This window comes from Macaca fascicularis, chromosome 9 (assembly GCF_037993035.2).
Source record: "Macaca fascicularis isolate 582-1 chromosome 9, T2T-MFA8v1.1".
Taxonomy (NCBI): domain Eukaryota; kingdom Metazoa; phylum Chordata; class Mammalia; order Primates; family Cercopithecidae; genus Macaca; species Macaca fascicularis.
The window spans coordinates 56,902,148-56,972,763 of record NC_088383.1 but is presented as its reverse complement, the minus strand read 5'-3'; the positions used below and the strand labels follow the sequence as shown (position 1 = coordinate 56,972,763).

Genomic DNA, 70,616 nt, shown 5'->3' with positions numbered 1-70,616 from the left:
GTTCTCACCTCACTCCTTTGGGTGGAAGAATGGACAGTGGGTGGGCTCTCTGGGAGACAGATAGTTTGTTCCCATAAGAAAGAGGATAATTATTTACCTAGGTCATTCTTTATTCCTAAAAAGATTCAAAGTAAGTGAAAAGAACAAAGTGATCCACAAATGCAACAGATTGTTTTGCTAGGCTGTGATCTGTGACTCTAGTGGTGGCCAAGTAGTTGTCACCCGTGCTCCAGCACAGAAGTCTTTGTTGAGGGTGGACCTCCAAACCTGGGCATGGAAGTGCAGCCACAATTCTTGTATGACAACACTGGGACCTTCCCATGAAGCTTAGCTACACAGGCAAGTCTGTGAGGTTGCAAAGTTGGTTTGGAACTTTCCTTTCTCCTGAAAAATGTGTCCACCTCTAGTAAAGTTCACTCTCCAGCCCTTGACTAAACCCTGGTGACCACAAGCTCCTGGCCTCACCATCAGGCATGGGGACTCCTAGACCAGCCGTCTCTCCAGTGCTCACATACAAAGGAAAATTAAAGCCAACAGCAGAATATGCAGCAACTAAAGTGGAGGGATGAAGCAGGAGGCAGGTTGGAAGAAGAGTCTGATGCCCCCAGGGGGCTCCCAGTCTGGGGAGCAGGCATCCTTCCCAAAGCAGCTTGTGCCTATCCCTGGCAGAGATGCTGTTGCTTTTGCCAGGTCTGCCTAAGCCCTGGACTAAGTAATCCCCCCAGGATAGGGTCTGTTTGGGCAGGGCAGGAGGTGTTTTTAGTGTTGTTCAGTTGCAGTTGCCTTTGGGGAATGGGAAAAAGTGAGTCAGACACCATCCTTTGAATCTGGGAGCCCCTGCTGAACTTTGAAGAGACAAACTTTGAAGAGACAGGAAGGAACCCTCATTAGTCACTGTTTCTGTGGGGCCACACTGGGGAACTAAGGCTGCTCACGTGTGTTGGCGTGACAGGCTTTCCATGGGCCGTGACCAGCATGGTCAGGGGCAACAGCTTCCAGTGGAATTGTTTAAGCCTAAGGAAGCACCCCCAGCCCAGAATGCTCTTCAAGGCCCTTGCAGACCACTGCTGCCCACAGCCCTCACTGAGAGAGGAGCACAGAGGGGAAGTGGAGAGGGGAGGAGGAGGCTAGTAATAGAGCTCATAGTCAAACTCAGACCAATCTGCTGGTCTTGGACAAGGAGTTTTGTGAGCAGAGAACTCATGCTGCTCTCCCTGGGCACATGGAAATTGGAATCCTAAGGTTGGCCTCTCCCTTAGGAAACCAAAAACTTAAACGTGTACGTACTCCACTCTGGGAACAACCCTAAAGAATTGATCCTGGGTTTTCAAAAAATACAGGAAAATGACGACTTCAGTATTATTCATAACAGCCAAAGCTTACAATAGACTAGTTAACCAAAAATAGAGGACTGGCCAATTAACCTACTGCATGTCCTCAGCCACAATCTGTAGGAAAAATGTGTAAGCACGTGGGAATATGTTTATGCATCCAGTAAAAAATATAAAATCAATATATGAAAGAGTACAATTCCATTCACAATAACAAAGACATGAAATCAACCTAAATGCTCATCAACAGTGGACTAAATAAAGAAAATGTGGTACACGTGCACCATAAAATACTATGCAGCCATAAAAAAAGCACAAGATCATGTCCTCTACAGCAACATGGATGCAGCTGGAGGCCATTATCCTAAGTGAATTAACACAGGAACAGAAAACAAAATACCACACGTTCTCACTCATAAGTAGAAGCTAAACATTGAGTACATGTGGACACAAAGTTGGAAACAACAGACACGGAGGCCTACTTGAGGGTGGAGGTTGGGAGAGGGGTGAGGGTCAAAAAACTACTTATCAGGTACTATGCTCACTAGCTGGGTAATGAAATTATTTGTACAGCAAACCCCAGCAACATATAATTTACCCATTTAACAAACCTGCACATGTACCCCCTCAACCTAAAATAAAAGTTGAAAAAGAGAAAAAAGTGTGTAATTGTATAGTCACAGCTATGTAAAAGGACAAAAACATCCACAGGAAAAGTCAAGAATGGAACAGCATCAAAATTGGAGTTAACTTTGTGTGATGGAAATGAGGATTATATTTTCTTTTCTATTTGGCATTTCCCAAACTGTCACCGATGAATGGATGTGTTTGATCATTACTTTTTTGCTTTACAAAATAACTTCGGGCAGAAACCAAGTCAACAGCCCTTCCATGAGTCTGTATGTGGCTCATGGGAGGTCACAGAAGAAGCCTCTCCCTGCAAAGGCTCCCATGTTGATGGGACTCAATGGAATTTAAAGACTTATAATCCACAGAAAGTTGCCTGGGGGTGGAGGTGCTGGCTCCACGACGCAGCTGTTGGTCAGAGCTTCATCTTGTCCTGCCCACAGGAGTCCTCACAAAGCCCCAGAGAAATCTGGCCATTCTCCAGGGGACAGAGCATCCTCCATGATGCTGCATAGGAGGCGATGTCTATCCTTGGGGTGTCCCATGACAAAGCTCATGGATTGAGGACCCAGAGAGTTGACTGTGTGTTCTCAGCCCCAAGTGGTCAGCATTGAAGGAGCATCACTGACCAGAAGAGGAGGCAGATGGTCACCTGGTCAGGTGTCAGGTCTCCTTGTGTCCTCTCCCTCTCACCTCCATCTCTTCTCTCATTGACCGTCACAAGATAAATGATTTTCTCACTCTTCCCAAGAGTCCAGCCCCATGACAGAGAAACACAATTGCCACATGTGTCCCATTTTCTGATCACAGAGACACTGGCAATCCTGTGTCAGGATGATGAGATGATTTGCAGCTGGCAGGACTTGGCACACATCTCTGTGTTTCTCCATCACCATTACTATTTTTCTGCTATTCCCACCAAAGGAGGATGTTTTTGACCATGGGTATGCTTCCAGACCCCACCGACTTGTGCCAAAACAGTGTCATGGTCCCAGAAAGAATGTCTGTCTCTTAAGGGATTAAAAGCCATCAGCAAAGTAATTAGCTGCAGAATCTTCCACTGGGCCAACCTGAAGACAGATATATGAGCTCAGTGTTCCAAACACATCTGAAGACTTGGAAAGCATGCCAGAGATCACAGGAGCTGTGCACATGAGGAGTGTGCTTGCTGTTTATTTGCCCTTCTTACAGATGAGAAAACTAAGCTCAGAGAGAGAGGAAGTGGCTGGCCCAAATTCCTGGCAGAACCAGGACAATATCTAAGATGCATCATACTATTGGAACACTTGTGACATAAAGCTCACGTCTCACATTCATGCAGCTAAGCAGAAAAATGACCCAGGGAACATACATATTTGGAACCTCATGTATCACTTCTTCTGGATGGCAAGGTCTTTCTGGAATCTCTTGACTCTCAAGATTTCAAGGAACTCCTATTTTCTACCTGAAAGCTCTGTTATCAGTTGCCACCCAGTGGGCAACCCACCCACCCCCACACCATGATACATGAAGGAAAGGGCTCCTTGCTCCCTCTCTCCCGCCCCCATGGTGCTCAGACCTATGGGCTCCTGCTTGTGCATGGAAAAAAGCCCAGCTTTGCCGGAAATCTCTTGATGGCCCCCAGCGTTCAGATAGTAGGTCTGAAATCTGCTTCCACCCCTGAGCAACAGGACAGAGCAGTGGGAGAGACTTTGCTTAGGAAAAATTCTCACTGGACTCTCCCTACTTCAGACACTCACTTGGATCCTATTGCCATAATTGCCACGTATAAGAAATCTCTCCATGATAGTGTTGAGACTGCCAGTTTGTGCATTTCCTTAGGGAAAGAAAAATAGTATAGAGTGAACACCTACTATATGCCTTGTGGAACTGGGTAGAAGCAGTATGAACACCTCCATTTTACTACCGAGGAAACTGAGGCTCACAAAGTGTGAGCGACTTGCTCAAACTCACCTAGTATGCAGTGGAGCCGGGATCCAAGCTAGGTGTGTTTGCCTTCTCATCTTGTCCTGTCTCCTCCACACCTGGCTGTGGTCCTGAGTTCATTTCACCATAGTGCCATTAACCCCCACATTAAGGAGGAGAAAATGGAGGCCCAGCAAGATAGCATGGTGTCGTCTTCAAGCAAATATAGCACATAAAAGTGGCATTATGTCCACTTATTCCTCAAAATTCCAGTAAAATGGCTAAATGGAATTAAAATCCATAAATCTATAAAGGAGAAAAGAAAAAGAGAGATGGCAGTGGATAAGAGGTATCAAAATTTGGAGAAGTTAGAAAGGCGAAAGCTGAGCCTACAGCAAGGAAGACAGTAAGAAGCCTGTGATCTGGCTCAGTAACACCTTGTACTCCAGTAACACCTCTGGAATGGGAGGTTCCAGGAACGATAAAGGTGGGAATGAGATGTGGAGCTAAAAAGAGAGGTTTTGTGGAACTCTGAACAAGAAAGAATGCATTCTCCCATCCTCTCCATATCCAGCAGAGCCAGGCGAGTTTCTTCCCAGAGCCCTCAGAACACTCGCAGTATCCATCCCTGGGAACCTGGAGAGAAGATGCTCTGGATTCAGGAATGTGAGTAACTGCTAAGGACTTGTGTAAGTGCCTTACTCCAAAAGGGATGAAGCGAACTTCCAGATGAGCCTTCACATCCTCCGCCCTTTCCCTCCTCCACTCCCTCAAGCCTGGCAACTACATTGCCCCTCCCCTGAGAAGAGATGGAAGCTCCAGAACTGTCCAGGAGAAAATGAACTGACATTTGGGGTCCCTCAATGGATGACCAGGTCCCTCATAATCACACTTCTGGGAAGGCTCTCAATAGACCAGCTCTAGTCCTCACTCACACACATGCCTGGGACTCAAAGTGTCCAATCAGCTTTTTGTGCCTTGGTCCGAATTTTAGTTTTATATTTTGTTTTGTTTGAATTTCAAATAGACATGTTTGAATTCATTAAACTTCTCAGCTCAGCGCACACTCTCACCATTGGCCCATGCAAGGTTCTCTATTGTTTTAGTCTGTTTCCCCTTTATCCTCAAGCCACAATACTGTCTCCCCATAAGCAGTCATTATGATGTACTTAATATAATTTCTTAAAATATATATTGTTGTACATGTGTGAATTTCTAATTTACATATATGGTATTGAGATATTTCATTCTGTTTCTTACCTTCTTCGCTCAATGCTAAGTGCACTCTTTGTGGTGTATGGTTCTATGGACTTTGACAAAGGCATAGAGTCAAGTGTTTACGACTGAGTAGCATGCAGAACGTTCCATCCCCCTAAACACTCTCTGTTGAGGCCCTCTTGTGGTCAAACCTTCTTCCCTCCCCCAGCTCCTGGCAACTATTGATGTTTCCCATTCTATAATTTTGCTTTTTTTAAAATGTCACATCGGCGGCATCTTTTGGGTCTAACTTCTTTTACTTAGATACATGTATTTGAAATGTATCCTTATTGTTATTAAGTCAGTAGTTTATTCCTTTCTATTTCTGAGTTTTATTCCACCGTATGGCTGTACCACAGTTCGTTGATCTATTTACCTGTTAAAGGGTATCTTCATTATTCCCAGCTTTTGTTGATTATGAGTAACACCATGACAAGCAATTGCAAGTTTTTGTGTGGAAGGAAGTTTTCAGTTCTCCTGAGTAAATACCTAGGTGTGGGAATGCTGTGTCATCAGGCAAGTGGAGTTTTATAAGAAACTACCAAAGTGTTTTCCAAAGTGTCTATACCGTCTTGCATTCCTATCAATTACTAATGAGAATTCCTATTGCTCCACATCTTAACCAACATGTGATATTGTCAGTAATTTTTTTTCAATTTTAGACATTCTGATAGAGGAAGAGTGCTGTCTCATTGTGATTTTAATTTGCATTTCCTTAATGACTAATTCTGTTGAGCATTTTATCATATGCTATTGGCCATCTCTGTAACTTCATCGGTAAATCATCTGATCAGATCTTTTGCTAGTTTTTAATTGGATTGATTTTTTTTATTGTTGACTTTTAAGAGTTTTTAATATTTTCTCAACACAAATTATGAGACACTCAATTGACAAATATTTTCTCCCAATCTCTTATTTTCTATCTCCTATTTTTCTTCTAGAAGTTTTTTTCTAGAAAGTTTATATTTTTGGTTTTACCTGTAAGTCAATGATGCCTTTTAAGTTTATTTTTGTTATATACATGATGAGAATGAGGTGTGGATCAAAGATTTGTTGTGCATATGGATGTACAATTGCTCCATCATCCTTTGCTCAAAATACTATCATTTCTTCACTGAATTGTCTTAGTACCATTTTCAAAATCAGTTGGCTATGTATATGTGAGTCCATTTCTGGGCTCTTTACTTTGTTCCATAGTCTATTTGTCTGTCTTGACACAAATACTGCATTGTTTTGATTACTGCAGTTCTGTAAGTTTTGAAATTGGTAAATGTTAGTTTTCCAAACTTGTTCTTTTTCAGGGTTTTGGTTATTCCAGGTCCTTTCGATTTCCATATGAATTTTAGAATTGTTTATCAGTCTTACAAAAAATCCTTTTAGATTTTTATTAGCATAGCATTGAATCTGTAAATCAATTTGAGGAAAATTAACATCTTAATATTAAGTTTTCTGATCTGTGAATAAAGTGTTCCTCACCATTTGTTTAGATCTTTAATTTCTCTCAACAATGACCTAGAATCATCAGTCTCCTAGTCTTTCTTTATCAGGTGTGTCCCTAGATGTTTCACATTTTTTGATCCTATTATAAATGGGGCTGTTTTCCAATTTTAATTTCTGATTTTTTGATTTGGTAGACATACAATTTTTTATGTTAAGCTTGTTTTGCACAACTTTGTTACACTCATATGTCAGTTCTAAGGATTTTATATTTATTTTTAGTTGACAAATATTATATATATTTATGATGTGCAACATGTTGCTTTGAAATATGTATACATTGTGGAATGGCTAAGTGAGCTAATTAACATACGCATTATTTCACATACTTATCTTTTTGTGATGAGACACTTAAAATCTACTCTGTGCAATTTTCAAGATTTTCAAAATTTTCAAAATTTACTCTGTGCAAATTTCATTGATTATGTACTATTAACTATAATCATCATGTTGTACAGTAAGATCTCTTGATCTTATTCCTCCTATCTAACCCTACTAGCTTTTTAATAGATGCTCTTCTTTTTCAAAGTGTGCTAGTTATTCGTACACTTTAATTCTTCCATATAATTTTATAACCAGTTTGTTAAGTTCACTTAAAAAAACCTTCCAGAATTTTAATTGGAGTTGCATTGGATTCATAGATTAAATTTGAGAGGACTAAAATGAATACAATGTTAATTCTTTCCATATATGAATCAGTTTTTATCTTAGACATTTTAATGAGGCATTCATGTTGTCACCAAGAAGGCTGTGATGGTTAACTTGATATGTTAACTTGACTTGGCTAAGGGGTGTCCAGACAGCTGGTAAAGTATCATTGCTGAGTGTTTCTGTGAGGGTAATTCCAGAAAAGATCCACATTTGAATGGAGGAACTGAGTAAAGCAGATGGCCCTTCCCAGTGTGGGTGGGCATCATCCAATCCCTCAAGGTCCTGATTAGAATAAACAGGCAGAGGAAGGGAGAGCCATTCTCTCTGTTTGAGTTGGTACATCCATACTCTCCTGCCTTCAGACTTTGGTGGTCCTGGTTCTCGGCTTTTGGGCTCAATCTGGGACTTAGATCAACAGCACCCTGAACCTCAAGCCTGATTTACACCAGTGTCTTTCCTGGGTCTCTAGCTTGCAGATGGCAGATCATGGGACTTTTTGGCCTCTATAAATGTGTGAGCCAATTCTCATAGTAAATCTATTCTGTTATGTATATCTATATATAGCCTATTGGTTCAGTTCCTCTGGAGAACCCTGACTAATACAAAAGAATTTCTATTATTTGTTAGCATAATTCCTGGGTCCTTCACTGTGAATGACATCTGATCTTCTACTATTTTTCTAGTTAGATATCATTTCTATAAGCTTTCTGGCTTTTGGGAACTGTATCTAGCCACATTACTGAACTTTCTTGTGACTTCTCAGAGATTTTGTCTTGTTTGTTTTGTTTCATTCTTGGGTTCCTAGTGACTGTCTCTTCAATGTGAATGAATGGCAAAGGATCCTTGGGCATTTGAGGAAAGTCTGCAGCATGACAGACAGATGCCAAATAAAACAGAGGTGATGGAGGAGGCAACAGAAGCAAAAGAAGACCTCCAATAGGCTTGCATTAAGATTCTCAGAGAGGCCAGAGAAAAAAATTGCATAAAAGAAGAACAAGAAGGTATAAGAATTAAACTGGCAATAAAAAAGAATTATTAGAAATAAAAATATATAATAACTAAAATATTTTAAACAACAAAGACATTTGGAGATAAAAGTTTTAAAAATTTGCCAGAAACTAGAACTGCAACAAAAAAAGATTGGCATTTTTTTGTATATTTGCTGACCACATGTATGTCTTCTTTTGAGAAGTGTCTCTTCATATCCTTTGCCCATTTTTAAACGAGATTCTTTGTTTTTTGCTTATTGAATTGTTGAAGTTCCTTATAGATTCTGGATATTTGACCTTTGTTGGATGTGTTGTTTGTGAGTATTTTCTCCCCTTCTATAGGTTGTCTGCTTACTCTGTTGATAGTTTATTTTTCTGTGCAGAAGCTGTTTAATTTAATTAGGTCCCACTTGTTAATTTTTGTTTTTGTTGCAATTTCTATTTTTTCCTTTTTCTTTTCTTTTTTCTTTTTTTTTTCTTTTTTTTTTTTTTTTTTTTTTTTTTGATGGAATTTTGCTCTTGTCACCTAGACTGGAGTGCAGTGGTACCATCTCAGCTCATTGCAACCTCTACCTCCTGGGTTCAAGTGATTCTTCTGCTTCAGCCTCCCAAGTTGCTGGGATTACAGCACCTGCCATCATGCCTAGCTAATTTTTTGTATTTTTAGTAGAGATAGGGTTTTGCCATGTTGGACTGGCTGGTCTCTAACTCCTGACCTCAGGTCATCCACCTGCCTCGGCCTCCCAAAGTGCTGGGATTACAGAAGTGAGCCACTGTGCCAGGCCTTTTTGCAATTTCTTCTGGAGACTTAGTAATAAATTATTTGCCAAGGGCAGTATCGAGAATGGTATTTCCTAGATTTTCTTCTAAGATTCTTATAGTTTGGGATCTTACATTTACATCTTTAACCCATTTTGAGCTAATTTTTGTATACAGTGAAAGGCAGGGGTTCAGTTTTATTCTTCTGCATGTGACATAGGGAGTCCTTTCCCCATTGCTTGTTATTATAGACTTTGTCGAAGATCAGACGGTTGTAGGTGTGTAGCTTTATTTCTCGGCTCTCTATTCTATTCCATTGGTTTTTGTGTCTGCTTTTGTAGTAATGCCATGCTGTTTTGGTTACTATAGCCTTGTGATATAGTTTGAAGTTGGATAGTTTGATGCCTCTGGCTTTGTCCTTTTTGCTTAGGATTGCTTTGGCTATTTGGGCTCTTTTTTGGTTCCGTATGAATTTTATAATAGTTTTTTTCTAATTGTTTGAAGCAACATTGGTACTTTGATAGGAATAACAATGAATCTGTAGATTGGCTTCAGGCAGTATAGCCATTTTAACAATATTGATTCTTCTGATCCATGAGCATGGGATATTTTTCCATTTGTTTGTATCATCTATGATTTCTTCCAGCTGTGTTTTGTAGTTCGCCTTATAGAGATCTTTCACCTCCTTGGTTAAATGTATTCCTAGGGTGTGTGTGTGTGTGTATGTGTGTGTGTGTGTGTGTGTGTGTGTTGTAAATAGGATTGCTTTCTTCATTTGGCTCTCAACTTGAACATTATTGGTGTATAGAAATACTACTGATGTTTGCACATTGATTTTGCTTCCTGAGACTTTACTGAAGTGGTTTATCAGACTAGGAGCCTTATGGCAGAGTCATTAGGGTTTTCTAGGTCTAGAATCACATCATCAGCAAAGAGAGATAATTCGATGTCTTATTTTCCTATTTGAATACCTTCTATTTCTTTCTCTTCCCTGATTGCTCTGGCTAGGACTCCCATTACTATGATAAATAGGAGAGGTGAGAATGAGCATGCTTGTCTTGTTCTAGGTTTTAAGTGCAAAGCTTCCAGCTTTTGCCCATTCAGTGTGATGTTGGCTGTGGGTTTGTCATAGGCGGCTCTTAATGTTTTGAGAAATAAAAACCACAATAAAATACCATCTCACCACAGTCAGAATGGCTATTACTAAAAAGTCAATAAATAACAGATGTTGGATAGATTGTAGAGAAAGGGAATGCTTATACACTGTGGGTGGGGATTCTAATTAGTTCAGCTACTATGGAAATTAGTTTGGAGATTTCTCAAAGTACTTAAAACAGAAATACCATTTGACCCAGTAATCACATTACCAGGTGCATATCAAAAGGAAAATAAATTGTTCTACCAAAAAGCACATGCACTTGTATATTCATCACAGCACTATTTACAATAGCAAAGACATGGAATCAATCTATACACTGTGGAATACTATGCAACCATTAAAAATAATTTCCTCTGCAGCAACACAGATTCAGCTGGTGGCCAATATCTTAAGCAAGTTAACACCGAAACAGGAAATCAAGCACCATACGTTCTCATTTATAAATGGGAGATAAACATTGGATACACATGGACAAAAAGATTAGAACAATAGCCTCTGGGAACTACAAGAAGTGGAAGAGTAAAAGTGGAGGTAGGGTGGGAAAACTACCTATCAGGTACGACGCTCACTACCTTGATAATGGGATCATTCATACCCCAAACCTCAGCAACACACAATTTACCCATATAACAAACCTTCACATGTACCCCCTGGATGTAAAATAAATGTTGAACAAATAAATAAATATTTAAAGAGAGAGAGAGATTAGAAACAGAGGAAGTAATTAGAAAATTTCTTAGATTGGAAGGACATGTGTTTCTACACAGAAAGAGTCTACACAGTGTCCAGCACAATGTATAGCAGAAACACCCATGAAGGTGCATCAGCATGAAGATTGAGAATACAGGGAATCAAAAGAAGATCCTAAAACTTCCAGAGGGAAAAACTGGAGAAGAAAGGTTACACAGAAAGAAATAGAAATAAAGGACATTGAACTTCTCAGTAGGCATTCTGGAAGCTAGGCTAGTTCCAGAGTGTAACAGTGATCCATGCCTTGAGGGAAAAGCCCAAGAAGAAATGTATCAAACTCGGATGTTAAGGACGGTCAGAGAGGAGACAAGATTCCCAAAGCATAGCTAGGTGGGACAGCAACGGATGGAGTCCAGGCCTGCCTAAATGTTGCTAAGATGGAAATTACCTTTTGCAGGGGAAGATTTGACTTGGGAGAATGGCACTGGATAAGATAAATGTGGACAATGGATGCACCCCAGAAGACTGGAACTTACTAAACTCCACATCTTTATTTAAGTGGGATTTCCCAGGACAAAAGTCTACAGAAAGATACTAAGAAAGGAAAAACAACAACAAAAGAATAGAAAAGAAGTTTTGCCGAACGGACCCAATAAACAGCATTTACTTTCTTTCCTTCAGCTATCACCGGATCTCTGCTTTAGATTTTGACAACAGTAACCTCAACGTGGCTTTCACTAAATACAAAAAGCTGAAAACATTGCTTTGCCTGCATTAACTGCCCTAATAGCTGAGGATTTGCCTCTGTTTTCTAAATTCAATGGGTCCCTGAATGGTGCTATAATTAGAAGTTCAGAGTTTGGTAGACCCTTGGGATTAGGTTGTACTGTTCCCTTCTGACTCACTTTGGAGTCTTCCATGGGGAGAAGCTAAACTGCTCACCAGGGATGCCAGGTGCATGAATAAAGGGGCAGTGGTTGATTCTGGGGAGCAGTGGCCTCATGGCAGCAGCTGAACAGTCCTCTGGCTGCTGACTCCTCCTTCAGGACAGACTTGCCTCAGTTGAGCACAGGCTAAACCAAGAGGAGTTCAGAGATGAAATGAAGAACCAAGAGCTCTCATCCTTGCAAATGCATTGGAAAGAGCAGCTATAGCCTCGTGTCTCCTCAGTCTCCCCAGGGCGCAGGAGGGCTTCCTAACTGGTGATTCTGGGATGGGCACTAAGGACAGCAACAAGCTTCTTCTCTCTGGATGAGCTTGCCCTTGTGCCTTGTCACCTCCTCCTGCCCCACTGCCCTTCATGTGAGCAATCAGGACACAGGACCCTCATGGACAGTGGTGGTAAGTCCCCAAGCCTCAGCAGCTTCACTGTCATTGCAGGCTCACTATGTAATCTTCCTCAAATGGGAGATTAGGGATCCAGTAGCTCCCACTTTGTTCTTCTGCCATCTTAGAGAGCTCAGGAGGTGGGAAATGTGGAGGACCTCACACCCTACACACTGCCTTGGACAGGAAGTGATAATTGACTTCTGCTCATATTTTCATTGGCAAGAGCTAGCCACACAGCCTCCACCAATTGCAATGAAGGCTGGGAAATACAGAAGAAGAGTACAGACACTCAGCAGGAGAGCGTCAGCCATCCCTACCACCCTCTGACTGCACAAGACAAGCTCCACTGTCCTTGCCTTGGGTTCTCCAGCTTTCCATGGCTTCCACCCAGAGCCCTATGACCTACCTGGGCCCCACCCGGATGCCCCTCCCGCATCTACTCCCCCTTTCTGAGCCCTCCTCATTAGTTGCCCATATCCATCCTTCTCTGAAGCCCCAAGATCCTGCTATAGGTCAGGTCCCTGACACTTCCTACCTGGGACACTATGACAGCCTCCTTCCTCAACCCCTGCCTCGGCTCCTCGCTTCCCTGGTTCCCCTGCCTGAGTCCCCACTGAGTTCTCTCTAAACATAAGCCTGACTGTGTTCCTCTCAGACTTTTAACTCTTGTGACTCTCAACAACCCAAGGCTACAAGGTTGAGTCCAAACTCCACAGAGTCTTCTCAAGCCCCATTCCTGCCTCTTCGGCATCCCTCCCATGACAGTCCAGGAGTTATCCCTACAGAGCTTCCAGCAATTCCCAACACATTTATGCATTTCCTAATTCCAGGACTTGGAATCCTCTTCCCTGCTGCCTGCCTGGTGAACATCCTCTGCTTGCAGGAAGCAGGACTATCTCTCCCTCTGTGAGGGTGCCCATCATGAAGCTGACCACAGAATTAATCATCCAGATCAGGGCACTTCTGAGAATGACAGAGGTCACTAGGTGTGAGTGGGGATGGTCCCAAGCAAACCCTGTCCGTGAGCACCCAGGCAGAGCTGATCTCTCTAGGCTGTGTGCAGCCGACTATGTCCCCACCTCCCCTAATGATTACCTGGCTCACACGACTGTGAGCCCTGCAAGTGCTGCAGTGCCAATTAAAGAGAAATGCAGACTCCTCACCAAAGACAAGAGGACCCAGGCCTGGCCCTGCCACCTCCTGCGTCTCCCTGGCTCTGGTCTGCAGCCTGCACCATGAACATCCCAAACTCACTGCTAAGTGGTCCCCTCGCCTGCCCTTTGATGGTTGGCAACTAAGCTTCATCGGGTCTCTGCAGGCCTTTCCTCCCCAGGTGAACCCAACCACCTGCCACTGTCACATCCTCCCAGCTGGCCCTGCCTCCTGTCTTTCCTGGAGCCACCCTGCCAGAAACCATCTTGTGACTGACTACATTGTCTACTTAAGGGTTTATTGTCACCTTGCCCACTGGAATACAAACTGCACAGAGAGAGGGGTAGGGGGGTGGCTGGTCCTGCAGCTTGTCCTCTGAGTTTCCAGGATCTGGAGCTGGCCCTGGCAGAGTTGGAGGAGCACTCCCAGAACTCCCCCAGGCTGGGAGGCCTCCCTGCCCCACTTCCTCCACCTCTTGGGCCTGGCTCAGCCCTGCCCTTTCATGAACAAATGGAAATGAATACCTCAGGAGGGGCAAGGCTTAGCCAGAATGACCTGGACCCCTGTTCTGTGACTGGGCCTCGGAGCACGGTCTCCAGGGTGACCCCGCCAGTCTCTGCTCTCAGGCAGGCCCGGCCAGGAACACAGACGCCACAGCCACATGCACGCCTTGTCAGACGCAGATCCTCCCGGCTGCACCATAAAACCCTAACTAGGCACATAAAAGCTGCCTGCCAGCCTGCCAGGTGCCTCTGTAGGCTCCAGAGAGGCACTGACGGGCCCCCAAGGTGGCGAGGGTCCAGGAAACAATGGCACCACAGCTGCATAGGGACCCGGACACCTGGCTCCTGGACATAAGAGGTGTCTCAGCGAGGCTGTGGGTGGTCCGCTTAAAAAACACCAGCCAGCTGCCCCGTCACTCTGAGGGGTAGGAGACCTAGCATCATGGAGGGTGATTTAAAGAATGATGTTTAAACCTCAAGATGCACTGTCAAGGCACATGTTACACAGGCACTATGCTTGTGGAGTCAAAGGTCATTCAAGGTCATGCAGCCACAGCCAGCTTCTCCTCCACCCCTTGCTGTCTGATCAGGACAGCCACTCTCCCTGTCTGCTGCCTTCCATAGACCTCCTCCAGGTCCGGAGAGAACCTCCTTCAGGTCTGTCTGAAGCCAGGTACCACCCCCGTGAGAACAAAGGGCTGTCGCCTCCTGAATCCAGCTCCAGCTAGGGTGGCAGCTTGAGGAGGCGGATGATGACCGGACTCCAAGCTTTGTCTCATGCACCACCTTGTTCAGTGCCCAGCCTCAGCAAGGACCGAGCCCTGTGCCTCTGCCCATGACAGTCCCTGGGCCTCTGAGCTGCCTGCAAGGCCACTCTGCTCCAGCAACTAGCAGACGCCGCTGCCTTCTCCTCTCCAGGGTCCTGACGCCGTCGTCCTGCTGTCTGTGATTGCCTGAATGCCTCCGAAGTCCAGGGGTATCCTGACCCCCCACTTTAGCCAGACACTCGCAGTTCCTGGGAAGCTCATGGCTGCTCCCCTCTCTGCCTGCATTTCTTTGAGCCCTGCCTACAAAGCCTGTCCTTCTTTGCCTGTGCTGCTTCCTTCCCAGCTCAGTCACCACCTCCAGGAAGCCTTTTGGGCCTCTCCACTCAGGCCCCGTTAGGGTCCCCCAGTGAGAGCCCTGCCATTGCTGCCACCTCCCACCCGCCCCTCTGTCCTCACCTTGTGCCCTGACCTTACTCTCAGTCCCCAGAAGCTGCCACCCCCTGACCAGCTTTGGACACCCCTGCTCTTAGTTTCTGCAAACCCAGAACTACCTGCCCCAGTGCTCAGCTCATGGAAGTTCCTCAGGAAGCATCTCCACATGGATGTTGAAGAGAAGAAAAAAAATCTCCAAGTCCCACAGGGTGTAGTGGGAGTCCAAAATCGGAACTCCAAAAGGCCTGTGAGCATGGCTTGGGGAGGCAGGGCTAGCGTCTCCCTAGTTGCACCCAAGGGGCATTCCAGCACCTGCTCCAGCCTTCTGTCATCAGCAGGTGACACAAAGCTCATCCTTCCCGCCAGACATAACCTGACAGGGTGGTTACTCAAGATGGGGGAATAGCCTTGCTGCTCAGCAGACCTTATGGAGTCCTGGGGTTAGGCCAGGGTTCTGGGGTGCAGAGATGACAGCAGAGCCACCTGAGGGGAGGCTTCCTCTGCCACACCATGTAGGGGTCACCCGCCCACCCATTCCGTGGAGCCCCACAGCATCTCACACTTCCTAACACCCCAAATAGAAGCCCTTCCAGCCATCAGAAAGAATGCATAGAAGCTGACGGGTTCAGAGAAGGAGCATGGCTGAGGAGCCCAGGTTATTCTTAATTATTTTCATGCCCCAGGTGAGTCATAAGCCAGCCATTCAAGCTCTTGTACCTCACAGGGTGGGCCAAAAGAAATCCCACCCAAACCAAATAGTTAGCTGTAACAACATACAATAATAACAATTAAATGCAATAACGTAAGCTATGCAGGAAGAAACTATAACTGAATATTTAATCTAAGGAGAGAGATGTCACAAGGCTTAAAAGTATCAATGACATGAAGAAGAATTATACTTGCCTTTATAAAAGTGTAAAACTTGATACATAAAAAATAAGCTTAGTAATATCACTATTTTGGGGATAGCAGTTTTAAATAGGTACAAAAGCTCTGCAAATATTTGTACTCTTTGAGCAAATAATTTCACTTCTGCAAATCTGTTCTTTGGTACTATTTAGCAAATTATTTGCAAAAGCCAAAATAATTATAAATATGAAAAAAGGTATTTAGGCACAAAGATGTTCTTTTTGATATTGTTTATAATATGAGAAAACTGGAATAAACAGCAAGGGAAGATTGGTTAACTGAACCATGGCAAAGCTAAAGAATGAAATACACAGTCAATTGGCTGAACGTAGTGGCTCATACTTGCAGTCCCAGCACTTTGGGAGGCTGAGACTGGCAGATCACTTGAGGCTAGGAGTTCAAGTCCAGGTTGGTCAACATGGTGAAACCCTGTCTCTACTAAAACTACAAAACAAAACAAAAAAAAAGTTAACCAGGCATGGTGGTGAACACCTCTGTATTCCCAACAAATCGGGAGGCTGAAGCGTGAGCATTGCTTGAACCCAGAAGGTGAAGATTTGCAGTGAACTAAGATCGCGCCACTGCACTCCAGCCTGGGCAACAGAGTGAGACTGTGTCTCAAAAAAAAAAAAAAAGAAAAAAGAAAGAAAGAAATATACAGTCAGTTAAAATATGTTTTAATATAGATTTAGAGGATACAAATCCAGTTTTCTTACACGGATAAATTACATAGTCTGGGCTTTTACTATAACCATCACCCAAATAGTATATACTATACCCTTTATGTAATCTCTCCCCCCTCCCACCTTCCCACCCTTCCAAGTCTCTAATGCCTATTATTCCACACTCTGTGGTGTATGTTTTTGAAAGTTTATTTGTGATATTAAACAAATGCTTATGTTCTAACACTTAGTGACAAAAAGAAAATCCACATCTATTGACTACAGACAGATCAACTGTATGAAAAATAAGACATTCACAGAGAAAGGATGGAAGAGACTTGAACCACCTGGTAATGGTAAGTCTGGGTGGTACAAAAATAGAGAATTCTTTCTATCTCTGCTTTGGAGATGTTCCATGTATTGTCCAATGAGTTGTATGCACATTTATAATAAGAAAGCATCTATTCAGCCCCCTGCAAGTTGGTATTTTTGCCTGACAGCTCTGATGTGGGGGTGCAGGTGCTAATATAGCATCATGGGTGAGGCTTTCTTGGGGTCCCTGGTCACAGAGGGCACCCCTGAAAGTGGGGACAGACACCAAAAGCTGTACTGTGTACCAAAATGGGCAGAAGGAAACAGCAAGCCCCGCAGAGGAATGCATATTGAGAAGCACTCTGTCTGATGAGTTTTACCTAAAGTAGAAATATGTAATAAACACTAGAGTGCTAGACTGGGTAACAACAAATGCTCACAAGGAGGAAAATCAGGGGAAATCTAATAGAATTCCAACTGCTTCATTTAGGGCTGAAATCATCTCATGCAATATGTTCATTTGGTTAATTTGAACCTGAAGCAAGGACATCACTGGGCAAAGTGGCACTAGAAGAATCCATCCCAAGTCTAGTTGGCTTTGGAGGGCATTGGCTTTAACTGTCAGGCTGGCCCTGACAGCAGGAATAGTGCAGAGGCTCAGGAGCTCCCGTTCTGTGGAGCCAGCGGCAGCTGCAGCGTGACACGGGCACTGTGGACACAGGAGGAGAGGAGGTCTCCCCGACAAGTCCTTCCCAGGAAGCAGAAGACCCTGGTGGCAGCCCCTCACTACCTCCCTCCTGGGAATCTCCCCAGCCCATCTTCCAAGACCCTCTCGATGCAGCCCCCTCCCTGCTGACTGCCCTCCCAATGGCCCCCATGTCCATAGAAGGTGCCGACCTAACCATCTAGTTTCCTTTGCAGTCTGTTTCACCCTGTGCTCACCATGTCCAGCCCACCATGCAGTTTACTCCTCCCTGAAAACAGCTAAATGTCAGAGAAGGGCATCAATGCATATTATCATGAACAGAGGGAGTCCCAGGAGGCAGCACCTGGCATCGGAGGAGGATGGAGGGGTGTGGACAGAGCTTGGCCAGGCAGGGGGTCATCGTATGCATGTGTATGGGGCCCGGTCGGCACAGCAGGATGTGGAAGGGAGCAGAGGGGTGGCTGGGGGCTGGCGATCCCACAACCCTGAGTGAGCAGCAGCATGAGCTTGGAGGAGTCAGGAGCCAGGTTTCGTGGGCAGCAGGGCACTGCCACAACTCCCCGCCCCGCCACCAGAGGACCTGGCTTCTCCTAGGATGGCCTGAGAGGGAAGGAACCAAGGCTGAGGCCGGCACACACAGGTGGAGGCCAGAGTGTGGATTGATCTCTGGGTTCTTCACCCAGCAGGCCGAGGAGCTGTTCACACGATGGCCTTGGATCGTCTCCACGCTGGAAATGGAGGTGTAGGAGGACATTGTCCCTGTGCAGGCCACGGTGGGACAGGAAGAAACCAGCAATGCCAGCCCCGGTGGCACTTACTGTAGCTTTTCTCGGCCCAGGACTGAGGGTTTCCTGAAATGCGGGATGTTCAGTGCTAAAACCAGGAGGATTCAGGGTAGATGAAGATGATCACCCTAGCCCGGCGATGAGCCAAGAGCTGCATGTGCTTTCCACAAACCTTTTGCTCTTCACAGCACCCCGAGGAACGTTCATCATTATCTGCATTTTTCAGCAGAGGAGCCTGCCAAAGCCTTGTACTGGTAGCAAGAAGCTGGCCCCAGAGAGGCTGATCCCAGAGGTGAGCCGGGCACAGCAGCCCTAGCAGCCAGGAAGGAGGCAGTGCTGAGGCAACGTGCAGGAGCCCCAGGGTCTCCAAGGTGCGAGGGGCTCAGCCACCAGCCTGAATCCACAGCTCTGCTTGCTGGGTCCACCTACACGGGGCAGGTTAGGTCCACGGGAGGGGATCAGGGCTCTACCCACAGAGGTAGAGGCACACAGATCACAGCATTGCTTTAGCTGTGATGGTATCCAGCTGGATGTAAGCCCGCCAATGCCTCCCAGAGTCTGACCTACTGCAGATAGGAGGTGGCGCGTGGAGAAGGGCCATGGCGACAGGGGAAATGTTAGCAAGAAACCGAGAAGGTCCCGGGAGGCCAATATTGTAAGTCCTCTGGACTGAAGAACACCGGTTGGGAGATACTCTGTAGCCTGGAGCACATTCACAACGGTGGGAAGGAGTCAGGAAACACACTGAACTTCTGTGTAAACAATAAATGATGGGACAGAGTAAGTGAAAACAATCTACCTGTTAAAAAATCATGCCACCATAATAAGTAAGTCTGGTTTCATAAAAGCTGGGCTCTGCTCAAGGGATATAGAATGTACTGGACATTCATCATTTTGCATGTCCCAAACAGCTCACCCTTCATCAAATAGCAAATCCCTCCACCACCAAGAGCCACATACCTCCTTCCACAATTGATCCAGACTTGGGCACCTGCCTCATGCCAGGCCAATCAGTCCACCTCTGGCATCCCCAACCTGGGCTGTCAGGGGGAGTCATGCCTTTCCTCCTTGGTCATAAACCATGGCAGAGAGGGCTCAGAGATGCTGGACTCATGACCTCCATACATTCACCCCCTCCACTAATCTGTCATAGGAGAGAATGATGCTGATACCTGAGACCAGAAGAAAATGTTTATGGCAGTAGTTGGCAAACTACAGCCCACAGGCCAAATCCAGGCCACCATCATTTTTTTATTTTTATTTTTTATTTTTACTTTCATTTTTGAGACAGAGTCTCGGTCTATTGCCAAGGCTGGAGGGCAGTGGCGCTATCTTGGCTCAGTGCAACCTCCTCCTCCCTGGTTCAAGCAACTCTCTGCCCCAGCCTCCCGAGTAGCTGGGATTACAGGCACCTGCCACCATGCCTGGCTAATTTTTTGTGGTTTTGGTAAAGATGGGGTTTCACCATCTTGGCCAGGCAGGTCTTGAACTCTTGACCTTGTGATCCACCCGCCTTGGCCTCCCAAAGTGCTGGGATTACAGGCCTGAGCCACCGCACCCCGCCCATCATTTTTGTATATAAAGTTTTATTGGCACACAGCCATGCCCATGCATTGACATATTGTATATAGTTGCATTCACAGGCACAGTTAAAACCATATGGCCCACAAAGTCTGTAATATTGACTGCCCAGCCCCGAGAGCAAACATTTGCTGCCTGTGGGTCCACATGGCAGTCGGAATGTTGATAGGGCTACCTTACATATCACTCTCACTTTACGGTAGCCAAGCAGTAATTACGTCGTCAATTAACACCAAAGCTGTTTTCATTCTGAAGAGGGAGAGAGGGGAGAAGAAAAGAAGGAAGGGAGGGAGAGAGGGAAGAGGAGGAAGGGAGGGAAGAAGAAGGAGGAGGAGGGAGGGAGCAAGGAGGAGGAGGGAAGGGGACAGGGAGCAAGAAAGGAGGAGGGAAGGGGCAGGAGGGAGGAAGGAAGAGGACAGAAGGGGACAGGAGGAAGGAAGGGAAGGGAGGGAAGGGGAGGGAGGGCAGGGAGGGAGGCTGACAATGTGGAAGTCCCTACTTTGAGTTTTCCAGAAGGCTAGCTCACCCCTTCCTCTAGGCAGTTTCGTTATCTCAGCCAATTAATCCTTCATTCTCAGTTGTTCCGGTTTAGCTTTGGCTTCTATCGTCAATGATGTCTGAGTAAATCATGGAGGAGTAGCAAATCCTGCTAGAATCATAGGAAACTGACAATTGTTCAGAGCTGAGCATTTCCCGCTGTGAACTTTTCCACCCTCCTGCCTCATGATTGGTGCTCAGAAGGGAGGCCAGAGGAAAGAAGGGGGTGGAGGGGCTTCACGTCATCGAGGGCATCAGCCCCCTGTGTCATGGTTCGCTTCCTCCCCTCCCATGGTCCTGCAGCAAATTCCCTAACTCCCCAGGCACCTTCCATGGGAGAGACTCTCATCAGCCACTGTCCCCCCATGAGCCTGAGGCAGAGGACAGCCACCTGCAGGACAGCTTTACAAAGGGCTGCCTGGAGCAAGTCCCATTCCAAGGGGGAAGGAACGGGCTGTGGAGGCAGTGGGGGATTCTGAGAGGGCTCCTGGGGGAGACAAACTTGACCCTGGGACTTGCAGGTGGAGAAGATTCAAGGGTAGGTCTGGGGGATGACATGTTAGGCTGAGAGAATGGCTGATGAGGCCTGTGTTTGGGAGGAAGGAGTACGTGGGCAGGAAATGAGAAGACACGCAGGTGCCTAGAAGAGAGGTGTGGAGAGGGATAGGGACCATGTGTGGGCATCTGACACAAGTGTCATGCCATGGAAAGAGACAGGTGGGGTCCCACAAGCAGGAATGTGGCAGGGGCACCTCTGTCATGAGGAAGATTGCCCTGTGGTCTTGAGGAAGGAGCCTGAAGAAGTGGGTCTGGCATAGGGACCAGCAGCAAGAGAGCATCAAGACCTGGATAAGAAAGTGTGCATGTGCAGAGCAGGCAAAGAGGAGTCCAGGAGACGAGCTTCACAGGACCGGCAGCTGGCTGGGGATGAGGGGAAAAGAGGGAGGAGCCAGCCATGAACCTTCAGCTCCACAGCACCATCACAATATGGGAGCAGGCACAGAAGGAGCAGCAGAAGATCCCTGGAAGCAAACTTGGTATCCCAGAGCCACTGGGAAATGCCAGCCTGAGGTCTGGGTGGAGATGCCGGATTGGGAAGTGGATGGAGACATTCTGAAAGAAAAGGCACAGAATAAACAGAGAATCCTGAGTTCAGAACTTAGCAAGAAATGGAGCTGTCAGCCCAAGAGACCAGAACTGAACCATGTCCATAGCCTCGAGGGCTTTTAAGCAGGTGCAAGATGAGGGAGATTTCAGCCTGCACCTTGACTACAGCCTTGAGAAAGACCCTGAGCTCAATCACAACTGAACCGCTAACCTACAGAAGCTGTGAGATAGAACTCGCGTGTTGTTTTGAGCCATAATAAGTTAGCGGATAATTTGTAACTAAAACACATTCCCTCTTCTCTCATCTTCATCTCTTCTCCTCCTCTTCCTTCTCCTTTTTTTCTCTTCCTCCTCCTCTTCCTCCTTTTCTTTCCCCTCCCTCCTCCTCCTCCTTCTCTTCTTCCTGCTCCTCTGCCTCCTCCTCCTCTCCTCTGCTGCCTCAGTTCCCTTCAGTTAGAGACAGGTGTCTCTGTATTACAGGGACCTTGGCAGCACCAGCCAGGTCTGGCCACCTGACATTACTCCACCTCAGCAAACTGAAGAGCAGGGCTCTCACCACCAAGTCTGCTTAGGAGAATCCTATAGAACAATGATAAACCCAACTTAGGATTTATCCTGGGATTCACTGTGGCTGGGGGAAGGTGTTAGGACCGGCAAGGTCATAAACCAACCCCCTGGCATGGCAGTTAGGCAGCCTCTCAGACAGGCAGCTCCAACGAGCCTCATGTGCGGTTTGGGGAAAGTCTTCTTCCACAGAAAGGAGAGAGCTGTTTCAAAAAGAAAGAAGGCAGGAAGCCATGCAGGCAGACAAAACAGCGAGTGAGGGGTGGAGTGGCAAGGTGGAGGGTGGGGTAGGGGAGACTGGGGCGAGGGGCCAGGCCATCAGAGTGCCCAAGGCAGAACTCCAGGGTGAAGGGCTGCCCGGGGCAGAGGGGTGAGCCGCTGTGTCCCAGAGACAGAGGGTGGGTGAGAAGAGGAAGGGTACATTCCACCTGCTGCTCAGACCCCATGGGGAGGCGGCAGTGTGGGGAGATCCATTGACAGCTGAAGTCACCAAACAAAAAGGAGATTGTGATGCCTTCCAGGTCACGGAGTGGGCACTGCGCTGGCCAGCACCGAAAGCATGGTTGAGGAGGCCAGGCTCAGAGGGGTTCCCAGACATGCTCCACCTTAAGTGACCCTGAGCAGTGCCCGGCCTGTTCGTTGTCTGCACCATGTGAGGTAAGGGGCAATTCAATGGCAGCAGCAGCTGCCAACCCTTCCCTGCACTGGCAGCCTCATCTCCCTAGGTGGAAAGTGCCCGTGAATCTCAGGAGCCGGTGGGCGGGATGCCCTGCAGGCTTGCACACTCACTCGGCCAATGTCTGCCAGGCTGCCGTGCCAGTTTCCTAACACTGCATAACACACGTCCACAAGTTTAGCAGCTTAAAACAGCACACTTGTGTTATCTCACAACTTCCATGGACCCGGAGTCTGGGCACAGCTTGGCTGGGGCCTCCAGTCAGGTTCCCACATGGCTGCCATCCAGGTGTTCTCCAGGCTGCAGACCTTTCCAGAGCCCAAGTCCTCCCTCTCCCAAGCCCCTAGCAGCTATAGTACAAGGGCCCCGCTTTCCTGTGGGCTGTCATCAGCGACGGCTCCAGCTCCTAGAGACCCATGACAGGACCCTTTCTCAGGACACGGCCAGCATGGGAGCCCTCTCTTCATAAAGGGCCTAGGCCTCCATTCAAGGGCTGTCACCGGATTAAGGCAGGCCCACCCAGGATAATCTTCCTTTTCATTCCATCAGAATCAGCTGGTTTGGGGCCTTAAATTACATACATACAAAATCTCATCACCTCTGCCATATAACACAAGCGAATCCCAGGAGTGACATGCGTCATATTCAAAGGCCCCACCCCAACTCAGGATGGAATTGCCATGGGCAAATGCACCAGGGGCAGAATTCTGGGGGCCACTTTAAAATCCTGCCCTGTGTCTCGGCCCACATGGGGTCCTGGGCAACAACAGGCAGTAAGAAAGATTCAGCGCTCGAGGCCCTTGCTGGCCTGATGCAGATGAGACGTGGAGAAAGATTATTCCACACAGTGGGACATATCTTACGAGAAGACACGACTATCTCTGAAACGCAGGGGCCAGTGCCTTGGCAAAGAATGGAGTCTTGGGGCTGGTTTTTGCAGGGCGCTTATTCACCTGACTCAGAGGGGCTCCCAGGCGGAGAAATTGCTGGTGTAGGCATTGCCCAGGTCACCATCCTTCAGTGAACCACCTTCACCGTGCCTGCCATCGCTATCATTTACTTAGCTGTTTTTTTAAAAACCCACTCACTCTGTTTTACTTAAATTTATTTTAAACAGAATCTTTAAATCTCAAGTATAAATGGAAAAGCAGCATTCCTTGTTATAAATAGAAGTTAACCATAAAAATAAATAAAAGAAGCATGGGCTCATGAATTTCTTATGAACCTGCCAGCTGCTCTTCCTGTGAACAAGGGGAATCAGGAAGTGTGAGAGAGATGTTAGAGAAATACCAGAAGAAGAATGATATTTTTCAGAAAGGTGGAAAGGGAATGAGGAAGTAAGCAGTTGTCATGTTGAGACACACGGCCACTCTAGGTGCCCGAGTCCTGCCATCTCACGTGCAGCGCCCCGGAACCAGACTCGGGGTAGAAAAATGAACATGGTGGGTTGATGAGGGCAGAACCTGGGAACATCGCCACCCAGAAGGGGTGAGAGAGGCTACTGGACAGAGGGGGAAGTTGACTAGGATGCAACTACAATGGGGGCTGTGGCTGTTCCCACAGGCAGCTCTGGGGCTGGATGGCCGCTCAGTGTTGTCCCAAATTGAGACTAGGGAGCCCAGGCTTTTGTACTGCCATGTGGTCCCAGCTGGGAGATGCAGCTGCCCCGGGGAAAAGCAGGCATGGCCGCGGGCAGGGCAGCTCCTTTAGGCTGCAGAGGACAATTCCTGGGGAGGGTTTCAGCCAGGAGCCATCAGCAGGCACCACCCCTGAAAGCTGGGAAATGGGGGCCTCAACCTTGAAGGGCAGAGCTGGGCAGCTCTATAGCATCCTCTACAGGCGTCCCTCTCCACAGCTGCATCCATTTGTTTTGTAGCGTCCCGTTCTACCTGGGAACAGCTCCCCCAGGACGCTGCCTTGTCTCTTTTTTCCCAGGAATACTTACAAGAGGAAGAAGGCGAAAGGGGTGATCACAGTGCCTGTGCTGCAGCTGGGCTCAGGACCACGGGTACTCACCACCTCCCTCCTCTGCCACCCATTCTAGGTTCTCCAGGTTCTCCTCCACCTTGGCTAGTGCCTCTGCTGCTCTAGGGGCTCACATGGTAGGTGGCGCCGACTCTCGCCCCAGAGAGTTGTCATGCCCTTCTCAAGCTGTGGCTCCTGGCCTTGTCCATTTGTCATCATAATTGGGCAGGGAGGTACCAGGAAATGACCCAGTAGATCACCTGGATGCTAAACACATCCTCCCTGCCCCAGTGTGTGACAGCACAGGTTTGATGACCTGTGCAGGATGGAAGACTCCTCTACTCCCCACCAGTCTCTAGACATAGGAGCTGGGAGGCTTGACAGCACCTGTTACTGAACATGAAAAGGGAATTTGCCATGTCCCCTGGAGGAAGCATTCCTCCTCCGGGCACCAGGACCTTTAGACCCCCTATGCTGAGCACTCAGGGAGCACAGAGTCCCCGGGTGGGCCGCTAAGTGTTACGATGAGCAATGCCACTCCTGTTTCTGTGCCTTGGTTCCTGGACCCATGATTTCTACTGACTGAGACACAGCAACACACATTGGCTGTTGGTCTGGGGTAAGTATTGTGTTGTGGAGGATGGCCTCCCACCCTCTCAGAGCATCCTCTCCAGATGATGCTTCAGCTGCACTTTCCAATGCTCTATCACAGGGATGTGCCAGAACTGGTCAATCCCATCGGCCTGTGTTCACTGTGGTGCCTCCTTTGCTGCGAGGTGAGTCCCTTGGTCCCATGCTCTGTCACACAGGATCCTGAAGGAGGATATCAAATGCTTTCTGAGTTTTGTGATGCTGACTGAGGCTCTGACGGCAATGTCCATTTGATCCCTCATGACAGAAGTGGTATAGTTAACATGGCCCTAGGACAAGAAATACACATACTAGTAAATGTATACTGGGACCTGCCCCCTGGGGATGAAAACCGCTTCTGTGTTCTTGAATGGGATGAAGAATACATTCACCAGGTCAGAGGTGACATACCAGATTCCTGAAGCCATGTCAATCTGCTCTAGCCAAGATCCCACATCTGGCACAGATGCTGTGGTAAGGGCTATTCACACATCGCTTGGTGAATTTGCAGTCATCACTGTCGTTCTCTAGCATACGTCTGGTTTCCTGTAGGGGCCAGACTGGAGAATTAAATGAGGAGAGCATGTAACCATAACAGCTGCATCCTTTAGGTTTTTAAGGATGGCACTAATCACTACCATTTCCTTTGGGACATGACACTGATTTTGATTTATTAATCTGGCCAGGACAGGGATGAGGCAATGGTTTCAGACACTTCTCCTTGGACTCCTCTACTATGGTAACTCTTATCCCACAAGTTTCAACGTGCCTTCCCCACTCTTCTAACTCTTGCCCTGTAAGCCAAGGAACCCATGTAAAGTTCTGCCAGCTACCAAGGATGTTTGTTGCAATTCTGTATTTGAGGAGTAGGGAAACCGCTGTGGATGAGTCCACAAGCCCAGTGAGCTGGGCTGCACCAGGATTCATTGAACATCTGGTTTCCACAAAATCCACTCTAGCAGGGGAGTTATAATGAGGCCTTGGGTCCTTGGTATCAATGTCAACCTGGACCATGTGTCCATTTATTCTTGACGTGTCTGGATGTTTCCCTTCCCTCAGGTTCAGTGGTTGCCTGAGTAAATGGTGATAGGTCCCTTTGGAGAAGGATAGGAAATCACCACCATCTATCCTTGCTGTGGTGTTTGCAGGCGCCTTCCTCCTGAGGTCCCAGCCTCTCCCTCACTCAGAGTGTTCAGGTATAGAAACTGACTCAAGCCCATCAAGGGATTGTGACTGTTTTTGGAGTGGCTGCCCTCGGCCTCATTTATCCATCCTTGATTTGTCTCAGTTTGTACAAATTGAATGGTGCTCTTGTGGGCTGCCCATCAATATGACTCCCAGCGACTGCAGGTTTGATTAAGCATCTTCATAGCTCCTCAGGAGTTGGGAACCCTGGCTGAAATCTGACCACACCTCTCATTTTGATAAGTGCATCTACTTTGATTTGGACAGCAAAGTACTCCATTATTTTGGGATCCTTTCATCCTCATTTCTGCTAGGTAGCCCAGATCACTAACAATACCCTCTACCCTCAGCCCCAGCCTACAGATAGAAGCCATCCCTGAGCTTTGCATGTTGCTGTTGCCCCTTTCACCATTGGATTTCTTATCACTTTGGTAAATGGAGAGTCCTCTGAGTCCTTCCATGGAACATATAGGCTGGTCATGGAACATATAGGCTGGTGGCTTTCCAGCCTGTGTACCATTTCTAATCCAGCATGTCTGCTCTCTGAGCCTTCAGTCCATTCTTCTATCACTTACCACAGCTATTTCAGCATTGACATGTCACTTAGGGCAGGCCATTGCTTTTTCCAAGTGTCCAAGGGCCAACCCATAAACATATCAGCCCCATGCCCTAGGGCCCTTGCCACGGTGGAAAACCGGTATCATGGAATCGTGCTCCTGGATTGACGAACTCTCCCTTATTCACTTCCATATTCAGTCCCCCTTGATTCAGCACCCTTGGGGCCCATCCCAATCATACTCCCTCAGGTCCTGCTTATACCCGGTGACTCCACAGATCCTCCAGTCTACAGTATTCTTCCCCGTGGTGGGCCCGGTGTGTCCGGAGTTGGTTCCGCCCCTGGGTTCCCGGTCTGGCTGACTTCAAGAATGAAGTTACTGACCTTGGCAGTGAGTGTTACAGCTCTTAAAGATGGGACGAACCCAGAGAGTGAGCAGTGGCAAGGTTTATTGTGAAGAGCAAAAGGACAAAGCTTCCACAGCATGGAAGAGGACCCGAGTGCCACTGCTGGCTGGGGTGGCCAACTTTTATTCCCTAATTGGTCCCCTACCATGTTCCCTTTCTGTCCTATCACAATGCCCTTTTTTAATCCTCCCTGTGATTGGCTACTCTTAGGATCCTCCTGATTGGTGTGTTTTACAGAGCGCTAATTAGCGTTTTACAGTGCACTGATTGGTGCATTTTGCAGAGCGCTGATTGGTGCATTTTACAGAGCACTGATTGGTGCATTTTACAAACCTCTTGTAAGATAGGAAAGTTCCTGATGGGTGCGTTTTACAATCCTTTGGTAAGACAGGAAAGTTTCCCAAGTGCCCCCTTGACCCAGGAAATCCAGCTGGCCTCACCTCTCACCAGGACTTCCCTGGCTGAGCGAGGTGGTGACATAAGCCCAGGTTTCATCTGGCAGCCAGGGGACAGGTAAGGGTAGATTATGAGAGGAGTGCATGCTACATCATCTTCAAGCAAAGTGGGCACTCCCCAGGCCCAGAGTGTTCAAGGAAGTATAGGGTTTTAAGACTCTTGAGTACATCCACCAAGATGCCGCCTCTCCAAGTCTCAGGGCCCGACTCCTGACTTTAGCATAACAGAAGTGCTGAGGTTAAGAAGGGCCTGAATTTGGCATAACAGAAGTGTTGGGGTTAAGAATCAAACCATTCCTGGAGCTCTGCTATCTTCATATGTAAGTCCTGAGCCCGGTCCTCAGCAGGACTGCCTGTAAGAATTGAGGGTTTCTTTATATGGTGCCACAATCCTCCAGTTCTCACTCTGCCTTAAATTAGTGTTTCATTGCTCTCAACCTTTTATTGTCTATCTCCAATGCATCCATGGCACTTGACAATCCCACTGTCTTCAGAATTATTCCTTCCCCTGAACCTCTCTAACCCCTAAGAAAGTGACCCCTCCAGCCCACCACCACAGCATCAGGCTATGGGTACTCCAGTTACAGCAGCCACAGAGCCCTCGTTGCCACTAAATGTCAGATGATGAGGGCCTCAGATACCACCTTACAGTCCACTTCCTTAGATCACTTCTGGCATGAACTATCTCAGGTTGGGTAACTCAGGGTAGGGACTCTGAGATAGAAATTTGAGTGCAGAAGTGTATGAGAGAGTGCTAGGGGGACCACACCAATAACGGAGTGGAGGGACCAGGATAACCAGAGGGAGAAGCTAAATGACACAGTGGTATAGACAGCCTTGGAGCCAGGTGGCCCTACAGTGCTTTCCAGGCCCCTGCACCTAGTCACTGGGTTTGGCTGTCCCTGGAGTGTGAGATAACTTGAGTGAGGCTGCTCCTGTCGACCTTCCTGAGGAAGGGCTCCACTGTGAGCCCTCAGCAGACAGAAGTCTTGGCAGCTGAGGCCACGAATGCCTGGGTGCTGGCGACAGGGGAATTAGCTACAGCCACCTTAAAGCCATGGGGAGGGGCCTGGGATGAGAACTCAAGGAATGAAGCTGCTGTGAATTCTGGGACAGGAGAGGACGCATAGGAACAGAGGCTGGGGAAAGACTCCACCAGGACAGAGAGGCCAGATGGTTAGGGCTTAAATGCCGGGACAAGGACAGAAGGCTTTATCCATCCCGTGAAGGACAGTAGTCAAAGGTTTTGAGCAAGATTATTTTGGAGTGATTAGGAGACTGTGAAGCTACAAAGGGGTCCTAATTTTCAAAGTATCCCCTTGGCTGCCTCTCCCATAGACTCCTCTTAACTGGCTGGCTCTCTCTCTCTCTCTCACACACACACACACACACACACACACACACACACACACACACACCACTGCCCTCCTCCCCCAAATCGGTTCCCTTCAAATTGTCACTCCCCACAGTGCTGCATTCATGCGTCAGTTCTAAATAGCCCCACTGTTCAGCTTTAACGAGAAGTAATACCAATTCCCATGTTTGCTCAGAGAGCACCATATTTCATCAAACCAGAGCCCATGCCGGCTCAGATTACTGACCGAGACAATGTTCTGTAATCCTAGTTTATTCACATGTCACGGGTATTTTAGCAAAACAGAAATGAATGGCCCCCACCACCCTAGGAAGTAACGGGAGAGTTGGGTCCCCGCCCAGGGAAAGTCATGCTTTCTCTTGCCACGGTTCTCAGAGGAGCTGACTTTGATTCTCTGAGCTTTTCCCAACTTTAAGAAAGAGAATATGGGCTGAGGAGGAGTCACAAAATGGGTAGTTATTTCCCTATAAAATGTTAACTCCACGGATGGATTTTGCCAGAGCAAAAATAAAATCTGTCGTTGATTATAAAGTCCTTTGTGCTTGTTATTTCACAGATTTATTACACTCTGGCCCAGCGGCCTGGGGAGGCCCTGGGGTTCCTGTCTCTAGCGCCCCACAGCTCATACCCCAACGGGAACAGGGACTCACTTGCATTTCTTTTGTCCTTAAGAGCCAGGAGCTTTGAAAATCTAGATGAAGAGCTGTGAATCATCCTCCCAATCTTTGGACAAGAATCCGTAGACACAGACAATAACAGCATAACAGTTCCTTAGTAGAGGTCTATGACTTCCTCATCAAGGAAACATTCCCTTTCCTTTTTTTTTTTTTTCTTTTTTTTTAGTTGTTGGCACTGTGCACTAAGAAACAAATTTCCTCTGCAGAGCAAATTCTCTGCAGAGAACAGCCAGGCTTGAACCTCTCACCAAATCTGCCAGTCTGGGTCCACTTTAAATGTGCTACAACTTCTTTCAAACACACAGCAAATGAAAAGAACGATCCCAATGATCAATGCAATTTAGTTAGTATCATCTCACTTTAAAATCTGGCCAAGAATCCTCATACTAGCCTGCTCTTGTCCCCATCTTAGAGTCGAAAAAACTGACGTCCAGAGAAGGCAAATAACTTGCTTAACATCACACAGCTAAGTAGCAGCGAAAACAGGGACGTGAATCTAGTCCCAATTGACTCCACAGGGTCATGGGAACCCCCTCACTTCCAAGAACGTGTTAACATGGGGCCACAGAACCAGGAGGAGAGTACAGGAGCTGCAGCAGAGCCTGGAGGCCAGACTTCTCACTTAAAGAAGAGGCTCCCAGGATTCCAGAGAGGCAATGGGGCTGCCCCAGGGTTACAGAGCTAGTTAGAATCACACACTAGCTCTGCTACAAATTAACTGGACAATATCATTAAACAATCACTTGGGAACATTTATTTGGGGACAGATTCTTGATGAAACCAAACAAGCTTGCTTTTCAAAACTACCCAGGGTTTGTTTTACTTCCTTACTTGGGTGCAGAGCTTCAAAACTACGGAGTCTCTTCACTCCTTGCTCACGACTTTCTGAGCTGAAGAAAACCCTGCTATCCCAGAGTGCACAGCAAGGAGACCTAGAGAACTAAGGGCCCCCTCTTACCTGTCTGGAGAGAACACTGTTCACTCCAATCAGCAAGTTCAAGACTTCAGCAACCCTGGTAATTGCAGTGTACGGAACTCCCAGAACCATGATAATTTTGCAGGAAGCTGTCAGAAATCACAGATCTCAGGACTTGTCTCCACAATCTGCCATCTCAACTCTTATTTTGAGCTGTGGCCTGAGCTATTAAAAACAAAACATTCTCGTGGGCAAGCTCCACAATTAGCCTCATTTCCACACTAGAAAAACTGTTCTGCATGAGCTGAAATTGCACAGAGATTGTTTCTTGTCACAGTGATGCTCTTTCAAGGGCCGTGCTGAGAGCCAGCGAGGATGTGACCCAGTGGTAATCTGAATTGCTTCACCAAACACATTTTTATCCCATCATCTCGGCTACATGAAAGGGGGCCACAGTGCTCGTGTTCAAGACTTTACAGTCCCGCTGTTCAGCAATAAAATGAGGCAAGAAATATTAGCCGTCCCTGGCTGATGCCTTAATTCTTTCCCAACAATGTCAGAGAATCTGTACCCTACAGGTTTTAGTGCTGGCTAAAGCCTGACCCTCAGCCTGGCTTGAATGGAGCGGGAATGAGTTAAGGAGAGCCAGAAGGCTTTAATGGACACGGATTCCGAATAGCCCAGCTTGTGCGGGCCTCCTGCGGACTCACCCTCCTTTTCACAGGCCTCGATTGTGTATGGCCCCAGCAGAGACAAAACTACCCATGAGGAGAGGTTACCCCCAGCCGGTGCAGGTCAGAGGCATTCTGGGGGGGAAGGGGAGAGGGGGACAGAGGGGAAGTGAGGGGCACATGGAGAAGGAGGGAAGTAGGGGTGGGAGTGGGGGAAGGGACTACTGAAAGATGGTCTGATCATTTATAAGGAGAGATTCACTAAGTCCCAGGCTGAGACCCGATCATCTCACCTCCAGGCAAACCATTTTTGAAAACTGGTTCAGAACAAATGGGAGCTATCCTAATGGGAAGGTGAACACACTGTGATGTAGTTTTCAAAATAAATAAAATGCTTTTCTCTGGTTTTTTAAAAGCTACAAGTCTGAGGTTCAGAAGCTCTTAATAGGATGGCCTCTCATTTGACACTGCAAGATTTTAAAAAATTACAAATGGGTCGTGTTTTACACACCAACAGCAGCTTTTTCCAGCAATTTTTCAATTATTGCATTGTGAGCCCTCCAAGAAAAGTAACTATTTTGGCTCACAGAGCCCAAAGTTACCAAGTAGAGGGAACAGCCTGTTCACAAGTTTGCAAATAGTCCTTTGAAATGTAGCATAGACTGTATCTGGGAGCTTTCTGGAAGAACATGGGCTTGACGTGGTCCTTTCCTTCCCTCTCAAGGGTCCTTAAACTTTTTAGGTGGGTCTTGGGCCCCTTTCTAAGTCTAGGGAAGCCAGTGAACCCCTTCTTAAAAGAATATTTTTAAATACATAAAATATGCGGAGTTACAAAGGAAGAAATTACATTAGAATATAGTTATCAAAAATATTTAAAAGCAATTTTGCAACATAGTAACTATATTCCTTTTTGTTGACTAACTAGCAGCAGGCCTAACTGAAATCGTAATGAGCAAACATGATACTTTGATAAATCTGCAACCACTTACAAGTGATATGAAAATATCTGTGGATGGTGCCTATTGGTGAAAAAGTCACTAATACCACTGTGGTTGGTTGCTTGCATTTATAACATTAGTTAATGCTAAGTTTCAGTTAGAGTTAATGAAAATAAACATGTATTTTTTTTCACCATCAAGTTCATAGGAGCCCTTGAATTCTATCAATGGAGAAGAAATCCTGCTAGAGGCAAGACAAAGATCAGGACCTTCTGCCCCAGGGTTAAGCTGAGGGGCAATGGGCCAGGGACTCACTACACCCTCACTTCACTGGGAACCCTTCTTAAGAAAGCCACTGCTTCCTCTCCTCCTGCTCTGATGCTTTGGAAATGATTTTAAAGGCAAATTGAAAGCACGTCTTACCCCTGCAATCCTGAAGGCTACATGTCCAAAGATTAATAAAGATCTTTGATGTGTTTCTTCAACAACTGGAATTACTGTTGCCAAATAAAGGGCTGGTTAATCAGCCAATTCTGAATTTTAATCAGGATCTTGTTCCATTTCCCTTGGGTGGCATGAGCTTTGGGGTGAGGGCTTTTCTTTACGGAGTCAGTCCAGAGAGGATATCTGTTCCCCACACTCTCACATTTTGGACATACGCTGACTCCGAGGCAACTGGGCGCACATGTATCCCCTCTCTGGTCCTCACAGGGGAGCTGTCATCTTGCAATCACATAGCCATCGCATGCCATTGCAGGGGCAACCCAGCAGGCAGGCCCCCCTCCAACTGCCGCCCAGCCCCCCTCGCAGCCAGGCCAGGCTGCGGCGCCGACACACAGGAGCCGGCTGCGGGGCTGGGTCTCCGGCTCTCGGCAGGGGAGCGGGGAGCGCGCTCGCCCACGCCCACGCCCACGCCCCCCACACTCGCGGGCGCACACCCCGGCGCGCGCACGCTGCCACACACGGGCGCACGCACACCGCAGCCGGGCAGGGGACGGCAGTGTCTGCGGCAGCCCCAGAGGTCCGGGGCGCGCAGCCGGGTCCCCTCGAGGGCGCCGCCGGCCGCCCCGCCCCGTCCCGCCCCCTCGAACCCGCCGGGCCGGGTGCGCAGTGGGCTGCAAACTTTCGCGGCGCGAGTCCGCCGAGGCAGCGCGCTGACTCGGGCTCGGTTTGGCTCTGCGCTGCTCCGGACGGCCGTGACCGCTGTCCGGGGGCTCGGGCCGCCGGTACCCACGGACCACGCGCCCGGCTAAGCCCCTCGCCCCGCGCGGAACCCGGTATCCAGCGCCCTGCTGCCAGGGCTCTCCCCGCGCGCCCTACTGCCGCGAGGTCAGTCCGCAACCTCCAGTGCGCCCGCGCTCGCCTTCCTCCTCCTGGACTTTGGCCCTTTGGTGCCCTCACCACGCCATGGCTCGTGTCCCCACTCGGACCAGCCAGGGCCCCGGACCCCAACTGCTGCCGCTGCTGCCGCTGTTTCTGCTGCTGCTCCGGGACGCGGCCGGCAGCCACAGGGCTCCCGCCTGGTCCGCATTGCCCGCGGCCGCCGACGGCCTGCGGGGGGACAGGGATCCCCAGCGGGCTCCTGGGGACGCGGCCGCCACGCTGGGCCCCGGCGCCCAGGACATGGTCGCTGTCCACATGCACAGGCTCTATGAGAAGTACAGCCGGCGGGGCGCGCGGCTGGGAGGGGGCAACACGGTCCGCAGCTTCAGGGCCAGGCTGGGTAAGTAGAGGGTGCCCCAGGACCCCTTCTCCTAATTCTCCACCTTCCTCACTTTTCTGTCTCCTCACCCGTGCACCTCTACTTTTCCTCTTCTAGCCAACGGGTGGGTGGTTCATTCATTCTTTCACTAATAATTCACTGATCTCTCCATGCCAGGCCCTGAACCTCCAGTGGGGCACCAAGAGTGGCACAGGGTGGCACAGAGGTCCTGCCCCTGGGGTGCTCCCATATTGCTGGACACCGACTACCCCATATACGAGGCTCTAAGCACAGAGTAGAAGAGGAGACATGGGCCAGGGGAGTATCCCTGTGATAGGGTCAATTATGTGGGCACTTTACAAATGAGGAGGGCACAGCCGGTGAACATAGGCAGCCCTGACAGAAGTTCCAGGCACTGGGCCCTGTTAGGAAGCAGGAGCCACTAGCTGGTGGCGGCCATGCTTCCTGTGTCCAGGGAAGCAGAGTGGACCGAGAAGGGCCTTGGCTGCCCGGGATTGAGGACTCCCACGCACTGGCATGAAGCGTTCAGACCACAGGGGTTTAAGGAAGAGCCCAGGGGCTTAGGCAGTGGGAACACTCTGCCTGTCTCCGGCCTTTGTCCCACCTTTCCGCTTCCTCAGCCCCTTGGCTGGAGCTGGGCAGAGGGCACTTGCAGAGGCCCATACTGCCCTGCTCTGAGAGCGCTTCCAGGCTCCTGCCTCAGCAACCTGCCAACCTTTGCAGGCCCTGGGTAGAGAGGGGCCGCAGAGGTGGTGAGAAGACCCTGGTTGTCATGGTGATTACTCCTGGTTGCAGAATAATGTTCCAGAAAATGTGGATGGGGGTCTCCTGCAGCTCTGTAGAGGATGAGGCCATTCAACAGGAGAAAAATCTGCAGTCTACAGGCTCCCCTCCTGAGAGAGAGGGAAACAAGCCCAGCTGTGGGGCTAGACAACCTGAGGTCAGATCTGTCACTGGCTGTGTGACTCAAGGTAACATCCATGATCTCTCATAACCATGGACTGGGGAGCACCTGCCACAAAGAGGCCCAATGCCCTCCTCCTCTATTTAGCAGACTCACCAGGTCAGTGGCCCTGGGCTTCGGGCCAATTGGATCTAACTCCGTCCTCACTCATAACTTTCTTGCACTATGTGGGGTCCATTTCTGGAGGAACATTATTAAATTTAGCCACTTAAGAATCATCTGGCATGAATATGACCTTGGGTAAATCACTAAAGCTATATGGACTTGAGTGTATTCACCGATAAAATGGACAAGGCTTGACAGTATCTCTCCTGTGGGGTTGAAGGAAAGATGAAATGAGGTCATATGTATAAGCTCAGAGCCCAGCACTGGTCAGATTAACTGTTGATGTACAGGATTCCCCTGGGAGCACAAAGACTCATGCTAAGTATTATGTGTATTCCTGTGGGTTTAAACTTGACCTTGCTTCTCTATTAACTCAATCCTTGAAGCCTTGTAGTTGAGGAAGCAAGGCCAGCAGGGTCACTGCTGCAACACGAGTGAACCTGCCCACTCAACCCACCCACTTGCTGCAGCCAGGCATGGAGATGCCCGCTGTGTCATTCTGTTTTCACAGAAAGGGGGTAGTACAAGTAGCAGTGGAGTTCAGGATATTAATCTCAAAAAGGACCTGAAGACAGTGTCTCAAATCCAGCATTCCCACGTTACAGATAAGGAAACTGAGACTCAGGGGTTGTTCACAGTGGCAGAGGTTGGCACCTCCCATCTGCCAAGCCATTGCTATTCTCACCATCACTCCCCACACCCTGTCATCTCCATCAGAGCTATGACCAGGGTCTGGGAGGGGTAGGGTGAAGCAGACAAGCCTGGGAAATCAGGATTCTGGTAGTCTGGAGTGTCTGACAAATCCCTCTTCTTTGGAAGCCTGAGGCACATTTGGGTGTGAATCCCAGCTGTACCAGCTACCAGCTGTGTGCTGTGGCACAGGTTAGTTTACCTCTCTGAGCATCAGTTTCCTGTAAAGTGAAGTGAAGAAGTGAGGATTAACTTAACCCATGTTAAGTAGGTTTTGTGCCTTGCATACAGTGGGGGCCCAGGCAGGTTGCTTGATCCTCCCCTCCCTTGATTCATCTAAGTGTTTCACGCCGAGCCCCTTGCCTGCCCTCAGATGCACCTACTTCCTGATCCAGTGACCTGTCTGAGGAGGTATGAGTTTGGGCAGGGACCCTTCTCTCATGGATGATGCCACCCATGTGGGAGGCTTCAGCTCTGGTCTGAGAACATGCCAGTCTCAGCCTGCTCCCCAGTGGTGGGTCTCTGCTGCCTCAGTGGGGCATCACCTCTTCCTGAACAACAAATGCCTCCATCCCCACAGCCTGTGGTACGTAACTATACCTCCCCTGCCACCAGATAGCGCAGCTCAGCTGCCAAGTGCTGGCTGTGAGCTGGCCTGCTGGGGTCCAAATCCCAATTCTGCGATGTGGGCAAGGGACTGAACTTGTCCATGACTCAGTTTTTTCACTTCTAAAATGGAGCTAATAATGCTCCCCTCCTTATATAATTTTTTTAATGGAAACTGAGATATATCAAGTGCTTACACCATTCCTGACACATGTAAGTGTCAATGGTGTATTAATTCTTGCTGTTATTACACCAGCCACCCCTTCATTCCCTCCCTCATTGCTCCCTGAAGTGCATTTTGTTCCTTATTAAATCTGCATCGGTGGAGAAAGCCTATGAGCCTGACCCTAAGGGTTAAGGTTAGACCACCCCTAATTCCCACTGAATGCCCTATGTTTAAATGTAAGCTTTGTCACCTAACAATGTGATACTGAGTTGGTTTTCTTCAACTCTAAAATGAGAATAATACTACATACTCACCTGTCAAAAATGCCAAAATTCAAGTTTATTTCAGTTACCTAAGTATTTCCTAAACACTTGGTTTGGTGGCAGATGCTATAAGCTCAGGGAACACCAAAGATGCCCAGAAAAGCTCGTAAACTAGCAAGGCAGATCAAAGTAAGCAGCAGAATAGGGCAGCGGGTCTGGGGAGTGCCATATAGGAAGGAGGGCAGGGGTGCTGCAGGAGCCCAAGAGCGCACTGACCTGGCAGGGACAGGGCCTCTGGGTGGGGCCAGGAAAGCCTTCCCAGAGCAAGCCAGGCCCCAGCCACTTTGAAGGGCAGGTGGGGCTTAGCCAGGTACAGAAGTGAAGCGGTCCACTGTGTTCAGAGACTGCCAGGAGTTTGGTTTTAATGATAACGCAAGGAGAGAAAGGCAGGAGATGGAGGCAGACAAATAGGTTGCAAGCAGGCTGTGGAGACCCATGAGTATTATGAATTTGTTCCTCCATAGGCAATGGGGCAATATACAATGTGCATGCATGAGGGACAGAAGGAAGGAGCCAGGGAGAGAGAGAAGAAGAGAGGGGAGAGAGAAAGGAGAGAGGGAGAGAGAGGGAGGAAGAGGAGGGACTGCAGGGGAAAAGAGGGATAAAGGAGAAAAAGTGAGAGATTATAAATAAATGCATGCTTATTGGGGAAAACCTGGAAATTATAGAAGATCACAGTAAAGAACATAAATCATCCCTAATCACAGCCAGATATAACCAGAATTGTTAGTATGATATTTTGGTAGAATCATTCCAGCCATGTCTGTCTATCTATCTACCTATTTCTCCACTATCTATCTATATCTCCATTGTTTTGCCCTTGTATGTAAGATACATATGGATATATGAATATATTTGAGATATATATGTGAGATATATATATGTGAGATACATGTGGATGTATCTTTTATGGATTATATTGTCAGCATGCAGGTAAAACTTGCAGGTATTTCCATTTGAAATTCCTTTTTTTCATTACGGGTCATCTTGAGCTTTTCCACATGCCTGCTGGCCATTTGCAATTTTTCCTGTGGAAACTGCCTCCTTGTATGGGAGTCCTTCCTTTCTCCTACTGATATGCAAAGGTTCTTTACATAGTAAGGATCTTAACCTTTCACCTTTAATAGACAATTTGCTTTTGAGGCATGAGTGTGATGCAAGAGGCAACAAAGTTCTGGGACCACTGTTGTGGTTGAGCTGGAGCCCTGAACGCAGGGTGGAAAGATGCTGTGTTCAGGATGGTTGTGTGGAAACAGGAAGCAGAGCAAACAGGGCCTGGAGATTGGTTAAAAGCAGGAGGGGGAGAGGCGAAAGAGTTCTCAGGTTCCTGCTGGAGGGGCTGGAAGGGAAGTGAGGCCTCCCACTGGGCAGGAGGTCAGGGAGCAAGGGTGTGGTGCCCTGAGGGTGGCAGTAGCTCCTGAGGCCACAACTGTTCTGAGCCCCTGCTGGGTGCCAGGCACAGTGCTGTTAGTGCGCTCTGCAGAGATGATCTCACAATAACTTTTGGAGGTGCAAATACTCTCTCCAGTGTATGGGTGAAGAAACTGAGGCACAAAGTGCTTCCATGACTTGCCTGAGGCCTCACAGCTAGTAAGGAATGCAAGCAGGAGTTGAACCTCAACCCTAGAGCCTGCATGGAAACGGGCACTAAATACTAAATCCGTGTTAGTTCCCTGCTTTTCTCTGCAGCACCGTCTGGCCCACCACCCCTTCCTCCAGCTTCTGTTGGTGCGGGCATCGAAGCCCAGCGTTCTCACTGATTGCCCTGGTGGCTGTTTGAGGGGCAATGGGTGAAGGGACAGATGTCCAAAGTGTCTTGGAATCATTTTATATAGGGCAGAGCATCTGAGGGGCTGCTCTTGGCCTGAGAGTTGACCAGCAGTGGGGCTGGACAGACCTTTGGGTGAGAAGGTCCCTTCCCCCAGTACCATCCCCACTGCCCTCAGGAAGGAGGCTGAGTGCCCAGCAAAGTGGACCTGATCACACTTCTGAGAATTCCCAAGAGCCACTGAGAGATCAGCTTGTCTAAATAAAGTCGATCTTTCCCTTCTTAAGGAGCCAGAACTCAAAACTACCAAAATAATGACCTCTGTTTGCAAAACATGCTGCAGTTCACAGCACGTGATCTTTGTCCGTTAGCGCTTAGGCAGATCATGAACATATCCAGAACACATGGAGGAGCAAAAGGCATGAGCTTGGGGTCACACAGAGCTGGGTACAAGCCCTGACTCCACCCCTTGCCAGCTGTGTGACTTTAGGCAAATTACATACCCTCTCTGAAGCTTCAGCTTTTTGTCCACAGAATGAATGACCCCTCCCTACTCTCCTCATGGTGAAAATGATGAATCAAGCATGCAGAACACTCCACATAGGGCCAAGCACATACACTTGGAGCTCAGAATGTCATAATTAATAAACAATTTTGTTCCAATTTAAAGATGAGAACAATGAGGCTCAAGGGGAAGTCTGGCTAAAGACCTGGCTACCCGCTGTCTCCATTTGGATTTGCATCATCAGCTGCATCTTTGTAAAGAATGAGGATTTCTTGATTTCTTAAGACTGTGGTTACTGCACTGTAGGGCAGCATGCCAGGAACCCCCAGTGTTAACTGAAGTTAACACACTTTTCTCTTGTCCCCACTTGGGCAGGATTTGCACAGACAATCTCATTCAACATGCATCTCTGAGCTCCAACTGTCACCTAAGCCTTATGCTGAGGTCTAGTGGTGCAGTAGTGAATAAAACTGTCAGTGTCCCTGTCCTGTTAGAGTTTATGTTTTAGGAAGATAAGAGCAATAAATCAGTTTACAGCAGGATGCCAGGAAGTGCTCTGAAGGCCAGTGAAGCAGGAGCAGACAGAGTGATGGGGCTGTTGTCCAGCCACGGGAGCCCAGGGGACCCATTGCGGGAGGTTCCATTTAAGCAGATACCTGAAGAGGTTGAGTGGTACTGGTGGATGGGGAACCATGAAGGTGGAAGGAAGCGTGAGGCACAGTCCTGAGACGAAAGCCACATGTTGGAAGGACAAGAAGGCCAGTGTGACAGGGGCAGAAGGGAGGGATTGGGCTGGGGATAGAAGATAAAGTTGCAGAGGTAGGCAGGCCAGATCAAGTAAGGCCTTGGTAAAGGGTTTTTATTTGGGGGCAATGGAGGGCTCCGAGCTTGGGGGTGACCTGTGATGGAATGCACCCAGCACACCAGGGGCCTTGATTGGACAGTGCTCTGTAAAACTGTGACATGAGGAGACACTGAAGATGGGCGTCTTTGTCATTACCAGTCTGTCTCCCCTCTAGGCTGAATTCCTCATGCGCAACTTTGTTATGACCCTGGTCAGCCCAACAGCCTAGAGTAGGAGTTTTGCAAATGTTTATTAGGAAAACAAAGAGAAGAAGAGGAAGAAAGAAAGGAAAAGAGGGTGGATAGAAAAGGGGAAAGAGGGGAAGAAAACAGAGACGGGAGGAAGGCAGAGAAGAAAGAGAGAGAAAAGACATGAATCACAGGGCACCAGCACACATCAGAGGAAATAACGACTTTGTCTTCGGAGCTTCTTTGTTATGGCCTGGGCTCGGCTAAACTGAGAGATTTCAGGTTGAGGTCCCTTCTCTGAGCCACAGCCTGGAGCCCCCTGCACTGGGTACATGCAGGCACATCCAGAGAGAGGACCAGCCTGTGGCCCCTCATGCACTGGTGCTGGGGGTGACCCATCTTGTCCCCAGCAGTCCCCAGCAGGGAGAGTCTTCACGGAGCAGGCTGCTCAGTGAGAGGTGAGCTCCCTGTGGCAGGAGGCATTCAAGTCACATGGAGGTAGGGCTTATACCCTTTTACACAACCTTAAAGGTTCCTCCCCACTGTGAAGCTGCTAGCAGAGCAATGGAGGAGTTGAGACTTGAACTAGATCAAAGAAAAGCAAGGTGCTGTGTTGGCTGGGTTGCAGCTCGGATATTTGGATCAGTGAATGCAAGGTACCCCAGTTGATGGAGGGGAGCTTGCTCTGCCAGCCTTGGTCCTTCAGACTCAAGTGGCAGAAAGCACATTTGGGGGCACCTCCTTTGTGCTTGGCACTTCACTAGGCTGTTTCTGTGATCTTCCAGACAATCCTCTATGTGAGATAGAGGCTGTTGTCCCTGTGAGGCAGATGGGGAAAGCAAGGTTCAGGGCGTGGCCCCACTGAGTCCTGGGAGCTTGGTTCCTAGGGCATTTTCTAGCTTGGGGGTGGGGTTGCAGCATTATTGGTGAACTTTCACCCCCAGATGCTGCAGATACACAGCCACTAGCACCAGAGTGAGCTGTCAGCTGCCACTGACTTCCCAAACTTCCCTGATGGCCAGAGCCCCCTGGAGTGCTGATTAAAATGTGGAAGTCATTGTCATGCAGTCAAGGCTACATGCTTGGGGAAGCGAGGTTCAAATGTGCATATAGACCCTGGGCTGCTGTTTGTGTGGAGCATGTTGAGGGGCTGCAACACTGTCCTGGCAGGTTTATTGTGAGGATTAAATAAGGTAATGGCTTCAGTGTCACCTGAGCCTTTACTGGCATTTATTTATCAGGCCCTCCATAGATGTGCTTCTGTTTCTTCCCGCTCATAGTCCCTTAAGAGTATGTGAACAATCCCAGTTGAATTATGCCTTCTTCCCAACAGAAACAAAGAAGAGAAAGCGGAATATTTCTGCTAAAAAAAAAAAAAAAAAAAAATCCCTGCAGATCCTGTAGGTACAGGGGTCAGAAAGGTGTGTCCCTGATCCATGCCCCTGGAGAGCCCAGTGTCCCCCACACACACTTCCTGGGCTTGGGAGCTCTGCTCCTCTCCAGATATTCCCCAGCAGAAGGACACTTGGTTGTCAGGAAATGAAGCAGCGGGAAGGAGAAAGCCGGCCTGACCTCTCTGGTGTCCTGTTAGTGTGCAGCATCCTAGGGAGGCACCAGGAAAGACTCGCCACTCTTCAGAAGCCTATATCCGACTTGGCCATTTGAGAACGCTCACTGATATATAATAATGTTTAGACAATTCAAACCTGACACGATACTCATGCTGCTGCCAAGGTTGGGCAGCTTCCTGGGACTGCTGACGCGGCTATGCTGCTCTGGTGCCCTGGGGAACACCTGCTTCCGCTAGACAAATAGGAAGGAGTGGCCGGCAGCCCCAGGGAAGGCTGAGCTGCAGCATTCTTGAACCGAGTTGCAGATGTAATGGTTGAGACCTCCCGGTCTTTATCTGGACCTTGGAGATTTAGTCAAGTTGCCTTGTGTAATCCTGATATTGCTCTTTTCTTTTTAAAACAATCTTAAAAGTCCTCAGGCAGAACAAAGAGCAGATGCCTCAATGGCTGTATTTTTGATCCCAGTTTCCCTTAGGAGGTGCTCAAAAAGCATGAGTGTTTATTTCATCTCTTTTGGAAGAATGTTTGGGTTTAATGTGATTTTAATGATTGCATTTAAAAACTGATTGCATAAATAGAGGGCTGTGCAAATACAGGAGGGGCTGCCTTGATGCAGGGCTTGGACCCAACCCAAGCCATCCTGAGCACTTAATGAAGGTGTCAGTGACATTTGTTCATTTGTGCATGCAGAGACAGTAGAGGCCAAGGGGAGCGAACAGGAGCTTTGGAGTCCAGCAGGCCTGAGTGCCTCCCTGTCTGCTCCTGTTTCTTTGTTGTTCCTTCTTTTTGTTGTTGTTTGCTATGGGATATTGACAATCTCAACCTTAATTCCTCACCTGTGCACTGAGGATTGCAAAGGGCGCCCTCATCAGTTTAATGTGAGGATTACACGAAATGAGGGAGGCAAAGTGTGGCAGGAAGACGGTCCTGAAAGTGTGGATCTGTGGGCATTGCTCCTCCAGCCCTGGGTGGGAGACCCTCAGGAGCACGAGCGAGAACTTCACAGCCTGTGGTCTCTCCTTCCCTCACAGAAGTGGTCGACCAGAAGGCCGTGTATTTCTTCAACCTGACTTCCATGCAGGACTCGGAAACGATCCTTATGGCCACTTTCCACTTCTACTCAGAGCCTCCTCGGTGGCCCCGAGCGCTCGAGGTGCTATGCAAGCCGCGGGCCAAGAACGCTTCAGGGCGCTCGCTGCCCCTGGGCCCGCCCGCACGCCAGCACCTGCTCTTCCGCAGCCTCTCGCAGAACACGGCCACACAGGGGCTACTCCGCGGGGCCATGGCCCTGTCGCCCCCGCCGCGCGGCCTGTGGCAGGCCAAGGACATCTCCCCCATCGTCAAGGCGGCCCGCCGGGATGGCGAGCTGCTCCTCTCGGCCCAGCTGGATTCCGAGGAGAGGGACCCGGGGGTGCCCCGGCCCAGCCCCTATGCACCCTACATCCTAGTCTACGCCAACGACCTGGCCATCTCGGAGCCCAATAGCGTGGCGGTGACGCTGCAGAGATACGACCCCTTCCCTGCAGGAGACCCCGAGCCCCACGCAGCCCCCAACAGCTCCGCGGACCCCCGCGTGCGCCGAGCCGCGCAGGCCACCGGGCCCCTCCAGGACAACGAGCTGCCAGGGCTGGATGAGAGGCCGCCGCGCGCCCACGCGCAGCACTTCCACAAGCACCAGCTGTGGCCCAGCCCCTTCCGGGCGCTGAAACCCCGGCCAGGGCGCAAAGACCGCAGGAAGAAGGGCCAGGAGGTGTTCATGGCCTCCTCGCAGGTGCTGGACTTCGACGAGAAGACGATGCAGAAGGCCCGGAGGAAGCAGTGGGACGAGCCGAGGGTGTGCTCCCGGAGGTACCTGAAGGTGGACTTCGCAGACATCGGCTGGAATGAGTGGATAATCTCACCGAAATCTTTCGATGCCTACTACTGCGCGGGAGCATGTGAGTTCCCCATGCCTAAGGTAGGGTTTTTTCCGCCTTTTGTCAGATTCTAAGGCTCAGCTCTGCCGCTACCGTCAAGCCCCTCAGCCTGCAGGACTTCTGTTTCCCATCTGCGAAATGGGAATAACAGTACCTCCTGTCTATTCCAGGCAGGAAATAGGTAGACATACGTCACCAAGTGGCAGCCCGTAGGGTAGTTGCCGCCCACATATGTGTGAGTTTGGCTGTGTTTTTTGAAGTATTGACTTGGTTGAGTTGGGACTTTAAAATCAGAACATTCTTTTGAAAAGCAGGAGAATCCATGTCTTTAGAAACGCATCTCCACATAGCAACTATCTGCAGAGGTTGAGTAGATGCTGCTTCCTGTACACAGGGCAGGTCCCAGAAGCTCCATCCTCACCAAGGCTCTCATTTCTGTTCCCAGCCTGGACCCCAGGGTGTGGTGATCTGTGACCAGCACAGTGCTAGCCTCAGCGGCTCTCCCACTGTGGACTCCCTCCTCCTTGCAGCTTAGGGCAGGAATCCACAAGGCCTTCACTATGCACAGGGTCTGCAGGACACACAGCACTGGGCTGTTCTGTCTGTTGCACCAACCTAAGGCTTTCCAATTCTCACCTTCGCTCCAGCCTGGGCTGTGACTGAGTCCATCCCTGTTCCTGCAGCCTGCCCTGCAGCAGCCTGGCTGTCTGTGATGTCAGCCCTGGGCACTCAGCACATAGTTTCTTCCTGATTAGTTACTCTGCCCAGGGCACGTCATGCCTTTCCCTCCAAGAAAAGAAAGTCAGTGCATAAATCCAATTTGAACTTAAATAAATCAGTCAGCTGGGGAAGTCCAGACCCAGACATGGGGCAGCAGTAATGTGTTTGGGAATTAAGTGGCTTCTCCTCAAAACCGTGCATGTGCAAGAGGGAGGGAGGTGCCTGACAGAGAGACAGGACCTGCTTAAAGGGTCTAGCAAAGGCCCAGGCAGATGCAAGCCCGGAACCCTGAAGGCTTGCAGCTGGTCAGCCATGCACTTAGCTTATCACCTGGCTTGCTGCCTCCCCACCTTCCAGGACACCAGCCAGAACGTTGCAAATGCAGGGGTCCCTACCCTGCTCCCCTCCCACTACCCCGACACAGGAGGGCTTCCTCCTCAACTGCACTACATATAAAAATCTCTGTTTGGCTGGTGATGCACTGAAGTGGATGCCCTGGTTGGTTCATCTTGTCAGAGGTGGGCACAGTTTTCCAAGCCAGCTCACTTTCTGACTGGGGGTCTTGATCAAGTTACTCAGTCATTTTAAGCCTCGGTGTCTTCCCAGTAAAGTCCAGGGAATACTCACCCCATAAAATTGCTGAGCTGACAAAAAAAGGGGTGATGCAGGGGAGAGCAGCCCCTAGGAAATGTCAGTGTCCAGCCTGTCACACTGCCACACACATGCCAGCCTTTCCCTTCAGTGACAAGAGCACGACCTCATGGGAAGCATGCTTGCCCTCCTCAGACTGCGAGATCAGGGCCGTGCTGGCATCTCGCTGTGTTTTCCCTCTGGGCAGCTTCTGCCTGCTTCCTGGTGCTCTGCGGGGATGTGTGACACTCAGGCGCCCCCATGTGGCCCTGCCGTGTTGGGGACACAGCATGCCTCAGGGAAGCCAATGGGCAGGAAGGCCTGGGGCCTCTTGGAGACCTCAGCCTGGGACTCAGCATACATCTGATTTTAGAGGAATCGTGTACCCCGCCTTGGAATCTCGTCCATTCCTCTAGATGGATGCCTCTTCTGTGGCCTCAGCTGGGGAACAACAGCAGAGCAGTATGGCCTGGGACTGTGAGGACAGCATGGGTGGGTGGATGGGTGAGGGCAGAGCTGAGGTAACCCTACTCCTTTCCTGCCTTGCAGATCGTTCGTCCATCCAACCATGCCACCATCCAGAGCATTGTCAGGGCTGTGGGCATAGTCCCTGGCATCCCAGAGCCCTGCTGTGTTCCCGATAAGATGAACTCCCTCGGGGTCCTCTTCCTGGATGAGAACCGGAATGTGGTTCTGAAGGTGTACCCAAACATGTCCGTGGACACCTGTGCCTGCCGGTGAGACCACTCCAGGGTGGAAAGAAGCCACGCCCAGCAGAGCCGCCTTCTCGGAGCCTTCTGCAGCCAGGACATAACTTGTGGTGCAGCTGCAGACACAGAGCAGAGCTCATGGGCAACATTACTGGGGCCCAGAGAGAGCTGTCCGCCAGTGCATCATTTGGGGGTCTTTCATTGCTAGTGACTAGCCCCTTAAATGCCAGCCTGAGTCCTTGAAGGAATCTGGGAATTAGCCCTGGCCTGAAAGTGGCCCATCATTCATACCCACTGTTCGGAAGGCTTGAAAAGAAAACGTGTCCACGACATTGGCTGATGTGATCATCATCTCATGACTGAGCAAGAAGACTATGCAAAGCTTAGAGCGCTCGCTCCCTGCCCACGGAAAGAACTCTGTTTAAATGCTCAGTTCAGAACACTTTGGGCCACATAGTCATTTTGGAAAACAGGATAATCGTGGTGTAAATGGGTGTTTCCTTTCAAATTTCACTGCAGAGCTTTTATTCATACGGTATGCACATGTAACCAATGTTGGTTTCTTTTTCTTAATATATATATTTTATTTTAAAACAACAAAAAAGGAGGGCGTTGACAACATTCCCCAGAGAGATAGTCACGCTGAGTGTGGGTTGTTTAAACATGCATATTGAAATAACACATATAGTAAGGTGGGAATACTAAAAAATAACCAAGATTTTATATTTTTGTAAATTATACTTTCTATACTGTAGATTGTGTATGTTATGTGTTTTTATGGAAAGCTAATAAATTAAAGGTACAGTGGTATCTTGAAAAACTTAATGTCACCCATTTCAAAATCTCACTGACTCCCCATCTGTAAGTACACCGTCTGGTGGTTGCTGGGGACTCAGCCTCTTTTAGGGTCGCTGGAGTCCCCTAGGCCATCTACATACTCTCTGGTGTCCGTCCAGGCTCCAGAAACCCAGACTTTCCCATGCCTTCCAGGGGCCTGTCCCACCACTGGTTCCTGCAAACCCAACCTAGGCTGATGTCGAGAATGGACATGGCCCCAGACAGAGACAGTGGCCTCTCGGGGTTTCCCCTCATCCCCTAGCCTCAGGGACATTGATTGATTGGGAGGTACCTGGGATGTTTAAAGGAGCATCTATGGTTGCCTGGTCAGAGATCTTTTACTGCTGATAATTCATGGAGCAAGAGATTCAATATAAGTAGGGGTCTCTCCTGAGGTCCAAGGACTCATGAGGAAGTGGATGGGCCATGTGGTCTTCTGCACCTGCTTCTCCTTAGCTTGTGTGTAGAAGGGTCACCCAGCAGCCCTGTTCCCAAATAGCCACCCCAAATTGTTACCTTATGCCCTTCATTTATATTGCCTTACGATGGAGTGCCTGAAGCTGCTTAACCAGCATTTCTAAAAGAGAATCTGGGTCCAATTTGAGACAGGTGTATATATAGCAGTCCCATCAGTTGGGACCTACAGATGACACGGCCCCAAGTCTTAGAGGAGGCTGCAAAGCCACAGTGGTTTTCTAAGAGGGGATGTCCAAGGAAAGAAGCAGCCCTGGTGTCTGTCTTGGGCCTTAGGCTGGACTCTGGACACCAGGATTCCTGTGCGAGGGACGTATGGGGGAAGTGCTCCCAGGAGACGTGGGCAAGGGCGGGGCGAAGCAGAAAAGCAGGCTAGGAGCAATCCTGTGGGGAGCTTTGGAGCTTACTTACTCTTCAGGGCAGTATGGCCTCGAGCAAGGCAGCTGGGTGTTCAGGGCCTCTTGGCTTCCGGCCGCCCTGGGAAGGGAGATGTAAAGTTCCAGTTCCCTGGCCTTCTGCACAGGCAGCCACAGTGATTCCAGGAGCCTAGGTAGCATCCAAAGAGTGGCAACTCCTGGAGGCCAAGTCACTGAAACTGGAGAATGATTAGCCAGAACTGATAGGTGGGGGGATGTGAGGGTGCCAGAGTGGAGTCCTGCAGCTTCTGCTCAGCATCTCCTATGAGGTGCTTCAAGTGGCTCTGGGACATGTGCCTGAGCAGCTGCCGTGGGGGCCCCCGCCTGCTGGGCACATGGCCCTGACGGCTGACAGAGGTCAGGGGAGGGCTGGGATGGTCCTCCACACTCACCACCTTATTCTGTTACTCCCACAGGAATTGGACATGGGACCAAATTGTTCCCCTCAAGCTGCTGTAGGTTGCTGGGCTGGCGCAAACTGGCCTGCACTTAGTGCTTGGTTTGCAATGTCTAATTCTTTTTGAAACATGACAAGATATAAGTTAATAGCAAAATAAGTAAAATATTGGGGCTTGATAAAACTCCAAGTCCCTTCCTTCCAAATATTCCATCCCTCATTTTCTTCTCATTCAACTGCCCCCTTTCTATTTTTGCTAAACATGGGCTGTCCCATAGTAGTTTTATCTTACTCTTTCTGGCACTTGCAGTTTCTGGGAGACCTTCTGGATTCCCCCCAAATACCTGCAATGCCTCTGAGTCCTCATGTCTGGCTTGCTGGGGTTGGGGAGGGCAGGCTGGGACACTCCCCTGGGTCCAGCCGTAGGCATGGGCTCCAGGCCTGTACCTGGATGGAAGGTGCTCAGTAGTTGCCATCTTTCCTAGGCATGCCCTGAAGACCTTGGAATGTGAAATGGGGCAGGTCCCAAGTGGAGACATGACATGTCCCAACTCTATGGTAGGAGAAACTGGTATCATAAGTGACCCCTCCCATGTATAGAAGAAGTTATAGGATCTTACTTAGCCTCACAATAACCTTGCAACTTACTGCCCAATTGGAGCTGCAGAAAAACAAGCTCAGAAAGTATAAGTAACATGTCTACTGATGTCTTGCCAAGACCACAGAGAACATTAAGTTTGATGCTCAAGGCGGCCTGATTCAAGGTCTACATGATTGGCACTGACCCTGAACTTCCTGGCCAGTGATCCCCAGTCTACTAGGGTTGTCCCAACAACACTGAGGTTGGGACACAGTAAAGTGAGGTTAAAAAGAAATGTGTTTATGAAATAACTTGTTTTTCCCTTAAAACAAAAAATGTCAACATTACGTTGTCGTAAGAGCCCATCATACAGTCTAGACATGGTTTGCTGATGTCACTCAGCTGGGCCTGTTTCATTCTGGAGGGAGCAGGGTGGTGGCCTGCAGCTGGGCCCCATCTCTGAACTTACACATCCTCTAGAAGGGCAGGGCCTCTGATAGATTAGTTCATGTGACAAACATAAACAGTACCACTGACAGCGAGAAACTTGAGGACTGGGAGAAAACTTCAGAAGGCTTCCGATACAACCTTTATACTTGAGAAATGGGGAGACTTGAGTCCTGGTACTACCAGGTGTTTGGCCTGGGGTGTCCCAATAGGTGCCTCTCTATGACTTCATAAAATGTCATCAGAGCAGAAGCTTATAACTCATGCTTTTTCTGTGGCCAGGATGGAGACAAAACTGTGCCTGAGGAACTTATGGATGTCTGAGGTGGGAAGGGGAGGGTGAGAGGAGGAGACTCTGCAGGAGGAGGAGGAATGGAGATGACTCCACAGAGAGGCTGACTTTGAGACCAAGCAGGACGAAAGAGCTGGGCTTGGCTGGTGGAATAAGAACATCACAAAGAGCGTCTGCAGCAGCACATGCCAGGGAGGGCTGAAAGGTAGTTTCAGTGAGAAACCAGGAAGGCAGGCCAGCTGGCCAGCTCTGGCTATGACTTGTGCGCCAAAACACCGACATTAGAGTTCAAAACTATTTCCCTTTACCAAAACCTGGAAGCATAAGATCCTTAACAGGCTCTTCTGGGATTTCCATTCCCCTTCTCTCTGCTCCCTGAGATAGTGATGTCCATGCATCCTCTATCTACCCTGCCTCCAGTCCGCCTCACTCACGCTCAGCCCAACCCCAAGCCACACTCATTCAGCATCTCCCAGGAGGCTTGTTTGTATGAATTGGGGATAGGTGGGTTGGATGTAGAAGATACATGTTTATCCAATTACGTAGCATTTACTATGTGCCAAATACCATGCTAGGCAATGTATTCATGTGTTTTCTCTTGGAAGGGTCTTATGAGTTCCCTCTTTTGTCAAAACCACTGTGCAAAATGCCTATCAGAGTTGCCTGGAGAACTTGATATAGTTGGGCCCCCTAGCATTGTCTCTGATTCAGGTTGAGGCTTTATTTCCATCCAGTTCCCAGGCACTGCTACTGCTGGCTCCAGGGCCACGCTTTGAGAACAGGATTTTTAGTGATGTCTCCTGGGAGGGAAGGGGTCCCTGATGCTCTGGAGTCATGGTATAACAGAAACTCAGGTGAATCCTTTCTCCCTCCATGAAGGAACGCTGAAGTCAATGTCACCTTTTTGGAGGAATGGGCTTCAAGGATGCTTGAAATAAACGGATGAGTCAAATTTACTTCTCTTGTTCATTGAATTGTGCTTCTTCCATAGCAATTGCAGTGATGCCATGATTTCTGTAATCCAAAAGTCCTGAGATTTGTGACCCTATGGAGGTTTTGGTTAAAAATAACAACAGCACAGTCATGTGAAACTGTCTGGGTATTGAGAAGAGACAGGAGGACACGGCCGAGGTGGCAGAACCGGCACCTGACCAGCACCCACCACAGAGCACGCCGAGGTGTTCAAAGACATATGCAGAGACAAGCATGGGAGGCCTGCCCTGGAGGAGCCTTGGCTGGCTGTGAAGGCCAGGCAGACTCGCTGGGCTGTCAAATTGCTGACCGCAGAGGAGCAGCCCTGGGGCGCTTTAGTGGTTGTTAGATGAATCCAACTGTTTCTTGGAACACAGAGGTTGTGTGCTGTGGGATTCCTAGGCAGGTACTAAAGGGCAGTCAGAACTGACCCTGGTGGAGGACAGTGAGGAGGGACAGGAAGTAGTCCTGGTGGAAGAGCACAGCTCACTCTACAGCTCCACGGAAAGGAAGGGCAGAGCTGTCCCAGGGGTGGGGGAGAGAGAAACAGTCACAGAAAGATCATATACTGACAGGAGCAATACTAATGACTAGTTATTGCATGCTTACCCTGGGCCATATTCCTGTGGAACACCCAGAAATCTGTGGTGCCCTTTGGCCCTCTCCCTAGACTCACAGCACAGTGACAAATGTGATTCTTGAGTATGGCCCTGGACCAGCACCGGTGAGACCTGGCCACTGCTATAACTCCTTGGAGGCTGAAGCCCAGATCCTGTGGTTTGTCTCCTGAAAAAGTAGAGGAAAATATAGTCCAGCCTACGGAGCAATGCAAACCAGCATTTTTGTTGCTGCTGTTCATTAATTTGCCAAGGATTAGAAAGAAGTATTGGTAACAGTGTGGTAAGATGAGTTCTTAGGCTCAGCTGAGAGTGAATATTTAAAAAGCATTTCTGGAAAGCCGCTTAGCAATGCTTACCAAGAGCTTTGCAAATGTTACGTGTTCCTTGACCCAGATATTCCACTTCCAATGACCTGTCCTATAAAATAATAATAAAATAATACAAAATATACACTATAACAATGTAAGATAATGTGTCTTGCAACATTATCTTAGTAGTCTTGATTGTCCTACCATCGGAAAATATTTGAATAAATTAAGATATGTCCATACAATTGGAAAATGTTTAGTCATTAAAAATGAAGTTCATGGGCTGGACGCAGTGGCTCACGCCTGTAATCCCAGCACTTTGTGTAGTGGATGCTGGCAGATCACTTGAGTCCAGGAGTTTGAGACCAAACTGAGCAACGTGATGGAACCCCGTCTCTACAAAAAATATAAAAATCAGGCTGGCGTGGTGGCTCATGCCTGTGGTCCCAGCTACTCAGGAGGCTGAGGTGGAAGGATCACCTGGGACCAGAGAGATCGAGGCTACAGTGAGCCATGATCACGCCACTGCACTCCAGCCTGGGTGACAGAGTGAGATCTCATCTCAAAAAAAAAAAAAAAAAAAAAAAAAGAAGTTCATGAAAAGTTTTTCATGACATGGGAAGGTATTTATACAGTCCTTCCCCAGTACCTCCTCCTAGTGCGCAGATCTAGACCCTTCTGTGGTTCATGCCAACCTGACTCTCTCCCTGTGCTGTCTGCGCCACTCCCATCCCAGGGTCCTAAGCCAATCAGGACATTCAGGACATTGCGTTCCCCCAGCCACGGTGATTGGCTGGAGTGTTTGCAGATTATCCAATCAGGGTCAGAGAGACACCATGAGACTCCCTAGGACTTTCCGGAAAAGAGGCTTTTGCTCCTCTTTGACCCCACCCAGCCCCCCATGTGAAAGGGATACAGGCCGGCTGCAGTGACTGGCCACCTCGCCAAGACACAGAGAGATGGAGCATGAAGCCAACACAGTGGAAGGCAGGACTGAGAGAGGAGAAAGCATGGCTAGAACTTTGCCTGTCCTGTAGCTCAAGCCATGCTAAAGCCAAACCGTTGCCAACCCAGAAGTTTTCATTAGTCAGGTGCAATCCACTTTGCTTAGGCCTGTTTGGATTCTGCTTTTCTGCAGCCTGTGACAAAAGGAATCCAAATGACAACATTTAAAATTTTTTTAATTAAAAAAATTTTTTTCAAAGAGAAGCCCATACATATCAAACCTTGTATACCTCAAGTGGCTTCGAAAGTAAACCTAAGGCAGAGATTGAAGACACTTTAGTGTACATTTTCTTAAATTTTATGCCAGCCTTTGCTTTATTTAGGTATAGACACATAAGACTACCATAATTCAGATCTTTAGTCTTTGAATAATCATGTGGATAGACCTCCCTGGGAAGTCGGTGAAGAATTAGAAAGTACACAGTTTGAAGGAGGAGGGGGCAAACGAGAGATAAATAAGACCTTCTGTGGTTCAAGTGAGGCAGCTCCTTCCTGAAACCCCAACAATGCAAAGCTGGTGATAGCAGAGGGAGGGGTCCTTCTTCAGGAGGGAACACCCAGGGTCTGTTTCCTCCTGGGAAAATCAGAACAAGTTTGAGACTTGTTCCCTAAGACTCAGAGTTAGGGGGATTTTCTCAGATGGACCAAGGTCCATTTGTATGAAAAGGTAACCAAGTCCCTGAAATCACCACCTGATGAAAGTGGGAGTCCCTCTGATGACCTAGGCCACCCGTAAGAGCCTAGAAATTTGAGAAAGGGCAGGTTAGAATTGGTATGTGACCATAGCTGGCCTCTTCTCTCCACCCAGCCACTGGCCACAGAGGCATGCATGCCGGAGGTGGGTAAGCCCGGCATATGTCTAAGAAGACTGTTACCTTGTTGCCTCATGGGGCGCACCCTACAGACCTGGGCTAGAGGGCGTCCCAGCAGCTAAGAACAAGCAGCCGTTTAGACATGTAGGACCAGTGCCCAACAGCAAAGCTAGTGCTGTTGAGAAGCAACAGCAGGTGGGACCCCTCTCTCCCTCCCGCTTCCCAGCGTGAAGAAGCTGGACTAACACCTTCCCACACCATCTCCTTTGGACTTAATTGACACATGGGGCACTTGGACTATTCAGGAAAGGAGAAGACCAGACTTCCTGATGATATGGATCAGGAAACCTCAAGCAATCCATTTAAAACAATAAAAGAGATGTGAACATATTGATCCCTTGAGTTTGTGAGGCAAATCATTTCAGATATACACCGGCATGTTGCATTGCACAGCTCCAGGGAAAGCCATCCATGTCAGAGTCTGTGTGACCAGCACCCACAGGCAGCTGTGATGACCCTGGACATAGTCAGGTCCATAGTCCTTCATCTGAGACCCCCAAATAAAAAACCATCTAAGAACCTAAAGTTTCTTTTAATTCCTTTTCTGGGAAAACTTGACCTGAATGGACATTTGTGGCTTTATTTGTTTCACTGCAGAAATATTCATGTGTGTCATTATAAGGTGTCGTCTCTGACCCCTTTGGGAATGTTATTGCATATACACAATACAAAATCCCCCAAATCTGAAACTATCGAAGTCGCAACACACTCTTGGCCACAAGGGTTTCAGATATAGGATTGTGGAGCGGATGTGTCTCAAAATGCTAACCATGAGCATCACTGGATGATTAAACTGTAGGTTATTTATTTTCTCTTTAACAATGTTTTCCATTTCCCAAGCTTTCTGCACTATAGACTACTGTTATAACTGGGAAAAAATGTCACATTTGAAAAATAACATCAGGTAGCAGCGCCTTGCTCCTACTAGAGCACATCCAGGCCCCTAGGCTATTCATACTCTGCTCAGCCTCTCATGTGTGAAAAGCTCCTGGTCAGACCACGATGCAGGCATCTGCCCTGTCCTCACTCCTCCCAGACCACACCCCACTCTGCATTTGCAGCTCCATTTCTTGGGCATGGCACCCATTTATTCATCTTTTCTCTGCCCCATGGAATTCTTGCGCTGAGCTGGATCAAAGCCCAGCGCACTTCCAGTCCTCTTCCCAAGCAGCATTTCTGAAGCAGCACGCTTCCCGTCTTCCCCTGGCCCATGTCATCAAAGGACAGAGATAGCAAGTTCTGTCCAGGCCCAGCCATTCAGGGGCTCCTGATTTCACCCATCCTCCTCTGCAATCTGACCACAGCATGCTGTGGCCCCTCCTGCACCCCACTAAACCTGCTCAGCTCTCTGCAACCTCTCCCCGACAGCCTCACCAGCATGGAGCATCTTCCCCAGAGTAAACCACCAGGCACAGCATACCCTGGAGTATTTCTAACCATGCTCCTTCTTTGCTGTACTCAAAGCCACACATGATGGAAATGGACAGAGTCTTAAGTGTGGACACACTGCTCTTAACACAGTCCCTAGGGCCCTTTCCTGGGCCACAGCTTGTCAGCCTCCAAAGGCCAGGGGATCATCTTCTTGGCATGTACCAGTCTCAGAACAACTCACCTACTCCCCTGTCTACCAGATTGCGTGGTTCTCCCTGCTGATGAGTGTGGGCCAGGTGGCTGCCAAGTCAATGTGAGCTAAGACCACCCCACAACAGGCCAGTGCCAGAGCTGGGATGCAGGGATGTGGGGAGCTCCCTGCAGGCTGCAGTGTGTTGTGGAGCTCTGACAGAGCAGGCTGGGGGAACCCGGGGCTCCAGCTCAATCAGGTGTGGGCTGGAGAAGGGGCATCCAGAATGCTGCCACCAAGCCAGCCTGGGGCACAGCATCCTCTTAACCCCTACAACTATCTTCTGAATGGGAGGCTCGTAGAGTGCGGTGACTTGTTCCAGGTGACATTTGCAGGGAATCGGTGAGGGAGCTGAGATCCCAGCCTCTGTCTAGTCTGACTTATCACCACACTAAATTGCACGAGAGCCATATTCACTCGTGATCTCTAATGCTCAGCAATGCATCCCACCAACAGAGCAGGGAGCCTTGCTCGCAGGTTCCGACTCTGTAAGGAGCAGGCCTCTTCTGAGCCTTGATGTGGTCCCCACACTCTCCCCATCTCCCCAGCCCCCACAGTTCACTGTGCTCTTGCGCTGTCCTTTCTATATTTGGAGGGCTTCTTGGTCTTGTTTCCTGGATTCTTCACTACTGTGGCCCAGGAGATGGAGCATATGTCACCCTGCCTGGAGATTCTTCTGAAGACCCCTGGCAAGGAAATGAGAAAGGATCCTAATTAGGGGGCAATAACCCCCTGGAGAAGCACAGATTCCTTACAGTAGGCCGTGTCCTTCCCACATGCCCTGTGTGTTTGTCAGATGTTTATAGAGCCTTCATTAACGGAAGGCTCCCTCAGATAAGACGTCGGAGCGCGGCATCGAGGACCAGATAAGCACAAGTGGAGGACAATCCAGCCCGGCAGCGGGCGAAAGTGGGCGCTGGCCAGGACGGTTCCTTCAGAGCAAACAGCAGGGAGATGCCGACCCGCTCCTTCCCGGCTCCTCCCCGTGCCCGCTAACACAGTACGGCCGCCTGCAGTCTCCTCTCTGGGTGATTGCGTGGGCCCAAGATGTGTCCTGGGGCACTATGGGTGGCCCTGCCCCTGCTGTCCCTGCTGGCCGGCTCCCTGCAGGGGAAGCCACTGCAGAGCTGGGGGCGAGGGTCTGCTGGGGGAACTGCCCACAACCCACTGGGGGTGCCTGGAGGTGAGCTGCCGGAGCACACTTTCAACCTGAAGATGTTTCTGGAGAACATGAAGGTGGATTTCTTGCGCAGCCTTAACCTGAGCGGGGTCCCTTCGCAGGACAAAACCAGGGTGGAGCCACCGCAGTACATGATCGATCTGTACAACAGGTACACGTCTGATAAGTCGACTACGCCAGCGTCCAACATCGTGCGGAGCTTCAGCATGGAAGGTAGGGTCTCCGCTTGCACCGGATGCGCTGGGGTAGGACTCACAGGTCCACAGCTGCTTTCACCAGGGTGGAGGCCGCTGGTCATAGGAGGCTCTTCAAGCTTCCATTTAAATTAGTTACAATGAAATAAAATTAAAACTTAGTTCTTTAGCCTCACCAGCTTCCTTTCAAATGTGTGGCTAATGGCTTCCCTATCAGGCAGTGCAGACTGCAGAACATTTCCATGGTCACTGAGAGTTCTACTCGGCGCTTCTGCTCTGAAGGATTCACCTTCCCCAGGCTGTGTGCCACATTTCACACAGCATGTGCACAGGGATGCCAGCTCCCTTTTTTCCACCCCTTCTGTTTACTCTCCTCTTCTTTCCATCTCTCCCCTCTGATTCACTTCTCTTCCTTTTCCCCTTCCCTTCCTGTCCCCTTCCTACTTCAAAACAAAACAGACAACCTATTTCACCTCCAACTAACTGGTATATTTTTAAACTTTGAAAGCACAGTTATTCCTTTCTTGTGAAAGGGTTTTAAAAATCAGATGAAATTCTTTGACAGAGAAGTGTTGAAAGAGAACCTAATTGTTTTTAAATAGAAATGTATCTGATTTAGAAGGACTAGAAGATAACAAACACGGACCTAGGACCTATGTCCTAACTCAGTCAAGCTCACATGATGCAGGGGGAAATAAGTTTCTGAACAGTGAAACTGTTCAGTCAAAACTTGCAGCCACCAAGGGTTCCCACCCATGTCACCTAGGAAGTGTTAAGCCGCTGGATTCTGACCCAGGCCTGTCCGTCTGCACAGCCGGCTTTTCCTGCTGCTGCCGTCTCCCTCTGAATGTCCAGGAGCACAGAGCCTCTCCCCTCCTGGGTCTGAGACTTGCAAATGGCTTAGGGGCCTGGCTCCATACCGCATCCAGGCCAGAGCTAACCAGTCTGCAGAGGCAGGACTGGCACTTCAAAACCTGCCAGCTAGGTTTCCCTATAGCACCGGGTCTCCACACATGTGGGCGCATAGCAAGTGCCCAGAAAATGCAACCTCTTTTCCCTGTCTGTGAACCAGCCGTGGTATAGCAGGAGTGTGCTAACGACAAAGTGTCAGCCCAGGATAAATGGGATATTGAGTTAACTATGTGGCTAAAAGGCAAGCCCCATTTTTGCTTGACATGACAAAGCAATTGAAGCTAATAGATTTTTTTCCTGAAACACTAAAACCAATTAATCACTTATGCTTTGTTCAGAAATTACAATTTCAAATGATGCATACACTGTTTAGAGGCTGAGATTTTTGATATTGTCTTAATATTGGGATTTCACTGTCCCTACCCAGGATCTTGCCTTTAAATTCGTGTACTCAGGATCTTCACTCAGGATCTGACAGTGAGTTTTGCTGTTTTCTTTATGTACTCACTAGCTGTGTGCTAGTAAGTCCCAGGATACTTAACTAGCTGCGTGCATTTTGGCAATTAACTGCCTTGAATCCCAGTCTCCACATCTGCAAATGTGGAATAATAATTAGATCCTCCCAGGGTGAGTGCGAGGATTAAGGTGAAATTTACACTGCAAAGCTCCCAGTGTAATGCCTGGCACACAGTAGATGCTCAATAAACAGTAGGAACTGTCAATCCCAATTAGAGGCATCTCCTGCCTTTGCTTTTCTTTGGAAGATCTTAAGTATACCTTTGAAAATACTCTTATACCTTAAGGGCTTGGGTGAAACCAAATAGAGATAATACAGACCAAAACTGTTATCCCAGATGCTCTTCTGTCTAAACCCTGAGACTCAGCTTCAGTGTCATGGAAACAGACCCTTCGGCAGATGCCCACCAGGTGTGTTTGCATTTCAGATGCCATCTCCATGACTGCCACGGAGGACTTCCCCTTCCAGAAGCACATCTTGCTCTTCAACATCTCCATTCCCAGGCACGAGCAGATCACCAGAGCTGAGCTCCGACTCTATGTCTCCTGTCAAAATCACATGGACCACTCTCACGACCTGAAAGGAAGCATGGTCATTTATGATGTTCTGGATGGAACAGATGCCTGGGATAGTGCTGCGGAGACCAAGACCTTCCTGGTGTCCCAGGACATTCGGGATGAGGGCTGGGAGACCTTGGAAGTGTCCAGCGCCGTGAAGCGTTGGGTCCGGTCCGACTCCACCAAGAGCAAAAATAAGCTGGAAGTGACTGTGGAGAGCCACAGGAAGGGCTGTGACAAGCTGGACATCAGTGTCCCCCCAGGTTCCAGAAACCTGCCCTTCTTTGTCGTCTTCTCCAATGACCACAGCAGTGGGACCAAGGAGACCAGGCTGGAGCTGAGGGAGATGATCAGCCATGAGCAAGAGAGTGTGCTCAAGAAGCTGTCCAAGGAGGGCTCCACAGAGGCAGGTGAGAGCAGCCACGAGGAGGACGCAGATGGCCACGTGGCTGTGGGGTCGACTTTAGCCAGGCGGAAAAGGAGCACCGGGGCTGGCAGCCACTGTCAGAAGACCTCCCTGCGGGTAAACTTCGAGGACATCGGCTGGAACAGCTGGATCATTGCGCCCAAGGAGTACGAAGCCTACGAGTGTAAGGGTGGCTGCTTCTTCCCCTTGGCTGACGATGTGACGCCGACGAAACACGCTATCGTGCAGACCCTGGTGCATCTCAAGTTCCCCACAAAGGTGGGCAAAGCCTGCTGTGTGCCCACCAAACTGAGCCCCATCTCCATCCTCTACAAGGATGACATGGGAGTGCCCACCCTCAAGTACCACTACGAGGGCATGAGTGTGGCAGAGTGTGGGTGCAGGTAGTACCTGCCTGCGGGGCTGGGGAGGCAGGCCAAAGGGGCTCCACATGAGAGGTCCTGCATCCCCCTGGGCACAACAAGGACTGATTCTATCTGCATGCCAGCCTGGAGGAGGAAAGGGAGCCTGCTCTCCCTCCCCACCCCCCAACCAAAGCATACACCACTGAGCTCAACTGCCAGGGAAGGCTAAGGAAATGGGGATTTGAGCACAACGGGAAAGCCTGGGAGGGTTGTTGGGGTGCAAGGAGGTGATGAAAAGGAGACAAGGGGAAAAGTAATCCAGAGTCAACAGAAAACAACAGCAGTGAGCCAGAGGAGCACAGGCGGGCAGGTGACTGCAGAGATTGATGGAGATTAGAAAGGTGGAGGAGGCTGGCTTATTCCAAAACCCTTGGGGAGTAGAGGGAAGGAGCAGGCTGCACGCCACACCCATCACTGCATGTTATTTCCTACAATCCAGTTAGAGGGGCATGGCTTCCAATTTAGAGACAGAGAGACAGAAACACAGGCAGATCAAGTAGCATTGGTCAATGGCATGATTCCAACCCAGAGTTGTGGGACACCAAAGCCCAGGATCTTTCCAAGTGCCCCGCTGCAGTTAAGCAGGTCCTCTCCAGCTAAAGAGCAGTGAGACATTGGGAGCCCAGGAGTGTTGAGGCCGGGCCCGGCTGAAGCCCATCAGTCACAAGTGTGACTGGGCTACTTGTCACATACAGGGCGTGGTCTGGCCACTGTTGCCAGTGCTCACTCAGCGGCCAAATGCTTTTTAATATCACCCCTGAGGCACTGAAAAACTAACCCCAGGCCAACTGCAGGACAGAGAGAGAGGTCAGGACAGCAGCCCTGTGGGCTGCATGATACACTGTGGCCAGAGCTATTGTGACCCCCTGGTGCAGTGCTCCCACGGTCAATGGTGCACACGGGGCCACTCACTGTCCATGGACTGATACCATGTGACCGTTTGAGAGGGCTGGGCACACTTTCTCCTGGGGGAGGGGGTAGCCTGTGGCCAGCACTTCTGCAGTTACTCAGCATAGCCAGACCACCAGGATGTGGTGCCCAGGGTGCCCCCCAGCGACAACCCAGGGGAGAAGGGCCTGGATTTGAATTTGTTGGAATTAAATGTGCTCTTGCTTTGGTCTTTGAAACATACCTATTTTTAATCCTTGGTGACATGTCCTCAAGTGACAAGACTCCAGCCTTCCTGGGCGAGGCCTCCCCAGCCTCGGAAGAGCTGCAGTCCTTATCGGCGATCACTGGCTCTGCCTGCATTTGCCGGCTCTCTTGAGTCACGTGCATCCCAGCGCCCCGCCTGGGCTCGGATTGTGGGACCAGATTCAGCCTCCCCGAACCCAAGGGATGATAAGGCTTCCATTTGCTCTGTGTTTCACCCTCTCCTCTGACTCTCCTGGCCATACATGGAACGGGGCAGTGTGAGGAAGAATCTGAAAGTGATGAAGAGTGCACCTATGGCCCTCTGACCTCCAGCCAGAGCAGGGCCTAGGGGAGGCTTAGAGAAGCCAGTGCCTCTCCCCATGGTTGAAGCTCCCGTTTATTTAAAAAAAAAAAAAAAAAGTGGGGGGTGGGGAAAGTGTTATGTTAAATGTTTACATGGAACCAATGAACAACTTTAACACAAATATACAACACAACATTCTTGTTTAATTACTGGTGTTAGAGAAAATATGAATTCCTGCTACATGCCGGGCAGTGTGGTGTTACAATGCTATTCCATGTTGGGTGTTGAGCATCTTCTTTCAGTCCTGGTGCTGTGCTTCTGTGCCTGCTTGAAAGTTTCACTTGGAAATAAAGTCAAATGTCTAATTTGCAGCCCCTCCTAATGTGAGACCCAATCTTGAGGACCCTGTAGACTCACACCCTGCCTACCCCACCCTCCGACCCCACTGGGATGGGCCTCCTTTTCCTAAGGAGGCAGAGGGGAGGGGACAGGCAGCCACCTCAGGGCTGGGTGGATGCAGGTGGGTGGTGTCTGCAAACTGGGTGAGTGATGTGGTGCGTCCACACTAGGGTGAGCGATGCAGTGTGTGCACACTGGGGAGAGTGATGTGGTGCGTGCACACTGGGGAGAGTGATGTGTGTGCACACTGGGGTGACTGATGTGTGCACACTGGGGAGAGTGATGTGGTGCGTGCACACTGGGGAGAGTGATGTGTGTGCACACTGGGGTGAGTGATGTGTGCACACTGGGGTGAGTGATGTGCTGCGTGCACACTGGGGTGAGTGATGTGTGGGCACACTGGGGTGAGTGATGTGGTGTCTGCACACTGGGGTGAGTGATGCGTGTGCACTCTGGGGTGAGTGATGTGTGTACACACTGGGGTGAGGGATGTGTGTGCACAATGGGGTGAGTGATGTGGTGAGTGCACACTGGGGTGAGCGATGAGGTGCGTGCACACTGGGATGAACGATGCAGTGTGTGCACACTGGAGTGAGTGATGTGGTGCATGCACACTGGGATGAACGATGCGGTGTGTGCACACTGGAGTGAGTGATGTGGTGCGTGCACACTGGGGTGAGTGATGCGTGTGCACTCTGGGGTGAGTGATGTGTGTGCACACTGGGGTGAGTGATGTGTGTGCACACTGGGGTGAGTGATGTGGTGCGTGCACACTGGGGTGAGTGATGTGTGTGCACTCTGAGGTGAGTGATGTGGTGTGTGCACACTAGGGTGATTGATGTGGTGTGTGCACACTGGGGTGAGTGATGTGCGTGCACTCTGGAGTGAGTGATGTGTGTGCACTCTGGGGTGAGTGATGTGTGTGCACACTGGAGTGAGTGATGTGGTGTGTGCACACTGGGGTGAGTGTTGTGTGTGCACTCTGGGATGAATGATGTGTGTACACACTGGGGTGAGTGATATGTGTGCACACTGGGGTGAGTGATGTGTGTGCACGCTAGGGTGAGTGATGTGTGTGCACTCTGAGGTGAGTGATGTGGTGTGTGTACTCTTGGGTGAGTGATGTGTGTGCACACTAGGGTGAGTGATGTGTGTGCACTCTGAGGTGAGTGATGTGTGTACATATTGGGGTGAGTGATGTGTGTGCCCTCTGGGGTGAGTGATGTGTGTGCACACTGGGGTGAGTGATGTGCGTGCACAATAGGGTGAGTGATGCGTGTGCACTCTGGGATGAGTGATGTGTGTACACACTGGGGTCAGTGATATGTGTGCACTCTTGGGTGAGTGATGTGTGTGCACTCTGAGGTGAGTGATGTGGTGTGTGCACTCTTGGGTGAGTGATGTGTGTGCACACTGGGGTGAGTGATGTGTGTGCACTCTGAGGTGAGTGATGTGGTGTGTGCACTCTTGGGTGAGTGATGTGTGTGCACACTGGGGTGAGTGATGTGTGTGCACTCTGGGGTGAGTGATGTGGTGTATGCACAAAGGGGTGAGTGGAGTGCTCATGTATGGGCTTCTGTGTGTAGCGGGGTTTGGGACGTCTGTGTGTAGCGGTTTGCAAGTCAAAGATGCCACTTACTTCCCTGCCTTCCTCTACCTCCCCACATGTCAGGAAAAAGGGGCCCTGAATTGCCCTGAAAAACAATCCTTAAGTCCTCCCCTCCTCTCCAGCCTAACACCACTTTCTTGTTCTCTCCATGCCAACGGGGCTGCCCTGCTGGCCCCACTCCCAGCCCCATAGCTCCAGGCAATCTTCTGGGTGGCCCATCTCTAGTGCCACCACCCCAACCCCCTCCTAATGCTCCTGATAGACCACTCTGGCTTTGAGGAGGGCCACAATGTTCCTCCTACAAGGTCATCATTAGCCTGGCTCTGAGAGCTGCTGACATCTTGTCTTGAGTCCCCTGGGGAAAAGGCCTGTGTGCTTCTCACCTTGGTCACTCCTGGAGGGCCAACATGATTGGAACAGATGTGCAGTGACAGGATGTGCAAGGAAACACCCGAAGCATGTTCCCTGGCCTCCGTGTCACTGGGTGATTCTTTTGATCACATTTCCTCTGCCTGATGACTGCCATGTTCCAGGCTGCATTTATAATGTTTCCTGAAGTATTTCCCTTGCATTCCATCAGGATGGTGATCGTATCAATGTCACATGGATGAAGAAGTGGAAGTCCAGCAAATCCAGGGGCCTGTCCCCAGCCATACACTGAGTTGGCAGGATGGCCAGGCTGTCCTCTGCCCCTCATTGTGACCTGACCTCTGTACCACACCAAGTGGAGAGAGGCTGGGGAATGCCATGTAGAAAGCAACAGCGAGACACATGGAGAGACAGAGGCAGTGAGACAATGGGGATGCAGAGAGGCTGCCAGGAGCACCTCTGAGCACCAGCCATGGTCCAGCACTGCCTCCAGTGCCTCTAAATAACCAGCAGATGAGCAGGAGTCTTTATCCTACCTTTTGCAAACACATAGGAGACAGAAGCACTTGGAGCCCTCACACTTTGCTAGAGCCATAAGCCAGCAACTGCTGGAGCCAGAATTTGAGCTCTAGTTTGTGACACCAAGCCCAGATTCTCTCTACTGTGTGGACTACTGTCCTGGTGCTTTCCTCAGTGTCAAGGTTAAAGTCACACTCCAAGGAAAAATCAAAACAAGGGCATAAAAAAGATAAAACAAACACAATCTATGCTCTCCCGGGCAAATGCTGACCTACCAGGGTGCTGCCCCGTCTTGGGCTCTGCCCACACTGGGTCCTGCCCTCTCTGGACCCTGCCCTCTCTGGGATCATTCTTCCCTGGGCATTGCTGTCCCTGGGCACTACCCTTCCTGAGTTCTCTCTGCCCTTGATTCTTCCCTCCCTGGACTCTCCCCTCCCTGGGCTCTTCCCTACCTGGGGACCACTCTCCCTAGGCATTGCCTTACTTGCCCCGCCAGTGTGAGAATCTCTGGTCAGCCTGGCACCTGTAGGGCACTACTCACTTAAGAAGGAGAAGTGCTGTTAGCAGGGTCACTAAACACTAGGGCTGTCCCGCTTTCAGAATTCTACCAGAATTGGAAGAGAAGAATCCCTGGTCAGTACTTTTGGGAGCGTGCAGCCTTCTGTTTTTCAAGCCTGGCTTAACTCCACAGCGCAGGTGGAAGTGGGAGGCCCCGCCCCACTGAACTCAGAAGCTCTTTTTCCGTGTGGAGCACCAAGGCTTTTGTTCCATATTTGGTTCTTCTGATCTGCTCTCTCTGCCCTGGACATCAGCTCCTCCTCAGAATCTTCCTTAGATTGCTGCCATGCCTACCCCTGGGGCCTCTTATTCTGGGCCCCTAAGATAGGCCCACTTGGACCTGGAAGGCTCCACACCATCATCTCCGGTGGTCCTCACAGCAGCCCTCAGAGAGGTGGGTTTGCTCCTCTGCAGATGAGGAAGGGAGGTGGAGGAGGCAGTGCTGGGCACACAGCAGCGGAGCCCGGACCGCTGTCACCTCTGGAGGTGCACTCCCTTCCCTGACAGCCCTGCAGCAGGCCTGGCCTCCAGCTGTGATGGTGCAGAGATGGAGGAGAGGCCAGTAGGACCATGCTGGCCTTTCACCCACAAGGGGCCTGGCTCCGAGAACGCTACAGAGCTCGCAGGCTCGGGTGTGTGGCCCACTAGGCGCCCAGGCTCTGTGCTTGGTTTCACGGTCTGCTGTTGCCATCTTGAAATGTGTAATTAGTTTAGAAGAAGGGGCCCACGTTTTCATTCTGCACTCAGCTCCACCAACGATACAGCCGATTCTAAATGCATGTAGGGGGTGGCATCTTGGTTTCTCAAGTCCCAGACATACTTGGGGGCTGTTTCAGGCCTCAGGAGTGACTTGGACCTGGGAAGACAGGAGTCTGAACGTTGCTGCTAAGAGTTTGCCCAGGAGTCCAACAGCCCTGCCTGCCTCCTCAGGAGCAGGGTGAGGAAGCCCTGAGGCTTCTCCATTGCGTCAGCCAAGGTCAGAGAAACTGCTCATCTCTCAAAGGCCAGCCTGTGACATCCGTGCAGCAGCGCCTTGGGGGAGGGGGTCGGAACTGCTGCCACTTCTTCCCTGGCCTTCTCCCGAAGCACCAAGGAAACCATGCCCAAGGCAGGCCACATCTCAAGCCAGCGGGGAACACAGGTGGTTTATGCAGGGTCATACTGAACAAATCTTTAGAACATTTTTCTTTTCCTTTACAAATCATAGAATCTGAGCCTTGGAAAAAAGCACCTACTCCAGGCAGAAACCTGCACAGCAGTGGCCTCAGCTTGCCTGGAACACTTCTGGCTCAGCCGCTCACCGCTCTCCCAGAAAGCCCGTTCATGTGAACAGGCCCATTTATCTGGAGATGTTCTCGAGCTTGAGCCAAAGCCTGTCTCTCCACAGCACCCTCCCATGAGCTTCCGCTCTGACTCCAGAGTCCCCTTGGTCCTAGAGAGCCGTGACATATGAGCCATCTCCCTGGAGGGTAGAGGGGGTTAGGCTTGGGCAGAAATGGACAGGGTTCTAGCCAACCAGGGACCCGGGGCTGGGTCACTTTCTGGATCAAAGTGAGAAAAATGAAGACGATGAAATATTGTTTGTAAAAGCCAAATACAGTTTTGGGAGTGTTCAAATATCTTCCTACATTTTATGAAATAATTGAGACAGTAGGTAATAGGTTCTTGGGGTTTGTTTTAATAATGTTCAGACTTGGCAAAATAAAATTGTGACAACTTTGCATTGATTTTCAAAATGATTATTTGAGACATTATTTCAAAATGATTATCTGTTGCCCAGGCTGGAGTGCAGTGATCTTAGCTCACTATAACCTCTAATTCCGGGGCTCAAGCAATCCTCCCTCCTCAGCCTCCCAAGTAGCTGGGACTACTACTACTACACAAGTTCTGACCGAATCCCAGAGGTGGGAAGACGAGGTGAACACAGATGCTAGTCGCACGCACGCGTCAGCACTGGCATGCTCTGAGCCCTTAGTGAAAGGCAGCTGCTCTACTAACCAAAGGAATGAAGATCAGATCAACAAGAAGTTTCTATTAAAGAGACCCCAATACTCACACTCGCTGAAAGAGAAATCTTGACTCCAAGTATGTATCTTCAAAATCAATATTTAATATGGAAAGATTCAGTATATTAATTTTAATTAAATTAATTTAAAAAATAAGTTTAGCTTTAATTTAGTATAATTTGATGTTAATTGAGCATTGCTTTTCGTAGTGAAAAACAGGAAACTATCTAAAATGACCCACAATAGGAGAATAATTTAATGAACTGTGGTTAGTTCCCTTCCTCTTTCTTCCTGGACCTGATTTGGGGTGAGGTTAGAGAGCATCCAGTTTTTCTCCAGAAGTCACTGGGGCACACGGCTGAGGGGCAGCAGGAGATAGAAAGATAACAAGACTGTGTGTGTCTTCAGTTACCCCAGAGACCAGCCTCTTTTTAAGCCTCAAACAACACAGGTTTGAATTGAAGCAGAGCCTGACCAGCTCCCTCACCCACACCCGTCCTAGACACATAACTGGGTACACATGTCCACATGGACACACCACACACCACATGTGGACATGTCCACACATGGACATACCATATATGATTTAATATATTACATTATAACTTAATATATTCAATCTTTCCATATTTCATATACTTTTTAAGATAGAGGCTCTGAGTCAAGATTCCTGTTTCAAAGAGTATGAGCACTGCAAGACTCTTTAACGGAAACTTCTCATTGATTACATACATATCACCTGTGTGCACACATGGACACATCACACATTAACACATGCCTGTGTGCACGTGTGTGCATGTATACACATGTGCACCACACATGTGCACAGCCGCACAGGCTCACACATACATGCAACAGGAATTTCTGATGCATTAGGGCAACTTCTGAAACTACTAAAAGGCTCAGAGGAAACACCCTCTTCTTGGGCGAGCTGAGGCAGAAAGAAAGGAAGAGAAGAAGGGGTATCTGAGGATGCTGTGGTTTACAATCAGAGCCAAAGTCAGACGTAGAAGAGAGAATTTGCATCAAAGTGTTGTCTGTGTGTGTGCTTAGCCTTATTTATAATTATGGAAAAGCAAATGGAAATGATAGCAAGATTCCGTTCTATACTCATTAGATTTGCAAAAATGAAAGCATGTGACAATACAGCATATTGGCACCGGTAAGGGGAGGAATGAGCACTATCATCAGTGGCTGGTGGGACTGTCATGACTTCAGTCATCCTGGAGAACAATTCGGCAGCATCAAATAGAGATGAAACACCTAGAAACTCCATTTACTTATGCCCATTCTGGAGACACGCTTGCACATGAGCAAACAGGCACTGTGGAGAGAAGACTGGAGCATTACCTGTAATCACGAAAGGCTGGCCATGGCCTCATAGTGGGTGCCGAGCACCTGCCCACATCAGGACCCCTTCCCCTGGAATTGCTCTCAATAGCCTAGAGGGAGCAATTTGCCCAGGTCCCATTCCGGGGACCTGATTCTGCGGACAACCTCCATCCGAGAATGGCATGACAGGCGTGAAGGCTTGGCTCTGGCTTCAATTTGGGGTGACTTTGAAGAGACAACCCCACTCCCCTTGGAACTGGGTGAGGTCTGTGGCAGCTGCATCACTCTCAAACTTTCCTTCTCTCTGTGCAGTCCAAGGCCCTCCCCTCCTGACAAGTGCAGCTCCCTAGGGTGCCACCTTCATGCGTCCTTCCTGCAGCCAGTCCCATCTCAGCCTGTTTCACTGGAAACCAGAACTGTGACAGACCAAATATCCATCAGTCACTGACGAGCTGACTAAAGAGTGATATATGGCTATATCATAACGTAGAGCCATTAAAAATCATCCTAGTTGACGCACACCCGCATGGCTACATGTCAAAAATATAGTGCTGAGCAAAATGAGCAGGTTGTGGAGTGGCATGTGTTATCTGGCACATACATAAAAACCCACAGAGCGTCTGTGTTCCAAGGATATGCTTATATATAAAGAAGTAGTTCATAAAAGGACCAGAAAGATACACGGCAAATGGCAGGAAGGAGAAGAATGTCAAAAATTAATTGATAATGGTCTTTTTTACTTCTGTGATTTTGTAAAATCCATACATGGAAACAAGAATGGAAGTGAATGAGCTGGTGTTGAGAGTAGGTGGTTCTGGGTGATTTTGTCCCCCCATTGCACTGACACCTTCATGCCTGATGCCTCTTACTGACCTGTCAGCTCTTAGGAGAGCGTGTAGGCAGAATGCTAGTGAAGAGAGGTCTCAAAGTCCGTCCGCACTCCCAGTCTCCTGGTGCTCTGAACTTGCACATTGACATTTTGCCTCGGTTGGTGGGGGGTGACATCCCTAGTACTAAGGGCATTAGGAGGTCTCAGCATAAGTAAAATGAAGCTGACCCTGGAAATGACTCTTGGAAGCAACAGGCTGTCCCCGGGCCACACCGGACTGGGGACTCTGAGGCTCCGCAGTGGACACAAAACAAAGGGAGATCCAGCTCAAAAGGCACAAAGCTGCAAACCTTTCTCAAATCGCCGACAATGTCTGAGGTGCGACCACCTCATGTGAGCCAGGTGGTGAGTGTGTGAGTGCTCAGGACCCCCACATCACACTCAAATCCTGGAGGTCATGCTGCACCCCAACATCTGGCACCTTTTGTGGTCATCCATGTGCGTGCTGGACCATTCTTCTTCCCTTCTCTGGACAACGCTTATACTAGGCAGTACTTGGGCCACCTCTTCCTCTGGCTCAGTGACCATCGTCCTGGTTTGCCTGGCATAGTTCTGGTTAATGCCGCTGTTCCTGTGTAACTAGTACTAGGGTACTGGATGATGTTATGCAGTATCCCCAGTCAGGGGCAGCTCAGGAGCCAATAGCAGAGGCCAGCTGGAAGCAGCAGAGTGGCTGGCAGGGCACGGGGGGAGAGTTGGCCCCCCCGTGTTCAAATCCTGACCAGGTCACGTGCTGGCTGCATGCTCACAGCCAGGGGACATGGCTCACTGGGTCCTTGCTCATCACCCACAAAGTGCCACATACACAAATGTTTCCTGGGCTCCTGCATTTCTGTCCTTGCCTGCTTCTCTTTGTGTGTAATGCTCAGGAAAACATTTGAACCACCGGGTTCTCTGTCACCTGAAACCTTCATTTTATTCCTCATTCTTTTTTTCCTTCCTCCTCTTCATTGTCTTTCCCTTGCTCTCCTAGTGCCGTCGGCCTTTCTAGTCATACTTGAGTTGGAAGTTGCTGCATGCAAACCCCCAGGCCCTCTGTCTGCCAGGCAGCCACAGCCTCCTGAAGGCGAGCCAAGTGCCTCCGGCTCTCAGGAAAAAGATCCTAACGCCTGTTCATAGCTGGGGTTCAGACGCATGCACACGTCTGATGGGCTTAGGAGAAACAGCAGGAAGAAATGCAAAGAGAGAGGCCACATCATGAAAGAACTTTCCTAAATGAGGATGGCACCCCACATTGCTGTGACTTAGAGTTCAGGCACAGTGAGAGGAGGAATGTATGCTTTAGAGAAACTCTAGTCATTTACACAACGTGTATGTCTGCCATCAGTGAAGTGGTAATTTTTTCTGGAACCTACTTGGAGTTCTGAGAACTCAGGTGCTCCCTAAGCCCAGACTGTTCTCAGAACAGAAAGGCTTAGTATGGGTATAAGAACGGAGTGCCCTAAGGAGCCAGCTTCCGGTCCAAGTGTCGTTTTTATCCACGAGCTTTGAGATGTCATTGACAAATAAAATTGCATATATTTACGGTATACAATGTGATGTTTGTGTACACATTGCAAAATGATTGAATCAAGCTAATTAACATATACATCACCTCACACTTTTTATGGTGAAAATATTTAAAATCTACTCTCTTATAATTTTCAAGCATACAATACAGCATTATTAACCATAGTCACTAGGCTACACAGAAGATTTCTGGAATTTATGTATCCTTTGTACCCTTTGACCAACATTTCCCTTTCCTGACTCCTCACCCAGCACCTGATAATCCAGTTTATGTTTAGACTCTGCTACTGACTGTGCTTCTGGAGAAATCTTTTAACCTCTCCAAGCCTCAGATTCTTCTCCTAAGAAACGGCAACCACACTACCTGTGATGACTGATTTGATGTCAACTTGGCTATCCTGTGGTGCCAAGCTGTTTGGTGCAGCACTAGTTTAGATGCTGCTGGGAAGGTATTTAGTGGGTGTGACATACTTTTGCTACCAGTAGCCTGTACATGAAGCAGATCACCCACCATAATGCGGGTGGGTCTCATCTAATCAGTTGAAGGCCTTATGACCAGTTTCCTGAGGAAGAAGCAATTCAGCCTCAAGACTACAACAGAGAAACCCTGTCTGAGTTACCAGCCAGCTGCCTGCCCTGTCAAATTTGGTCTCAAGACTACAGCATCAGGCCGGGCGCAGTGGCTCACGCCTGTAATCCCAGCACTTTGGGAGGCCGAGGCGGGCGGATCATGAGGTCAGGAGATCGAGACCATCCTGGCAAACATGGCAAAACCCCATCTCTACTAAAAATACAAAAAAATTAGCCAGGCGTGGTGGCGGGCACCTGTAGTCCCAGCTTCTAGGGAGGCTGAGGCAGGAGAATG

At 49.1% G+C, this 70,616-nt stretch overlaps 2 protein-coding genes and 1 long non-coding RNA gene across 4 annotated transcripts; 2 read left to right on the top strand and 1 right to left on the bottom strand.

The window, feature by feature from the left end:
* Nucleotides 1–16,619: 16,619 nt before the first annotated feature.
* LOC107130919 (uncharacterized) lies at nt 16,620–31,832 on the bottom strand. The gene is made up of 4 exons (XR_006700875.2): nt 31,096–31,832; nt 25,894–26,042; nt 19,383–25,772; nt 16,620–19,174 (listed from the first exon to the last, which is right to left on the bottom strand). It is a non-coding gene; the product is annotated as an uncharacterized lncRNA (long non-coding RNA).
* A 1,788-nt stretch (nt 31,833–33,620) lies between these two features.
* Nucleotides 33,621–46,911, top strand: GDF10 (growth differentiation factor 10). Of its 2 annotated transcripts, none has more exons than XM_065520693.2 (3): nt 33,621–34,385; nt 43,150–44,072; nt 45,931–46,911. In XM_065520693.2, exons 1-3 carry the CDS (start codon nt 34,070–34,072, stop codon nt 46,120–46,122), a joined length of 1,431 nt encoding a protein of 476 aa, XP_065376765.1. In that variant the 5' UTR covers nt 33,621–34,069; the 3' UTR covers nt 46,123–46,911. The 2 variants fall into 2 exon arrangements, with proteins under 2 accessions (XP_065376765.1, XP_005565258.3); XM_005565201.5 differs by having other exon boundaries at nt 43,147–44,072.
* Nucleotides 46,912–55,764: 8,853 nt separating this feature from the next.
* Nucleotides 55,765–60,932, top strand: GDF2 (growth differentiation factor 2). Its single transcript, XM_005565202.5, has 2 exons — nt 55,765–56,325; nt 58,163–60,932. Exons 1-2 carry the CDS (start codon nt 55,980–55,982, stop codon nt 59,104–59,106), a joined length of 1,290 nt encoding a protein of 429 aa, XP_005565259.2. The 5' UTR covers nt 55,765–55,979; the 3' UTR covers nt 59,107–60,932.
* Nucleotides 60,933–70,616: the final 9,684 nt, after the last annotated feature.

What these genes read in the sequence shown, in the direction of transcription:
- GDF2 (XM_005565202.5), top strand. Translation starts at nt 55,980, where the DNA reads ATGTGTCCTGGGGCACTATGGGTGGCCCTGCCCCTGCTGTCCCTGCTG. An exon ending in GCGGAGCTTCAGCATGGAAG is followed by an intron (nt 56,326 to 58,162) that starts GTAGGGTCTCCG and finishes TTTGCATTTCAG; the next exon opens with ATGCCATCTCCATGACTGCC.
- GDF10 (XM_005565201.5), top strand. Translation starts at nt 34,070, where the DNA reads ATGGCTCGTGTCCCCACTCGGACCAGCCAGGGCCCCGGACCCCAACTG. An exon ending in CAGCTTCAGGGCCAGGCTGG is followed by an intron (nt 34,386 to 43,146) that starts GTAAGTAGAGGG and finishes CTTCCCTCACAG; the next exon opens with AAGTGGTCGACCAGAAGGCC. An exon ending in GTGAGTTCCCCATGCCTAAG is followed by an intron (nt 44,073 to 45,930) that starts GTAGGGTTTTTT and finishes CCTGCCTTGCAG; the next exon opens with ATCGTTCGTCCATCCAACCA.